We start from the raw sequence: 72,089 nt of genomic DNA, 5'->3' as shown, positions 1-72,089 counted from the left end.
AAGAGGAGAATGATGAACATTGACCACTAAGAGAGGGATTCATCCTACTTCTATAAATTCCTCTGCTACCTCCACTATCAAGGTTTTTTTGACCTTTCCGAAAGAGATTCTTGTTGATGGAGATGCTAGGTATGGCTGCATCAAAGGTTGTATTAGATGTCGATGGTTCCATCATATAGATGAAATCTCTAGACATAGACATATCAAATTTTCCTTCATGGAGGCTAGAAGACTATTTTAGTTTAGGTGGGGGAAGAAGAGGGAATAACTCTTTCATTATCTTCCCTATAGTGAATATAACTTGTAGGCCTTGCTTATTCAAAATCAAAAAATCCCTTAGGTTTTAGATTGTGTCTAGGTGAAAAGATGAGTTTTACTGATGAAACCCACAAATTGGTTAAATCTTTGTCATTAATAGATGTATGATATTAGAGTACAATAGTGCATCTGGGTGATGTATGCATGGCATGTTGTCATCCTATATGGATAGGGTTCCAAAATTGTAGTTTCAATCCATGAAGTAAAGGGACTAAGCCTATAAGAATGTAAAATGACTACAAAGGAAGTAACAACTAAGCAACAATAATGATAAATAGATGATAAAATCAAATAATAAATATCTTTTATTAAGATACTATGATGGGAATATGAAGTGAATGAAAGAGAATGAGAAGAACAAGCTTGAACTAGCATTTGATAATTCAATCCTCACAATCAATCAAAAAATCCAAGATAACTTGAACTTGCACACAAGAAAGAAAGAAAAAATATTGGGCTCATTTGAGAGGATTGCCTTGATTAAACCCCCATTTTTTGTGTTTCCACCTCCATGGATGTACACAGAAATATAGATATGATAAATGATAATAGATAACCAAATTGAAAATGAAGAAAATACTAAATGTAAATGCTATGATGTGATTAGAAATGAGACATGACACTTTGATATCCTCAAAGACACATGAAAATGAGGAAAGAGAGACTAATAAAAGTCCCTAAAACATTATGGAGAGCATGGATACAAGAGATGAAGATAAGCATGTGAGATTGAGAGTACAAAAATAGAGAAACCTACAATAAAAATGGAGGTGTGGACTGCAAGATGGTTATGGAATGAAGGAGTTTTCAAAGAGTGTAGACTCAAAGATTGAAAGAATTTGACAAATCTTGGATGGATTAATAGAGAATTGGGAGATGAATGAGTAGAGAGAATGTAGAATCATGTGCAAAGAGCTAAAATAATCTCCATCGAGGGTTTTTATCAAACCCAAATAAAATCTATGTTGGAGGTTAGGTATGGGTGTTACAAGCTATATGGTGGTATATTTGTAATGCTCAAATGGATCTTTTAACATTTTCATATTTGCATTGGGTAGACATCTTCATGGTGGACATGTGTATGTTGCCGCCAGAGATTTCTTACATGGATTTTTGGCTAAGGTTTTGGTTATTTTATGGTATAAAAGTGTAGATGTGGAAGATTTATGTCCTAAGATAAAGGGGAAGATTATTTGTAAGTGGCCTTCCATGGGGTGTAAATTTTAAGCCATTGCAAATTCATTGTATCTCAGAAACAATGATAGACAAAAATAGCAACATAAAAAACTTGATATAATGCAATAGAATTTTCTTGGAACACCCTAATTTACAAAATAATAAAGACAAAATACATAGTCTCCATATTTGTTAAGAAAAAACATTTTGAGGCTAGAGATAAAGATGCATATTATAAATTATACATATTACAATCTAAAAGAATATACCATTGGCTCTAAGGTCTAAACTACTTCTTAATGAAGTAAATCCCCCCAAAAAAGAATTATGGATTCATCCAATGCTCTCTTAAACTCAATCCATAGTTAGAATTTCTATAGAGTACATATTGGAACAATAAATTATTAATTCTAATGCCTAAAAGGATTTTTAATGATGCAAAAGCTATAAACAAATAATATGGATTCATCCAATTCTCTCTTGAAGTCGACTCATGGTTCATCCAAAAAAAGTCATTGGTTAGGTGGAAAGAATATGTTGAGGTATCTTTTAGAAAATATATATTTTTGATTTGGAGTGTGTAGAAAATACCAATTTTAAAATTGTATTGGTTTTTATGATTCATATTAGGTAGGTTGCATGGATGGACTCTAAACAAGCAACCTTCAATAGTTGCTAAATCTTGGATCCATAAATGTCTAATGGAGTTGTAATGAGAAGTCAAATGTTTATTTCCCATCTATTGAAGAAGATTATAAGGTATTTATTATAGTAACTCATGAATTAGTATAGTTTAGAATAAGTCTTAAGAATATTGAACATCCACTACTTGATCCAATAATTATGTACTATGATTATCATAATGCATTGAAGATTTATAAGAATCTATTATTACATTCTTGCAGAAAAACTATTAAAGTACTTTGTCACTTTATGTGTGAACATATTCTCAATATGGAAATTGAACTTGTTGGTGTAATTAAGTATTTACTATTTTAACTTTACTTAAGTCAACTTAGGCTAATGCATTTTCATGTTAGCTGTCATGTAGACACCTAGGAGTTTTCATTCTATTTGAACACACAGTGTAGGAGAAACCCACTTGCACATAGTTGTTGTCTTACACCTTTTTGTTTGTAAGCTCCATGCTTGTTTCATTATCACATCATCATCCTCACATTATTGTAAATACTTTATTACACAATCTAGAGGATGATCCACCTTTAGTGGACATGTGATTACACCTTGCATGGTTGATATCTTATCTCCATCATCACTCCTACTTATCATGCATTTGCTAGGCCCAACTGATAATGCAATTGGTAATCCTATGAATGTATGTAAAAGAATCATATCAGTTGTTATGTTTTCATTGATGTCAAAGTCTTAATTGGCTAGGGGTTGAAGCAAGAAGTTGGGTCTCAATTATACGGAAGTCCACGGATTGAGATCACATTCTTTTAGAAATAGGTACCCATTTTAGGCTCAGGTGCCCGATCCAAAATTTAAAAAATGGGAACCTATTTTTTATTTTCTAAAAACGGGTACCTGTTTTTGAAAACATAAAAATTTTGTATTTTTTAGAAATAGGTACCCATTTTTGAAAAGTAAAAAATGGGTACCCATATTTTACTTTTTAAAAATGGGTACTCATTTCTAAAAATTCATTTTTTTATGGGGGGGAGGATTTTATGTGGTGATTTGACATTTTTAAAATGGGTAGCCATTTTTTGAATTTAAATAATGGGTGCCCATTTCTTAGAACATTGGGCAAGATTTTTTCCTCATGCCTCATATTTTGGTTTGGGATAGGCTTGGTGAGACCAAGCCTATGCCTTGACCTCTCAAGATTTGGCTAAGGCATTGAACTGACAAATTCATGCCTTGCCATAATTTCTAGAGGGTCTTCCCAATCAAATTCTTTGATGAAAAAAAAACCCATTAGAGCTCTCACCATCCTAATTTCATAAATATAAATTTTATAGTGCTATGATTTTATTTACTATTTTTGCATTATTTCTTAATGAAAGGTGGTACCTAAATGTAAAATAGTGAAGTTGACTAAAACTTTAATAACTTTTTTATTTTATAATTTTTCTTAAATTAATTTATATGTCATCAACCTACATACAATTCTTTTGAGGTTAAAAAAAAAAGAATTTTTGAAAAAAGTGAAATTTTGATCAAATTATGTTGTTCGTACATGAGAGGCTTTAAAATTTACCTTTATGGCCAATTAATAATTAATAGTAATTAAATTATTCTATAAAAAATTAAGAAAAAATAGTGTCATCAATATTAGGTGTATTAGGTAACTCCCTTTAAAAGGATTTACAGAAATTCATTTATTTGTGTCAAATTCTGGTGGTCATACACAAGTGTCGTATGGTCCTAAAAAAAACATTTTGAAAAAATGTTTTTTAAAGATCCATACAAAAACAAAATCTATCATATGAGTACACAAATAAATTACACATTCAAAAAGTAGATTCCAAGCACTAAAAATTTTATTTTTGAAGTTTTTTTATATTAAATCTCTAAATGCATCAAATTTTGACATTAGTTGACAAGAAATTTCAAAAATAGGAAAAACACTTCCACTTTTTGCCCAAAAGTGAGACTCAACTTCTTTCACATAGCCCTAGACATTATGCTAACTTAGTAGAGTGCTATATCAATTTGATTGATGAAAAGGATTTGAAGAAAGTATGTTGAAGATAGAGTTGATAAGTATAGTATTCAATGGGAACTTGAAGGAATACGATAGTGATAATATAGTGTTGGTTTGATTATTTCACAATTATGTAATATTAGATAATGTATTGAGCTACTCAAGCTTAATCGAGTGAGAAGGTTAAAGAAGGAAGATTGTATTCATAGAGTCACTATAGTGTTTACCAAGTAGTTGGAAAAGTTAAGAAGAATTTTAGTATTGCCCAAGCAAGTTTACTACTAACCAAGTACTATATTGCCCAAGTGAAATGTTATGTTCACTGAGTAGTAACTGGACTTGAACAAGTTCAAAGAAATGGAATGTTGAAGATGTTCAAAGGAACGAGTCATATTTTGTTACCAAATCAACTACTAGGAAAATTCAATGAGGATCTGATGATGGAGATTAAAGAAAGATAAGGATGTTCATAAATTTATATGCAAGTTCTATTTTATATGTGGCTAAGTACATTGAACCTGAGATAGATGATTGTGATCAAACAAAAATAAAAGGAAGAATTTGGAAGCACAAAGATGACTATTTAAGGAGATGTTCAAGATAATATTTGGTTGGTTGATGGAAGTTGATGTTGTTGATCAAGTTTCTGGATTTGATTTTTAAAGTGGTGATTGCATGTGAACTATTGAAGGAGCTAAAGGAATATATTTGAAATAGTAGAAACAAGCTAAGTTGAAGGTAGAAGAAGAGAAGAAGTGAAATAACTAGTTGAGTGAATAGAGAAAAGAGATTAGAAGTCAGAGACAAGAACATAAAGGATATCTAAATAGACAAGGTATTGGTATACCTAAATAGATCATTTTATACTGTTACTTTCTAATAATTACATGGTAGTTCATCTCATATACTGAGTGAACCTAATAATTTTGTAAAACCTTATATGGTAACATTGATAAGTGGTGTTTTAAGTCCTTTAGGGAAGGCCACTCTTTCAACAAGATGGAGTGATAAGGTCTAAATGATCTTTTGGTAAAATTTTTTAACAAGGTCACATTAAAAGTGTATATCTAAACATTTAACAAGATTGGCTCTTAATAAAATGCACTTCAAAAGACTAAAGATTTTGGGTTGTTGGTCCTGAGTGGTTTTTCCCTCCATAGGGTTTCCACATTAAAATATTTGTGTCAGTTGTGTGATTGTTGTTATGTTGCAAGTTATTTTACATGTTAATTTCATTTTACTACAACTTGATAAAAACTAAGTTTATGATTTTTAATAGGCATGGGAATTGTACTCTTGATCATTATTGACTTAAGAAATTGATCATCATTTTTTTCTATCTCTCCTATGCTATCCCTTGAGCTTCTAGATATTGGCATTTTTATTCGTTTCCTTAGAGACATTATTACATGGTATTAGAGACAAAGAAGTGTTTCATTGCATGTCCATTGGAGATAATTTTGATTCATCTTTTAGAGGGCCATGATTTAGGTCTGGGATCAACATTCTTGTGGGATCATCTAGAGAAAGATCGAACTTCACCATTGCATTTGAGTGGCCCTTTCAAAAATAATTTACTATAGATTTTCCTATGTTGTGAAAAATTAAAATTTAATGATTTTTTTTGTAACAAATTAGACTTGGACAAACTTATTTGCAAATTGTCAATATAGCTCTAAAGTCTTTTATTCCAAAAAATATTCATTTTTTTTCAATTTGGATCTCTTTTTCTATTAATATTATATTTTGTATTTGTCAGATATTATATTTTGGGAAAAATTATTACTCTTGGCCAAATCAACTTTTCTACCACTTTAATAGTGTGTAACAAAGTCCCTTTTAAGGGATCAAGTGGTCAAACCCTGACATACCACCCCAATTGTATAGACTTCAAAAAAAAAATTATGGCATTTTCTCTTTGAGGAGTCTTTATTTATTTTCACAAGGAATGTGGGACTAAATTTCCTACACCCCCACAAAACCCTAGTGGCTCCTCACTACATGTCAATGTATTGCTCCTCCATGCACATCTGTAGAGCCTAAGAAATGTCCAAACATCTTCCTATGCATGCCTAACCACCCTATTGAAATGACATTAGAGATTTGAGCACCAATTTTGAGCTCATGCCCCCTCGAGTAGATATTTCCCTAAGACACATAGATCCAACTCAATCTTCACATCTATTAGTCACCCAAACTTTTCCTAGCATAGCAAGGAATGATGTGTCAGACTTTGGTACATCCACAGTAACATCATCACTTCCTAGTAAGCATATTGTCTATTTAATGTATTTCCCAGTCATCCTCTGACTGATCTTTTTTTCCACAAGGTCCAACTTTCCATGGTAAAATTGATGATCATTTCATAGTCAAATTGGGTAATTTTTTAATTTATTTTTATGATCATTTGGTAGTCCAATTTTGCAGATCCATAGCTTGGTCATTCAAACTCTAATTTTGATGCAATTATTTTTATATTGGGCTAAAATTCCTAAACTTTTTAGTGGTGCCAATATTATTTGATTTTGGTCGACACATGTTCCAAAAAGTAAATATTTTTCTAACTATACATATTTAATCCTTGATTTTTTAAGCTTCATTCATATAGACACATTTTAAGGTGTCATAATTTTTTTGAAAGTGCATAATTTTTAGAGACCAATCTAAATTTACTATCATAGGATAGACTTATTTCGATGAAAATTTCACTTTCTAAATTTGGTTTATTTTGGTCTCTTGGATACTTGTTTTTGTTAATCCTTTAGAGATCTTGTATCTTAACTATTTTGAGTTCATTATTGATTCATATTTTATATTGTAATAATCAAAATTAGAAGTCCACTTTTTCCAAATTTAGCTAGTAGCAAGTGTACTTGTACTACATATAAAGTGCCAAAATCAACATTTTTTTTGGGTGGATGTGGGGAAGGTGGGGGGTGGGGGGCATTCATTGCATTATTTTATTTTATTTTTTTGGAGGGGAGGGGATAGGTGCATTATTGATCTAACCATCTAACCACATCTTACTATCATATAATTAACTAGGGATAATTATGAATTATGAGAAAAAAAAGGCATCATCATGCATTGTAGGTGGCTTAATATCTTGCCCAATCTTTATGGGCACATACTTTAGTCAAATAAATATTGGAAGCAACAAGATTGGTGGAGTAAAAAATGAACATATTTGTGCTAGAATTTGTATCAGACTCACTTCTTGCAGATGTTGGTGTTTTAAAACTACTAAACAATAAAATGCTTAATACCAAGATGACATTACTCACACAATCTAAAGACCAACCAATTCTTATTAAAAATTGTATGTGCACAGCATTTGGGCCCAACTTCAACAAAACAGAGGGTGGTTTTCTACTCTTCTAGCTCTGCAAAACTAGGGTGGGTGTACCCAAGGATCATTCAAGACTAGGAAAGACTGTATGAAGATTATTTTAGTTGTATTCTGATTCTCATCTCAAATCTTTGAATACATGAATAATTCATGAAAATCTGCTAAATACATCCCATATAATAGATATGGCCAAAAATTCTTCTATAAATCTATAGATGTTCTCAACAATAGTGGCTAATTGAAGCTAAAACATTCCATGCAAACAAGTATTGGCCAGCTTTGAAGATCTATAGGAAATAAAAGTAAAATTTGATTTGATGCTACATTTTGACAACCATTTGTGATACTTTTCTCTTTCAGCTAGATCAAATTTGATCAATGCCTAATCCATTGGGGTTCAGAGCCTATAGCAAATTCTTAGATCTAATTTGTTGCATTACAACAAATTTTATCAACAATTCTTATCAGAATTTATCATTCAAAACCCTTTCCACTACTAAAGAAACCTTATCACATTCACCAAAGCTTTTACTTAATCCATTGAATTAACAACAGTGATAAACATATATGCAACCTAACTAGATTGCATTCAATTGGACAAGCCTTTACTTATACAATATCAAGATAACCAAGTAATTAAAAGGAGACAAGATTCAGAAAGAACTGATATGGGGACAATTCATAATTTGTATTTATTTTCTTTGAAAATTGTATACCATTTACAATAGACTCAGAATGACCTTCAGAAGAAACACATATCATTCTATATTCATGTATTCTCAAGATCTGACAGAGAAAATACACCACTAATTCATTCAAAACAATGGACCAAAAATAGACTAGTATATCACTTAGAAAAATAGAATTCAAACCCTTTCTCTAGCCTTGGAATCTCACTTATATACTATGAGATGCAACAAGCTTTAGGCTAAGAGAAAATGACAGGTGTCCTTTAAAAGAAATATTTACATACACCTATCATAAAATGACAAAAATGTGGGTAACAGAAGATATCTAAATCAAAACATTCTTTTAGGTGGGTTAGCTTCTATTACATGTTCTAGTGTTGCTGAGTTGGCTATTGATCTGATTTCTCTTCATAAGAAATTGCCAAATTAGCCAACGATGAAGCTTGTTCTGACGAGGGCACATTAATTTCCACTTGTAGGCTTTCACCATCTGTATCTTGTATGATAGGAACAACTTCTACGTTTTCCTTTTCTTTAGATGTATCGGCATCCTGTGGTCTCAGGCCTACAACTGAAAGTGACAAGTTTTTCTTGTCTTCTTCTTTTGATTGGGTTTGAGTAGTGATGGTATCAATGATTTGGACTTCCTCACCCTACACCTCATCACTGTCAGTTTCATCTACATCAAATTGTTCACTAGAAGCCATTTCTACCATCCACCTGTCAAATAATGTGTCATCTGGCCAATTGAATTGCAAAATATCCTTCTATTTTTTTATTATATAATCAGCCTCATTATCAAAATCAATGAATTCCTATTTTAAAGAATCAAAGAGTATTTGGGCTTTCACCATTTCTTCTGTTGTGGTGGCCTATTGTGCATGCCCTATTTCATTTATGACTTGATTCATTCTTAAACATAATAAATCATCAAGTTCCTTCACCCATTCCTCTTTCCTTTTCAAACTATTTTTCTTATCTAGGGCATAAGGAAATAAATTGAATTTTTGGCTCTTATATTTTTCTAAGTAGCCTATTATTATCTTCTGTAAATGTATCCTTTTGTTATCAAAATCAGCAAGATCATAAACAATGTCAAAGGTTTTTTTCAATCTGATCATGAGAATTATTTATAATAGATAAACACAAAAAGGTCACTACTTTCTCCCTTCTTACCCATTTGTTCACAATAGGCTTTAGAGCCTCATCATTTGCTTTTAACTCCTCCCAGATGTTAATCACCCTGACCAATTGATCATGGATTAGTGGCCATTCAACTTTGTCTCCCAGATATGTAAGAGCTTTTCTTAGTTTATCTTCATACTTAGATTCAAGTTCTATATGTAAGGCCCATAATTTAGCCTTCTCTTCTTGAAAATCCTCAGCAGTGTAGTACTATGGCCCTTGGGGTGTATCTGGCATTTCAATGAGGGGGGTAGATTTGAAAGGCTCAACTGGGCAATGAGGGTATGTTATTCTAGTCTTGGTGGATTGTCCCAATAGCTTATTCTCAAGCTTAATTCTCTTTTTTACCTCTTTGTTGTATGCATCCACCACTGTCTCATACTTGCTCTACAATTCAAACATGACTTGTTCCTCCTTCTTAGCAATGGACAAAAAAAAATGAGAAGAATCCACATTCCAATATGTTTCTTGTACATGGGAGGTTTCAGCAACCCTTCTTACAAGTATATTGCCCATCAATCCAAACTCATTTGGCTGCAATGATGTGGCTCTAGATCCTCTTTTCAATAACCAACTGACCAATGCAGCTTGATCTTCAATAAATGTAGTTCCTTGGAAATCCTTTTTATTTGGGTCTTGCAATTCCAATTTATTTGAAACAGAATTGAAAATTAAGGCATCTGCAATATCCCAATTTGGCAACAATCATATGTTAGAAGTCTTTACCATTTGCCTTCCCTCTTTAGGGGTAATGTTCTGGAATTCCTTCATCATTTCTTCTTTAATTTGGTTTTGCATGGAAGTTTCATCCATTTCTGGATGCTCTGTTTTCATCTTTTTACATTTCTCTTCAAAAATGTTCATGTTTGTCCTCCATGCAAACTACTGAAAAGCTCTTGATTTCACAAAACTATCATTGATCAAAAATTGATGACTTGCTTGTTCTAATACAGGGTCCAATTCCCTACCTCTATAATCAGCTATTGTTAGATCCAAACTTGGGAGAGGAGGTTCTAGAGGGTTACCTTCATTCAATTCTTCTCGAGTAATAAAAACACCTCCCTATGATCCCATCTCTTCAACTTGCTCACCTATGAGTTTCTCTTCTCCAATTCTCAAAGGAGATTGGGTGGATGAATATTCCTCAACTCGAGGTCTCCCTTCTCTTATTACCTTATGCCTCTTTGGGCTAGGCTCATCAGGTCTCTCCTCTAGATCTATACTAGTGGATCCCATTATTTGTTTGCCCTTATCTATAGGAGCCCTTTTATTTTGAATTACAGTGTAACCAAGCTTTTTATGTACAATTATTTGACCAGCTCCTATATTAGGAGTGAAAACTAACCTCTTCATGACTTCTCTGGCCTTATCAGGATAAGAATCAATAAAAAATTATTTCTTCTCATTCATGGCTTCCATTATTGTAGGGAAGTTACTCATGAGCTTGTTTATTCTATCAGCCTCTGTATTAGCATTATCCAAATGACTATAATTCAGATCAAAACAATCAATGAATTCTAGGACCCGAGAGTAAACACTCCATTTTTCTTTTTTAGTTTCGTGTTCCTGCAATGAGAATTCATTTCTTATAATGTCCTCTACGTTATATGAATCATGTTTGACCAGTCCCAGCTTAATCCTATGCCTCAAAGCCTGATTGAAAAATTCCTTAGAATCACAAAAATGGGGGTGGGAGATAGCCATCATATACTGATCCAAAATTTTGTACAAAAAGAGCCATCCTCCTTTGGTAATCACAAATTGATGGACCACTGTGCAGGTAGGGAAAATTGACCCTAGTTGCCTTTTTGACAAGAACATTTCTTCTACTCCTCCTAGTTACCATAAGATTTATGCCATTCCTACCTTTAGGGGCACTTGGTAAAGCAAGACATGAGGACTCCCTTTAAAACCATAAATTTTGAAAACTGTAGAAACAGGGTAAGGAATAACATCTCCCCAATTGTTTGAAACTTTCAAATTATGGGGGCTATCCATAGGCCTGATGAGATTCATCAGTACCTTAAGGATTCTGGGATTGTCACTCAATATGAGACATCTCAATTTAGAAGCAAAATATCTATCAAATCTGACAAAATTGGCTTTATTTGCATCCCAGGTCATATCTGTACTCCACAACTGGACTAGCAGTGTTTCCCTATTTTCCTCTCTCTTCAATTCCATCTCATTACCAAAATATGTCACTCCCTTGAACAAGAACATATGAATTAATAGGGAGTAGTGGCCAAAAGTTTTCTCCACTTTGCCTCTCACAATTCCAACCAAACCAATGTGAATTTCTTCAGCTAAAAAGGAGGCAAAATCAAAAATGACATCTACACTGAAAGAAGAAATTTGAATCATCATATACATAAGATCAATGGGCATGAAATCCTACTCATCTTCACCGAAAATACGGCACAGGGTCCTGTATATCTCTATAGCCCGAGAAGTGAAAAGGCTCTTCTTAAAAGGTTCTTTAGAGGCTGCAATAATTACTGGCAAAGTTCCTATAGTACCAATGTGTTCCCTTAGTGCACCTCCCCTAATTACATCTCTCTTTTCTTTGTATTCTTTTTCTAATTCTAGCAAATTCATTGGCACATGGTAATCTGATAATGGTTCTAAGTGAAAAACCTCTCTAATTTCTTTAGGGCTAATTGACACTAGAGGCACACCATCATTTCTTCTCAGAACCCTAATGGCTTGGTCATAGTTCTTGGCAATGTCTTCTGGCAAGTCATAGTCCATGAAAACACTTGGAATTACTAACTTTCCCAAATCAAAATTCCATATATTGGCATGAGGGGAAAACAAATTACTTTCTAAAAACCACTTCTTAAATAAAACAAGGCTAGTTTGATTAGTTACTACATCCCTAACCCAGTTGCCCTTGTCATATAAGCCATCAGCAATTTTAAGTCTAGGGTTTAATGAAATTAACCTTTTAACCTATGCAGACTCTGTAGTGGATCCTAGGAGTAATTCTAACAAATCATTGTGGACATTCCTATCCATATAGTTAACTTGCCCAGAGAATGCTTTTGTAGGAGGCATCTTGATTGTAATAATGGGAATTGGAATGTCACAGATATGGGATTGTTTCACATCTTCACCAATATTAACACAATGTGATCGATGGGTTCTTATGCTTAGAGAACATGAAATCTTTGTTGGTGTGGGACTATAATGAATGAAAATCTTCTAAATTATACTCTATTTTTTCTCACATGCGAAGGCTCCATTCATCATAAATGCGTGGAATAGAAAAATAGAGTAGCATCACACTTCCTTTTAAATTTGCACTGTCGATTCTTGGAAAATCCTACAATCTGGGAATGACAACTAAGCTGACTCGCTTTTCTTATTAACACATTAATAGTCAAGCCAATAGAATACCTCCATTTGTACCTTTCCTTCAAGGCTGGCACTTCAAACTGGGCCCACGGATGACCATGGACACATGTCATCAACTCGCTAACTCGTTATACTTATCTCTTGAGTATCTTTCCATAGCAAGCTAGTGATAACCACTGATCTTGCTTCAATTATAGAGAAGATATTTGAAATGACTTTTCAAGGAATCAATGGTGGGTCCCTCACTCGCTAACTCACTATACTTATTCATTGCACATCTCTTCATAGTGAGTTAACAAGCATCGTCAATCCAGACTTAATCTTGTGGACAACAATTTACTACAATAGTGGTGGGCCATCACTCACTAACACACTATATAGAACTTCTGAGCACTTCTTCATAGTGAGTTAATGATGGCCTTTGATCTTGGCTCAATCTCACGATCAAAAATCTTTGTACTTTATACATGGGAAGTGGGTCCATGGTACCACTGTCGTTGAGCTAGCGTAACACGCTAGCACATATATATATTTTCTAATCATCCCATGTCTTGGGCCTCACCATGTTCTTGACTTTTAGGCAGGTCACTACATCATTACCAAAAAAACACAAAATATTCGGCTAGCGATACAATGACCTCCTAATAAACAGATGCTGAGAAATGTAGCACAACTTGCACAGAAGTAAAGGCTAAATCTGCATAGGATTTTTTGGGATACTCAAAATCACTTCTAGCCATAAAAGAATGTCATATTTTGCAATTATTGGGCCCTCTCTATGTCACTACAAGGAAAATAGTGTTATCCTAGCTAGCAATATAGCGACCTTCGATGGATTCTCAATTCTGGTGATAGAAAACAAAACCCGCCTTGATTGAAAGACCTGCCAATTAATGCTAGTGTCAGAGAAGGTAGCCATGCACATTTATAATACCACATGGGAACTTCCATGGTCATATCAACCTTTAAAAAGTATGCTACCTTTTTCAAGAATCTGGGCATTTGCTATGTCGTCACTGACAACTCGCATGGATTTTTTGATAGCGACTTAGCGAATTGCCAAAAAAACTTGGACGCTAGTGATACCCTTCACATTTTTCTTCATGTGCTTTCATTTGTAAAACTGACAAGCCTGGGAAACAACATGTGCCAAAATTTACCTTATGTCAACATAATTCTCTGTGCCAGATTTCTCTTTTCAGTATCATAGACACGTGCCAGCAGCTCGCTAACTCACTATACATAACAATTGAGCATTTTTCTATAGCGATTTAACAACTAAAGATTCAAAGAAAATCCAATAGTGGGGTAAAGCTTCTTTCACAAGGATTGAATCAACGATTTCAACATGGGCAGGAAAGGAATATTCGCTTAGCCCCCTTTTTTTTTTAAACTTTCACACTAGGGAAAAATTTAAATGGAATGGAACATAGGGACTAACAAAAAAGATGGCTTAGTTAGAAACCTACTCACCATTAATGGATCCCAATCTGAATTTTTTTTTTACCTGGACAATGGAATCTTATTATGCAAAAATTCAGACAAACAGGAGATATCATATAGTCTTTTATACAACTACAGATAATGATTCTCCTCTCCTAGCTTGGAATCTTATTTGGGAACATTTTGGAGATGTTGATACTCCTCTAGTGCTAGTTGGTCCTATTGTAGATTGTCTCATTCCACTTGATGATGTAGAATATATTCTTGATGATGATGAATCTTTAGAGTTTATCACAATAATTTCATTTAAAGAGAGTATTAATGATCAAAATATAAAATTTTCATCTTGTAATCCTCCAGATCACATCTACTTTTGTTCATGATGATACTTGCATTCACACAACCATGGATTTGGGGGATTCAATATAGCAATTCATTCCTTTCTTTCTAGATACAACTCTTTGGAATGACTTATTAACAAACACTAAAGGTTTTTTTGTGGAGTCCTATATTGAGGATTTGGGAGATATAATTGATGATATCCATAATCTCTTTGTTGTAGAAGATCATTCTTTAGTTGTTATGATGAAACACTCTAACTCTCATGATTCTCCACTTCATACTTCTTTCTAGTTTGACATGATTATGGATAATTTCTTCCAACATCTGAAGGACATCTCTTTCACTTTAGAGAAGACCTTTGTGTTTTTGGAGATTGAAATTCATGAATCTCAAATGTCACTTGATATTTCATTTTCATGGTTGATCATAATCATTTGTTGGAGATTCCTCTTCAATTTCCTGAGACATCATACATCTTGAGGGTTCTCCCTACTAGTTTGTGGTGGGGAGGGAGGGGGGGGAGGATTCTTTGATAAAAGTATGTCATCATTTCTTCCTAAAGGAAGGAACATCATTTATTTTTCTTTGTGTATCTTCTACATTGATCTAGGAGAATCTCTCATGGGTGTAGTACATTCCACATTGAGTGGGGATCATTTGCTTCTCTTTCTCTCACTTCTTTTGAGGAGACATAATTTTCTTGTAGTTTACCATATTCTTACTTGTGTAATTTACCATTGGTTCCTTGTTTTTCATCTTCCTCTATTGGGATTGATCTTGATTGGTTCATGAAATCTTCATCAACCAACGACATGGTGACACATCAGTAGACTTTAGAGACTTCATACTTTGTTTCTATTTCCCTTCATTCTTCCTTTCCATAATGGGAAGAATTATTGCATTTGTACTTGGTCTATCTTCTTCCTAAGGGGAAAAATGTTGTTTGTAGGAATTAGACTATGTTTTGTGTTCAATAACTCTCCATACTTGCAAGAGATTATTCTTAATGGAAGGGATTTCATATTTGCTTTCTATGGAGTGGCACCTATTGTGGTTCCAAAATGCACACCCCATCTCTGACCTCAAAAATGGGTAACCCCCTTCTTCTTTTTTACCTTACTTAACTCCTTGACTTTTTAGATCACTATCTCTTCTGAGAGACCTTGATGGTCAAGAGGCTTCAAGTCATATCAGGTAGCTTTTGGCATCAATGTTGCTAATTTCATTTTGTGTTGAGTTCCCAATTTTTGTCCAAGTGTTTTTCTTTCATCTTTCACCACTCATTCCTAGATCATGATGGTGACCCTTGGGATCCACTAGACCTAACATGGATTCATGATTTAGATTATAACTAGACTATTTTTCTTTGATAAATTTATTGTATTCAATAGAACACTTTTCATAATTGCATTGCATGTGCAGATTTAGCACACACATCTTAAGAAATTGAGCTTAAAGAAGTAGAAGGAGTTCAAGACCATTTCATTGTTGGACTATAAGGAGGGTATAAATCATTAAAAAGATCAGAAATAAATACATAGAAGTGCTCCAAGACCCCATTTGAGAAACAACTAGAAATTATTTTCAAATTTGAAAAACTTAAACTTTTGGGATTTGAGTACCTTGTCTAGGTACCCAAGGTGCAGAGATGCACAAGGTGTGTCGGCATGAAGGTGTGAAAATTTTCAACATTCATAGGTGTGTAGGTGTGTAAGGTGCACAAGTGTGCAGGTGCACAATTTTACAAGTTTTGAAGATGTACAGGTGTGTAGGTGCAAATGATCCTAAATTATGAGAAATATTAGAAATAAGTACACAAGAGTGGTCCAAGATCCCATTTGAGAAAAAAAATCATTTTCAAATTTAGGAAATTTTATTTTTTGGGACTTGAGCACGTTGCATAGGTCTCTAAGGTGCATAGGTGCACAATTTTTGAATTTTGAATATGCATAAGTTCGAGGTCCCCAAGGTGAATAGGTGTGCTAGTTTTCAATTTTGAAGTCCTAGAGATATACACATATAGAGTTCCTTGAGGTCACCAAGATTTCCATGGGTTCATTGTCTTTCGTAATAGCTAAGATCACACTGAAATGGGCATGAATTTTTAGTTCCAAGGAGTTCCCAAGAAGTCACACTTCATGGATTTGCACTTAGAAGTGAGATATACTATATGTTGCTAGATGTTATACAAGAGAAGAACTAGATAAGATTGATGACTAGATTGAGAATACATAAGCCAGTAATAAGGTCATGTTATCTATTTATTAAGATATTTAGGATATCAAAGGAAGAACACATGCCCAACTATTAGGAGTAGATAAATACTATAGTGTGGCCACATTGGAGTTTTCTATGACAACTCCAAAAGACAACTATGCTTAGTGGAAATAGTTGTACAATAATTTAGAGAATCATTTGAGGAAATTTCATTTGAAAAAGATGTCAATTGCATTTTCAAAACCAAGGAGACACTCAGGGAGTTGAGCTCTAAGTTAGAAGAGTTTGCAGAAGTAACACAAGAAATTTTTGATTTCCATAGGGAAGTGTTGGATAGTATGAAGCTTTAGACTTGTGGAATCCTCAATAAATGACTTTTTCCATCCAAATATTCAAAGAAGCACATCTAAAAATCATTTTGTTCAAAGTTCAATAAGATCCAGATGTTGGAAACTAAAAATTATGAACTTGCACAAATTTTTCTAATCTTGGTCATGTCACCTCCAAAGGTGCAAAGGTGTGCTAGGTGTGTAGGGGCAAATGTGTGAAAATGTTGAATTCTTAGAGATGCAAAAGGTCCTCAAGGTCCTCAAGGTACCAAGGTGGACATGTGCAAAGGTGAGCAAGTATGCTAACAGTTTTGGATTAGTTGTAGTGGTGCTACCAATTAACTGTTAGTTCCATTTTTTTAAATGCATTTTGGTGGTGGTTTAAGATGTAGAGACACATAGTGAAGCTCAAGTGTGCATCTAAAGAAATGCCAAAGACTCCTAGATCATCTCAAGTCTTCTCTATTCTTATTTTCTTATTCTTTATGAATTTTTTAATCATGTAATGGAACATGCAACATATAATTAATAAAATAAAGAGTGTATGCCTACTTAGCACCTAGTTAGGAGTCTTTTTGTATATGGATAAGTGCACAAAGTTTTCCTATCAAAAGGGGGGTATAAGATGCCTCCTTTTTCTTAAATTAATGACTTCTAAACTTTGACAAGAATTTGAAGATATTTACACTAAAATTTTTCAAGATATGACTAAAACAAAAGTTGTACTCCTCTGAATCTAGTTTCTAAACTACTATTTTTTTTAAAATGGTGGAGTTTAAGGCCCTAAAAAAAGGGGGCCACAAATAGTGGTACTAATTTTTCAATAAAAACATAACATAGTGTGAAGTGCAGTGCCCCTAAAATCCCTTTTTTTGGAAATTCTTTAATCCCTCTAGTAAGAAGTTAGCTAATACCATGTAGTTTATCCCATATTTTTTGGATAATTTTTTAATGTGTGTGTGTGTGTGTGTGTATATAAGTGAGCACATGCTAGAAACATGAAATATCTGTGTGCTCCCCCTAAAAATAAGTGAGAACTAATCAAAAATCAAAAAGCATTTTTTTGAAGTGTGTAGAATGGAGTCTAGTTTCTAGAAAACTAACTTGTTGCAAAATCCAATGAATGAGTGAAAATCTAACCCCCAAATACTACATGTTGGTTTGGAGAAAAAATGGACATGCATTGAAAATAAATTATAGTCAAAATGCTTAAAATAAACTAAAATCAAAATAAATCATATGGTTATATAGATAACATAGAGATCTACAATGTTGAATGTAACCTAATTTTATCAATATTCAACCAAAACTAAATGTGATGGAGAGTACACAAGAAAAGTTATCCATTTTTTTATATGCTTTTAGAAAGCATGTCTCATACTTGTTGGAATTTACAAGTGGGGAGATTTACTTCTAAGAGGGGGGGTGAATCAGAAGTAACAAACTTTAACCTCTAAAACTTTTAACTGAGATCATTCACATGCATCTACCATATCAAATTAACATAAAAGAAAAGACATGCATAAAAATAGATAACAAAATATTTTGGCCACCTAGAAACCCTCCAAAATGAGAAGGTAAAACTAGGGTGGGGATGACACCCATAAATTATCACTGTAGTGATATGTAACTATTTAAGGTTACAAAGTTTGATCACTTCCATGTTGGTCTTAGATTAGTTTTGACATTTAAGTGTCAACACACTTAACCAAATTCTGAAGATGATTTCGAGAATAATATGGATGTCAAGCTACAATGTGTGTCGAGCCAAAGAATCCAATAGGTGTCGAGTGATAAGTGATGCTGAGTCACTATAGATGTCGAGCCACTATAGGTGTTGAGTAGAGTATAGATGCGAAGTGAAACAAAATTCCTAGATGTGTTGAGCATTAGAAACTATTAAGTTTCGAGTAACACAAAAGTAGCATATGAGTTTGTATCTTCACAAACTCAGATGTAAACCATTTTTGGAACTGAAATAGGATGAGTCTTGAAGGATCTTGAAGATAAGATCAAATCTTTTGCATTACCTATGTAATCAGCATGCAACCAATAAGAAAAATGGAGAAGGCATGCAACTAATAGGAAAAGTGCAATAATTGAGTAGGAAATGAAGAGTGAATATCGATCATAGATTCATACCTAACCCTAAGTCTTTGAAATCTTTAAAAGGAGGATGAAACCCCATTGTATGCATGGATGAGAAAAGTGTATGGGTGAACTATAGAAAAGTTCAAAGGGTTGTTTAAAGATTTAGAAGGAAGAGAAAAAAAACATTGGAGAATTGAGTTGATCAAGAATAGAGTATTAGAGTTTCAAAGAGTGACATATCAGATCAAGCAAGGATCAAAGCAGACAAAGCTGAAAAAGGATCTTGAATTAGAAATTAAAGATTGCAAGTCATTAGGTCAAGACATTTTACTATGCTTTCTAACCATTTTATTGTAAGAATGAAAATCCTATGATGATAGGTTGGCTTAACAACTATATTGGTTTAATAGCCACATTGTAGATCCATAAATGGATTGTAAATTCTTTAGTAGGGTAATATTCCAAGTGAATCTTTGTAAATCCTTTAACTAGATCACTTTTAATAGGGTGTAAAAGTCTTTAACAAGATAGGCATTTCATAGGCTAGACCATTGGAAGTGGTCAAACTTTGTAATCTTGAATAGTTACATATTGCTACAGTGATACTTTGTGCGTGTCATCCCCACCCCACTTTTACCTTCTCATTTTGGAGGGTTTCTGGGTTACCAAATTATTGTGTTATCTATTCTCATGAATATCTTTACTTTCATGTTTATTAGATGGATTATATGCATGTGAATGTTTTTAGCTAAAGTGTTTTAATAGGTTAAAGTTAGCTACATTTGATTCACCCCTCCTCTTAGAAATAAATCTTCCCATTTTTAAATTCCAACAATTGGTATCAAAGCAAGGTTCTTACAAGGATGAGCCTTACATCTTGGAGAAAAAGATCCAAAAATGGAAGTCTACAAACTTGGGAAGATCATAGAGAATCAAGCAATATATATACAACTTGCTTTACATGCTTTGGAAGAAGCCAAGGAGGAACTCAGAAAATCCTTAAAAAGAAGAAGAGACATTGCCATAGCTGAGAATGATACATAATACAAGGAGATTGACACCTCAAAACTATTTTCAAATGGAGGTTACAAAGAGTTTGATGCAGCAATAGCAGACCTAATGGAGAATAATAGAGCTCAAACAGAAGAAATCAGAACACTCAAGCTTGAACAAGAGTCACAAGCCATGATGCTTTGTGAAGTGACTGAATAGAAGAAAAGAGTCATTAAAGATAAGGCTATGATAGAAGAATACAAGAGAAATCTTTCCAATAGACTAAAAGAAAAGTTAATTGAGCTTGCAAGAATTTCAAACATGCAGCTAGATACCCTAAGCCAAATGATGAATGCACACCATGAACTGAATGTCAAGGATATTGAGATCTCTACACTGAAGATGCAAAATGAACAACTACAAAATAATCTAAAAAGAGAGAAGGAAATTGTAGAAATATTCAACAAAACTAACGAGGCAATCAGTACTTTGAGAAACTACTAAAATCACCAAGGGCTAGCAATGATTCTTTAGGACTAGGATACAACAACACTGAACAAGGAGAGTCATCCAAAACTACAAAAGAAAGGAGTAACAAAGGTAAGAACACTAAACCTACTTTCCATTTCTATGGTAAAAAGGGACATGCCTCTAGTAAATGTAGGAGTAAGAATGCCCATCAGCATGAAAAACCTAAAAATATGGGTTACTGTCATAAGTGCAAAAAGCAAGGACATCAAGCACATGACTGTAGGACTAGGACTATCAGAACACCAAGATTTGAAGGTCACTGCTACAATTGCAAGAAGTATGGACATGGAGCTTTTGAGTGTAAATCAAAGCCTGTGTGGAAACCTAATCAGCCAATAAAGGAAAACAACCATGGCCATCACTACAATTGGGACTATAATACCAAGTATAGCTATCATCATTGTCAGGAATATGGACACATTCCTGACAATTGCATAAGAACACACTTCAGAAGAAACTACAATAGATGATTGAGTCAAACCACATGTTTTAGTTGCTTGAAGATTTGTCATGTCCACAAGAATTGCCCAACAAGGTCAAAGGTACCCAAACTAGAGATCAAAAAAGGAAAAGAGAAGGTAGATGTTGAACACATTAGAGGAGAAATGAATAAGACTTGGTAGAACAAAGATGGGAGTAGCACATCAAATGAAGGGATCACTTCACCTAAAAGGTCAAGTTATCACACTTCATCAAACTAAGAAAAGAAAAGGCATGAGGGATTGATATACAAAAATTTATCATACATCAGTTCCTAAGCAAGCAAGTACTAAAAGGAAGAAATTATCATGAATAGAGATGCAAAGTCAAAATTTCAAGATTTCACAAGTGTTTTCGAGTTTCCCTCAAATGCCAAGTTGACTGTCAAAGATAGTAGAAGCCAAATGATTAGTAGAAGTTGAATTGATATTGGAAGTCAAGTGAAGAAGATTCAATCAAATTTGAGTAAATGATAAATCCTATGGAAGCCAAGTAATTTAGAAATCCTTTAGAAGTTGAGTGGACAATTGTAAATGCACTAAGCATTAAATGCTATGGAAATAGGGTATATTATCATGTTTTTAGTCATTTTAACTTCATCGAGAACGAAGAGCAAAGATGAGAAAGAGTGCAAAGTGACCTCACAAGAGGGAATCCAATGTTTGAGCAGATTTCAACAACATTTCAGCATGATTTCATCAATTTTGAGGTATTTACATTTGTGCTAAGCTACACAATTTCATGTTTTCTTTATATTCAAACCCTAGTTTGCGCAAATGGCCTCAACTTTAGGAAAACCCATGAAAAATAACTATTTGAGGTCCAGCTAGTGTCTAAAGAGCTTAAACAACCTAATTTATGCCCAATACCAAAAGTAGCATATAAAAATGACCCAGCTAGAGCCCTATCTATCATAACCCCTAAGGTAGTTGTGGTTGACTATGTTAAATGATGCTACAATTGAAAAATTTGAGCCATAGGTGATATGGAGATGAGGGAGGCATATGAAAAATTGTGTGATGATGGAGTATTGAAAGAAGAGTACAAAATTGTTGAAAACAAAGGTTTGACATGTGCCCTAGAATTCCCCATAATATTCAAGATTGAATGGATCAGACTAGTGCTTAGTAGAATACATGATGGAAGCTTATGGTTGGAGGATGGTCTAGTGAAAATCACAAAGAGAGTTGTACATAGAGTGATAGGTTACCCAACCATAGATCGGCCAAAGAACCTTAGGAGTGATTCTAAGGAGGCAATTGAGAAAAATACGGGTGCCAAGTGGAACAAGAGAGGAATGACAATTGATACCATTCAATACCCTCTTGTGGACTTTTCTATTAGGGTTATTCCACACAAATTCTACCAATCCAATAGACTTAACAATGTGTCTTGCATTGCAGTGGATGTAGGCTACAAATTGGTGAAAAAGAATCATATTTATGATCTTGTAGAACTACAACTGCAACAAATTAATGAGAATTTTGCAGCAATAAGGACAAAGGGAGCAAAATGCAAGTTTGGTGCTATTTTGATTTGCATTTTCTTTTATGTAAAAAATGAGTTTCCTTCTTTTGGAAAAGTTGAATGGAAAACAAATATGTCAATATTAGCTCAAGTTAATGAATATATTGAACAAATGAGAGCTAATTTTGAGACCCTTATGACTAGCTATTTTGAAGGCTTCAAGAAGACAATGAAGTAAAGGCTAAGAATTCTAGTGTCATTAGTAGAGAAACATGTAAATGATGTTTTCTTTCTTGTAGATATTTATTATACATACATACAAGCTATCATACCAAGAGTTAGATGGTTAAGACCTCTAGGCTAAGAAATAAATATAGATGAGGCATCAGTAGCAATAATTGCACTACTAGAAGAAGAAGTGGAAAAAAGTGCACCACATTTTGGAACCTATGATGTGGTCAGGTCAAAGGTCGATATGGAGCTAAAAACTACCTCCACACTAAAGAAGAAAGATAAAATTGTCTGTGTGCTATAAAATGAGACCTGCAAGAAGCATGGGTTAACAAACAAACACTAGTTCAAAATCTTGAAATTGCATCAAAGACTCATCAAAATGAAAAGCACAAAATATCAACTAATGTTTGCTTGGGTTTTGCAACCCTAAGCAACCAACAAATCCAACCTTCTAGCCACCTCTACAGCTCAACAAAGGCACCCATGAGAGGCCTTGTTGGTGTGTTAAGATGGGGGGGGATGTTTGATGTGCTCTCCCAAACACAACAATAAATGAATCTCTTGAGTGAGTGAGTGCAAGTGTGTATGCAAGTAAGGTATGAATCTAGACTAAATGAGATGAATAACACCTCAAGAAATGGCTATGGAGAGAGCCATTCTTGAAGGCATTCAAAGATGAAGATGATATGTAATGAAAGACCTAACTAGATATGCAAACTATGATAAAAATGCAAGCTAAAATCAAGCTACAAATGCATGTAGAAACTAGATTAACAATGCATGATGTAAACTAAATTAGTTACCAAATTGTTAGTATGAACCTACACAATCACTATGAGACTCTATCAATGCAAGCTCTAACTATCATGAAAGCTCAAACTATGAATGCAAACTCAAATCTCAAACCAACATGGTAACAATGCAATAAAAATGAGATGCAAATGCTTGAGATAAGCCCTCTATTTATATGCTTGAGGGAGGGCTTGGTGATTTGGCATCAAAGTAAGTGCCACATAAGGTGACATGCAAGCCATGCAAATGGTCAAGAATTCAAAGTTTGCTCACACATGTGTGAGCAAACTTGAGAAGAAGAGTGGGAGACAAGAGTTGTAGGCATGCCATCTCACACATGTGTGAGCACGCTCTTAGGCTAATGAGGGGGATTAGGGAGATAATTAGGAATGATTAAGTGGGATTAGGCTTATGAGGATGAAAATGATGGGTGTAGACCAGGCTCTAGGTTAGGTTTAAGACTAAATTAAATGAAATTTAATTTAATCATGGGTTTAGAGGAATTAATAAGATGTGAGGATTTAAATAAATAAGTTTATTTAAAAAAGGGGGGAAAGATGGAGGATCATGTGTTAAATTAATTTAACACATTAAGGCTAGAAGTATTTAAATAAAATTTAAATACCTAGAAAAATGAACTCATTTAGCTAATTAGCTTAATTAAATAAGTAGAGGAATATAATTAATTAATTAATAATTAATTACAATGTCATGGGAAATATTAGAATTAATTAATATAGTGTTTAGGGATGATTTTAAGCGTCTACACAGTCAAGAAGTTAAAAGACAAATTTGGTGAGGGCACTGCAGAAGCAACAATAGAAGAAGAAGGTGAAGAAGCCAAGGATGATGAAGAGGAACAAGGTTAAGGATCACTTGCTTTAACCCAAGTAATGGGGGAGGATGCTGAAGAGGAGGAAAGTGCCAATCAAGAAGCACCCAAGATTCAGCCAAAGAAAAAAAAAGCTCAAAAAAAGCCAATTGTACAGCCAAAGGGGAAGAAGAAGGCAACAAAGCCAAGCCTAGCCAAGCCAACTACAAGGGTAGATACCAGGGCAACTACCCAAGTGGAAAAATAACAAGGGAAAAAAAAGGCAATAAAGCAAGGATGGCCTATAGAGTAGAAGAAAAAAACAAAATATGTTGCACCTCCAGAATCATATGAAGAAAGGACAGAGTCTGATGATGAGCAATTCAGATTGGTAAGACATTCTACCAAAATCTAAATTGGAAAGTGTTTGTAATGACATTAGAGATAATTCAAATCTAACTAGTCTAAAGACCATTTATTTTAATAATTTATCAAGGGGAGAAAAAAATTATAATGGAAGAGTCTATCTACACTATGATGGCTAAGTTCAAGACCACCCCACTTGAACTAGACAATTCAATGCCTAAAGAGCTATGCTCATTAGTAGAGAATAAACGACATTACTACCTTAATATGGAAAAGGATATAAGGGAGTCAACATAGGATTTTGTAATGCTAGACTTTATGAAAGGTCAAATAACTAAGGCTAGCAAGAAACACGAAATCAAATTTGCACCCAAATATAGAGCCTTTAGCATATTACAAAACCAAATTGAGGATGTTATGCAGAAATCCACTCTTATGTGGAAGGTTATATATGGACTCCATATATTCAAGGAAGGGCAGGAAGATCCCTTTGAGGGGAGAAATGATGAAGAAGAAGAGGAGAATGAACAAGGTGAGGAAGAAGAGGAAATAATGAAGAAGACACAACAAGGTGAAGAGGAAACTGCTAAAGAGTAGCAGGAAGAATAGAGTGTCCAAGACACCCAAATGCCACCACTAGGTCCTCCACATACAACACCTACAAAAACAATAATTGTCTAGGATGTTCTTGATACCTTAGGTTAGAACATCAATCCACTCACTAGAGAAGATCTCAAGAAAATCCTTCACCAAACTACATTTCAATCACAACTATGCACTAATCTAGTTTTGGTGAGTGTGGAAGAGTTGTAGAAGATTGTAGAAGAAATCACTAGGGAGAAGGTGAACACACAAGAACCACCTTCACAACCTCCCATAGATACAATAGATCAACCAAAAGAGCAAGAATCACAAGATACAATTTCCAAGGTTGATCATATAGTCATAACAACAACAACTGTCAAGGAGCTAGCAAAGGAACAAATATGATAAGATGTTCCTACTACACAAATCCAAGGTGCACCTCCTCAAATCATCATTATTTATCAAGGCAGTAAAGAAGAGGAGAAGGAGGAGGAGAAAACCCCTAAGGAGTAAGAGGTAATACAAACATTGGTAAACTTTCCTACCTTAGGGACTCTTACCAAAAAGTCAAGCACTGATGTAGTACCACTACAGATTTCAACACCAAACTCAAGCTCCACCAAGGTAGCAAGGGTACTTCACTATGGAGACCTTGCACTTGATGAGGACATAGTCATACCAAGTTATGACTCTAAAATAATGAATTTAGCATAGATTAATGAAGTGCAAGAGGCACTAGAGAGAAGGAAGAAGCTAGAGATACTCAAAAATGAGTATAGATAGAAGCAAGCATTAGTTGAAATCAAAGACATATTCCATGATGAATTTAGCTTGCTAGTACCTAATGAAACCAAGCCCATTATGGAGAAATTGTCCAACATAATGGACCAGGCACCAAACAAAGACCTTGATACAAATGTTAAATTATTCAAATGGTCAGAAAAACTTTCAAATGAAAGACAATAAGAAGATATCTAGTGAAATAGCACTTTCACAAGTAGAATTGGCTAAGAAAGTTGAAAAAATGAAAAAAATACTTGGGAATGTATTCTCATTGTACTCAAAATTGTATGACTCATCATTTTTCACACAAGAAACTAGCCAAAGGATACTAAGCTTGGAATGAAATCTCAAGATTTCTAGCACACAGCTACCCAAAGATCCAACTTAGAGTGAGAAGCATTTTGCAACTACACTTCACACATAGAAAGAGTTAGTTGTATGGACAGTAGAAGAGGCCAATATTAAGGCCAAATTAATATAGATTCAATCCTCCATTACTCCACACCTAGAAGTACTACATAAGGAATAGGCCTCTACAAAAAATGTTTTGAAGAAAGACCCAAATCTTTCTACACTAGAAGGCCTTGTACATCTTGCAGTAGAGATAGCCAACTAGTACAAATCACTAGAAATAGCATTGAACAACTGGGATGCTTCTCTAAAGATGATTATGGAGGTAAATAAATTTTTTTTTGGCTAAATATTCTATTCATCCTTAGGACCCTTTGACATAAGTGTCAAAAGGGGGGAGATATAAATTTAGGGGAGATATATCCATAGGAGATAATAAGAATGGATGTGTAAATAAAGGGAGACATACCCAAATAAGGAGATATAAAATTTTGAAAAGAAGATGTGAAAGAAGAGAGTAGAAATAGAGGAAGAGTACAACTAGACTAGAAATAGGGTACATAGAAATAGATGCAAAGAGTATCAAACACATCAACATGAGACAAATTTAGCACAAGGGTTTTGCGTATAGAATTAGCACATCAGCTCAGGGGGAGTTACAAAATTTTGATATATACAAAATTTTTGAACAAGTTTTTGAAATCTTGTACATATGCTGAATAGAATGTGTAGTATACTCATAGAGATCAAATTCACAAAGCTTAGTTAAGTGTTTTTGCCACTCATGTCAAAGGGGGAGATTGTTGGTCTTAGATTGGTTTTGACATTTGAGTGTCAACACGCTTAACCAAATTCTCAAGATGATGTCGAGTGTAATACAGATGTTGAGCTATAGTGTATGTTGAGCCAAAGAATCTAATATTTTTTGAGTGAACTTCAAGTGCCAAGTGAAGTTCAAGTGTTGAGTGATAAGTGATGTCGAGTAATTATAGATGCTAAGTCACTAAAGGTGCCAAGCAGAGTATAGATGCCAAGTGAAATATAATTCCTATATGTGTCGAGTATCAACAACTAGTAAGTGTCAAGTAACATACAATCAACATATGAGTTTGTATCTTCACAAACTTAGATGTAAACCATTTTTGGAGTAGACATAGAATGGATCTTAAAGGATCTTGGAGATAAGATTGAATCTTTTGCATTACCTATGTAATTAGCATGTAGCCAATAAGAAAAATGGAGAAAGCATGCAACTAATAGGAAAAGTGAAAGAATTGAGTAGGAAATGAAGAGTGAATATGGATCGTAGATTCATACCTAACCCTAAGTCTTTGAAATCTTTAAAAGGAGGATGAAACCCCATTGTATGTGTAGATGAGAGAAGTGTATGGGTGAACTATAGTGAAGTTCAGAGAGGTGTTTAAAGACTTAGAAGGAAGAGCAAAAAAACATTGTAGAATTTAGTTGATCAAGAATAGAGTATTAGAGCTTTGAAGAGTGACATATCATATCAAGCAAGGATCAGAGTAGACATAGTTGAACAAGGATTTGGAACCAGCAATTAACGATTGCAAGTCATGAGGTCAAGACATTCTACTATACTTTCTAACCATTGTATTGTAAGAATGAAAATCCTATGATGATAGGTTGGTTTAACAACTATATTGGTTTAATAGCCACATTGTAGATCCTTAATAGGATTGTAAATTTTTTAACTAGGTCACTTTTAATAGGGTGTAAAAGTCTTCAATAAGATAAGCCTTTCATAGGGTAGACCATTGGAAGTGGCCAAAATTTCTAACCTTGAACAGTTACATATTGCTACATTGATACTTTGTGGGTGTCAATCCCACCCAAAATTTTCCTTTTCATTTTAGAGGGTTTCTAGGTTAGCAAATTCTTGTGTTATATTTTTTCATGCATATCTTTACTTTCATGTTTATTAGATGGATTAGATGCATGTGAATTTTTTCAGCTAAAGTGTTTGAAGAGGTTAAAGTTAATTATTTTGATTCACACCCCCTCTCAGAAGTAAATCTTCCCAGTTGTAAATTCCAACATTCCAATGGTCTACCCTATGAAAGGCTTGGTATGTCTTTGCTCGAAGTGCTAATGCTTTGTTCTAACCAATTGAATTTTGCAATACTCCTCTTCCTTCTCTAAGTCCTTATACCCCTCTAAACTTTGCTAGCATTCACTCATACAACTCTCACTCATGAAAAAATTATGGGGTATCATCCTCCTTTTAAAGGCTTCGAAGACTTAGGGTTAGGTATGAATCTATGATCAATATTCATCCTTCTTTTCCTGCTCAAATATTTACACTTTTCTTATTGGTTGCATGCTTTCTCCATTTTTTTGATTGGCTACATGCTGATTACATAGGAAATGTAAAAGATTCGATCTTATCTTTAAGATCCTTCGAGATTCATCTTAGATCAACTCAAAAATGGTTTACATCTAAGTTTGTGAAGGCACAAACTCATATGTTGATTCTATGTTACTTGGAACTTACTAATTGCTGATGCTCGACACATATAGGAATTCTATCTTGCTCAACTCCTATAGTAACTCTGTCTCGCTCGACATCTATACTTTACTTGGCACCTATAGTGAGTTAGCACTTGAAACTTGCTCGACACCTAAAGTTCACTTGACACTTGTTGAATCTCTGGGTTAACACATACTATAGCTCGACATCAACTTTGAAATTGGTTAAGTGTATTAACACTCAATTTTCAAAACCATTCTGAGACCAACAATCTCCCCCTTTGAAATGAGTGTCAAAAATAGTTAACTAAGCATAATGAATCTGATCTTCTATGATATAATACACATCTTATTCGACATATGTACAAAACTTCAAAAAACTTGTTCAAAATTTTGTAGAAGACTATATACCACAAAAATTGGTAACTCCCCCTGAGTTGATGTGTCATTTCTGTATCCAAAATTCATTAATGTTGTATTTGTCTCATGCTATTTCCATCATCTGCCTTATCATTTGTTTGCCTCTCTTTCTATTTTCTCTATTTCTAGTCTGTATCTGCTTTGTGTCTACTCCTCCTTTGAGTTGGATGGCTATCTTTGCTGCAAGGTGTACAAGGCCTTCTAATGTAGAAAGATTTGTATCTTTCTCCAAAACATTCTCTGCATAAGCCATCTCTTTATGGAAAACTTCCATGTGTGTGGTTATGGCAGACTGTATCTATATCAACTTGGCCTTGATGTTAGCCTATCTATTGTAAGTATAGCTAATTCCTTTTGGTGTGAAGCGTTGTGGCAAAATGCTTCTCACTTTGAGTTAGATCCATTGGTAGCTATGTGCTAGATATTTTTAGGTTCCTCTCCAAGATCAATATCCTCTAGCTACTTTCTTGTGTAAAGTATGAGAAATCACACAATTTCGAGTACAATAAGAATATGTTCTCAAGTACTACTTTCACCTTTTCAACTTTCTTAACCAGTTCAACTTGAGATAGTGCTACTTCACCAGATATTTTCTCATTGACCTTCATTTGAAATTTCTTCTGAGACCATTCAAGTAATTTAACATTAGTATCTAGGTCTTCATTTTGTACTTGGTTCATTATGTTGGATGGTTTCTCCATGATGGGCTTTGTCTCATTAGGTATTGGCAAGTTGAATGCATCAAGAAAGATGTCTTTAATTTCTATCAATGCTTAACTCTTCCTATACTCATTCTTGAGTATTTCTTACTTCTTCTTCTTTTCTAGTGCCTCTTGCATTTCATTGATCTATGCTAAGTTCATTGTTTTATAGTCATAGCTTGGTATGACTATCTCTTCATCAAGTGCAGGGTCTCCATAGTGAAGTACCCTTGCTACCTTGGTAGAGTTCAAGCCTAGTGCTGATATTTGCAATGGTATTACATCAGTGCTCAGCTACTTCATAGGAGTCCCTTTAGTAGGCAAATTGACTAATCATTAAATTGCCTCTTATTCCTTTTCCTTGGGGATTTTCTCCTCTTCCTTGTCTTCTTCAGATCTACCTTGATCAATTATAGTGATCAAAGGAGGTGCACCTTGGATTTTTTCTATAAGACTAGAGGTATCCCTTTATCCTATTTACTCATTTGTTTTCTCCTTGGTAGTTGAGGTTACTGTCACTATAGAATCAACCTTAGTAGATGCATCTTGTGCTTGTTGCTCTTGTGGTTGTCCACTTGTGGCTATAGTATTTTATAAAGGTGGTTCTTGTGTATTCACCTTCTCCTTGGTAATCTCAGCTACTGCCTTTTTTAGTTCCTCTACACTCACCAAAATCGGATTTGTACACAACTATGATTGCAAAGTTTTTTAGTGAAGGATCTTTCTGAGATCCTCTATAGTCAATGGGTTGATGTTCTGGCTTGAAGTATCAAGAACATCCTTCACAGTTACTTCCTCCATAGATGTAGGTGTAGCATGTGGAGGACTAGGTGGTGGCAATTACGTATCTTGGACACTCTATTCCTATTGCTACTTCTCATTTTCTACCTCATCATCTTTCTATGTTTCTTTCTCCACTATTACGTCTTCTGTTTCCTTCTCTCCTTCTTCCTCCTTTTCATTTTCCTCTTCCTCTTTATCATTATTTATTCCCTCAAAGGGATCTTCTTGTCTTTCCTTTACTATTTGAAGACCATATATAACTTTCCACATGAGAGTGGACTTCTTTACAACATGCTCAATTTTATTTTGCAAAATGTCGATGGCTCTATATTTGGGTGCAAACTTGCTCCCATGTTTCTTGCTAGCCTTCCTTATTTGACTTTTAGTGAGATCAGGCATCAGATGAGCCAAAGTTGACTCTCTGATTTCTTTCTCCATTTTTAGTCAATAATTCCATTTATTTTAAACAATGGAGTAAAGCTCCTTAGGCATAGTATTTTTGTAGATTAAAGTACCAAAAAAGGCATCCTTGTGTACATTCACATTTATCTTGAATTGAGCTACCTTTTAGGTTGAAAAAAAACCATCCAAAACCTTGGAGTTGGTTAAGTTATGTTATCTCTTAAGCTTCTAGATCATGACATTTTCATTCATTGGCTTAGGAAAATGCTTACAAAACTATTATATGCACCAACTAATGCACAACTTGCAAATATTTTCACTAAACCTCTAGGAAAGGATATGTTTGAATACTTTTGAGAAGATATTGGTGTCAAATATTCTACACTTGTAAATGGGTGAGCCAATAACCCTTTTTTTATAGGAGGGCCCCTGATCTAGTTGAACTATGTAATAAAATAAAGTTTGTGAGGAGGTATGTGTTGATCAATTGTATATTATCTTTAATTTTACACAAATGTCATATCTTTACCAGTTAGTGTATGTCAAGCTCACTCGAGCAATGAAGACAGTTTCTTGTGTCTGCCAATCATGTCAAGTTCAGAAGACAATGTCTACCAAGTTCACTTAGGCATAGAAGAGAAGTTCACAAATGTTGAGTGTTAAACGAGCTCACTCGGGTAACAAAGAAAAGTTGGATGAAACCAGTGCTAACCAAGCTCATTCGGTTACCAACGAAAGTTTGTGAAGATGTAGTGTTAACCAAGTTCACTTGGTTAACATAGGAAAATAATTTTAGTGTTAGTGTCTACCGAGTAGGGTTGGCTAACGAAGGATTTTCTTATTTTGGCATATTGAGTTTAATGGATTTGTAAGTTGTATTCAAGTTGACTTGACAATATTTATGATATAAGTCTAAGGTCAAGTTGAGGATTGAATGTGTGAGAATGTGTGGAAGATAAGAAGATTCTTAGAGGAGACGAATTTGAAGGATAATCAAAATATCCTTGAGGAGTTGTACAAAGATACATTCGATCAGGAAGGATCAAGTATTTGAGCTAGAATTGAGATCTGAAATCAGCAATATAGTTGCATCAAAAATTAGGTCATATCACTATAACTATCTAACCATTGTAGAGTGTATCGAATCTCTTAACAAAGCTGCCTTAACAGCTATTTGCCAAATCCTCTAACAAGGTGCCATTTCATGATTGAAGTTTCTAAAGACCTCTAACAAGGCCACTCCTAATAGGGTGATTAAATCCTCTAATAGGGTCACACTTAACATTGTGTTTGTAACCTTTAAAAGGGTTGGCTCCTAACAGGACTCACTTCAAAAGAGTGAAAATCAATAACTACTTGCAATTGGTGGTTTTTCCCAAATTGTATTTTCATGTTAAATCTTAGTGTCACTTTTGTTCATGCTATTTCTTTTATGTGTATGCAATTAAGTTAATTAAGGTTAATCACATATAACATCTTAAGTTCTGCATGTTCAGTACTTTCTAAGTAATAGTTGATATTATAGTGCTTGTCGAGTTACAACATATTGTTAGTATTAACTGAGTAACATCAGTTTCAACAGAGTTTATGATTTTTTTTGACATCTAAGGGATCTGAGATTTCTTTTTGTAGTAATTGATACACCCCTCCCCTCTCAGTTACTCCTCTTATATTTTCACCAACACATATTAAAAGATAATATATTTAGTCACATTATATATATCTAGAATAATGTCTCATGCAAGATACATTTCTTCATGAGTTCTATGTATTTAAAGATATTTTTTTAAAAATGTAGAGCAAGTCTATTCCCTCTAATTTTGAGACTATCCCCTGACTCTACATCCCAAAAAAGAAGTTTGGAAGAACACCTTCCTTTAGACACACCCTTTAATAGACAAATTTATTTTCCAAAGCTTCCTTATGGAAAAAACTTGTGTGTTAAAATATTATTTTAGTTTGTTAATATATGAAATGCAATCTCTAGTAACATTTTTAGAAAATCATAGTGTCTTACTTGAGAGTTTTAAAGATGGAATTGTTCCTCTTATCACTCATCACCAACTATCTTATAGAATTTTTCTATCATCAATGTCATGTGACAATAAATAATTTTCAATTCCCAATCAAAATAGAATATATATATTTTACATTGAATCAATGCATGCACTTGAGACAATTTGAACATTTATTAGAAACTACTTGAAAAAAGTACATATGCATGACCGATGTTTTATAAAAATTCATTTCTCAAATGATAATGCTAGACTACATTCAAGAGAATTGCATACAAGAGACCATCTTAGCTATTGAGGATAATGCTATGACAAAAATAAATGATGTTCTATTAATGTATTGCAAGCCAGGAAGCAATGATGATATCAAAGGGGTAAGACATGAATATTAACAATGATGGTATCAATTCTTCTTGTTATGGTATTAGAGGATGATATATACATTGAAAAAGGTTATTTAAATTTTCTAAGAAGACAACTTATCTCATGCTTTCTTGAATATCTATGCATTCATATAGAAGAGAACATGATGTTTTTTACAATAGAATAAAACAACCAAGCAAAAGAGTTGGTGGAAATCTTTTTATGTATTTCATATGGTAATATATGAAAAAAGTACAACTCTATTAGGAAGAAGGAACATTTGAAAATCTTCTTGTATGAATCTAATTTTTGAAATGTTAAATATTGATGAGTCTAAATGGTGTATCCCTGCTCTACATGCCAAAATTAAAAGCTGAAAAGAAAATCTTCTTCTAGATTTTTTTTTTAATTGTAAAAAATATGAATTCAACTCATTTAATTGTCTACAACATGAATTTTGTCCTTGAACCAAATGTCATTTCTATAGATCAAGTCATAAATAACCAAGTGTCATTTCTATAGATAAAGTCATAAATAAAGAGAAAAATATATTTTCCAAGCTAGAACAACTAGTGTATACAAATATCTCATTTCATTGATATTATGGATAGGTATTTGGTGGTATCTAGTATTTATGGATCATAGCCTCTCACATAGGCAAAGGTTAACCTTAACCGCACGCTAAGGTCACTAGTATTAATAATCAGTGATATTGATTGATTGCCATCCATAGATGGCTTGTTGCTATAAAACATTAGGCTCAAGAGGTGTTTATTCCGCAAAACAGTGTGCCAGCAATGACGGAGAACTGTTTTGACTCCTTAAGAATTCTACATCATTTCATCTTCTCACAGCTAATAGAAATTCTCTGGTTGGTATCATAAGACTTCAATTCTATGAAGAACTCTTTCGGTTTAAACTCTTTGAAAGGGATGTTAAGATAAGGCTAGAAGCACTGAAACCATTTGTTTTTTTCTTTTCCAGCAAACAAGAACCCGCTTAATTGGGGAACTACTCTGTTCACAGAAACCGTATGAAGCACAAAGTTTAAGAGGACCCATTTGAGAAAAAAAAAAAGAGATAAAACTCTGCATTTAAAATAATAGGAATGGGCAATTTAGATGCGGCTCAATTTTTAGCCTTGGTGGACCTAATGTCAGTGATTGTATTCATTGCTGCTATTATTCTCATAATCTATTTGATTAGTCGCTACATCAGCTGCGTGAACAGAGACGCAAGGACTTCTCAGAGGGCTCATCGAAATCATTTAGTACAGGAAGACCCATCAGTGATAGCCATGCCGAAAGGTCTGGAGAGAAAGGTTATTGAGGCTCTGCCAACATTTGTGTACAAACCACAGCAGATGAAGATTTTGCTTGATTGTGCGGTTTGTTTGTCTGAATTTCAACGGAATGAGAAAGGCAGGGTTTTGCCTAATTGCAGCCATAGTTTTCACATGGAATGTATTGACATGTGGCTCTTTTCTCACTCTACATGCCCTGTTTGCAGAACAAAAATTGAGGGCTTTTCTCGTGGAAAATGGCCACAATTGGATGCTTGTGAGGACTTAGAAGCCGTTTCAGGTTGTGGGCATGGGAGCAAAGGACGGACGAGCTCTTGCCCTGCAGACATGGCGGAAGCAAAAGCTTTGCCTCAAACTGCCATTGGCATATCCGTGTAAACGTCAAATTGCTTTTGAGAGCAGACGAATTTTAATTTCATTTGGAACCAGTGTCGTCTTCATTTTGGGTGCAATTTTAAAGAGTAATATTTGCTAATTTATGGAATGTTTGATGTAAATATTTGAAAGTTTGATTATTATTGAAATTATGTTATGGATGTCTTTGGGCGGATCGATTGAGGTTTTCTTGTGAAGGATGTAGAAGTTAAAAAGTGATTTGAACTGATGATATATTTTAAGGTGTAATTTGTGAAACATAATTTATTTGTATCATGTGTCACAATATGGAATTCATAATGTTACACACTATTTAATTTTAAGAAATATTAATAATGTAAATTTCTAAATGAATCATTATTTAAGCTGAAATTTTAACAATGAAAATCTCTGAACAATCATTCTTTAAACTGTGGAAATTTTTGAGAAAGATAGACTCTTTATCTAAAGTTAATTTAAACGAAGTAAGCTAAATGGAAGATTAAGATGTGGTTAGTTTATAATTGCCAAGAATTTTTTTAGAGAGTTTAGGATTTAGAAAATTAAAATAAAAGATGAAGTTGGATGTGTTTTGGTCTATTAGAAATGTCTGGTTCAAATGTAGTACTTTTCAGAATGACTTGTTCAATTTGGCATACTTATGATGGAGGGGCTACTCAACTAAAAATTGAAAACACAATTATATCTAATGCTGATATATTCCTAGCTTGTCATTGTAAGAAAATAGCTTATAGAAAAGTCAAGATTTAGAAAATTAAAATTAAAGATAAGACTTTAATGTTAGAAAATGTTAAAAGATTATTTAATATAGAATATTTAAATTATATTCTAATGCACATTTTCATCTAATATTAGTAGAATCAGTGTTTACAATTTAATTTCACAATATAAGCCAGCAAGCATAAATGCATGTACTTTAACAAAATTAGGAGAAACAATGTCAAACACATTCACAAAAAAACAGTCAAAACGTTATATTCAACCAAAGGAACATGGTAAAACAAACACAAATTATATTTCAATTCTAATAAATCTGTGAATTGAGATGACAATTAAGGCTAACGTCCATAACAAACATGTATAGTTTTGTTTTGAAAAATGAAAAGTTTTCTTCATTTTAGAAGACTATGTTTTGAACACGCAATTATGTAAATTATTGTGACCTACACCAACGATTAACACACATATTATGTACTCCATACTTCAGCTATTTAACTTGTGTTTATTCTATAGTGAATAATACTCTAACTCTTTTTTCCTGACCATCCTACATAATATTTAAACTAGCTATATATACCTCTATATATATTACGCCGAGAGTAATTGTTCTCGAGGCGCCTATTTTTATTTAATCCCAAAGTTATTTTAATCGAAGCTGGGATTAATGAAAATAAAAATAGGCGCCTCGAGAACGATTACTCTCGGCGTAATATATATAGAGGTATATATAGCTAGTGGCAGTCGCGGCGCAATAGGAAAAATATTTACTTTTTATTTTTTATTTTGATAAGGTTACTATAAAATTGTTAATTAATTTTTAATTAGAGTTGTATGAAGTTAGTATAAAATTATGCTTCAAAATATTTTTAAAAATTTAATATAAGGAGTTTAATATAGATTAAAAATATATTTTTTATTTTTGGGATATTGTAATGTAAAATTTTATAGTCATACATAGATATATGGTTAGGGACAAAGTTACCATTATAGTTAATGTTAACCTTAGGGATAGAATTAGGGTTAGGGTTAGCATTAGAGTTAGGGTTGGAGTTAGGGTTAGGGTTTGAGCTATGGTTAAGGTTAGGGATAGAGTTATGGTTATGGTTATTGTTAGAGTTATGGTTATGGTTTAGATTAGAGTTATGTTTATGGTTAAGGTTAGGGTTAATGTTATGGTCATGGTTAAGGTTAGGGTTAGAGTTATGGTTATGGTTATGATTAGGGTTAGTGTTAGGGTTATAGTAAGGCTAACATTAGAGTTATGCTCATGGTTAAGGCTAGGGTTAGAGTTATGCTTATAGTTAGGGTTAGGGATAGGATTAGAGTCCAATTATGGTAGAGTTAGAATTAGGGTTAGAGTTAGGTGTAGAGTTATGTTTATGGTTAAGGTTAGGGTTAGAGTAATGCTCATGGTTAAGGTTAGGGTTACGGTTAAGGTTTGAGTCAAATATTATTTTAAATTTAATATAAGGAGTTTAATTTAGATAAAAATATATATATTATTTTTGGGATATTGTAATGTAAAATGTTATAGTCATACGTAGATATATGGTTAGGGACAAAGTTAGGGTAAGGGTTTGAGCTAGGGTTAAGGTTAGGGTTAGGGTTAGATTCTAATTATGGTAGAGTTAGATTTATGGTTAGAGTTAGGGGTAGGGTTAAGGTTAGTGTTAGGATTAGAATTAGGGTTAAGATTAGGATTAGAGTTAGGGTTAGGATTAGGGTTATAGATAGGGTTAGGGTTAGGGTTAGGGTTAGGGTAAGGTTCTAGGTTAGGTTTAGGGCTAGGGTCAGGTTTAGGGTTAGAGTATGAGTTAGGGTTAGAGTTTGAGTTAGGGTTAGGGTTATAGTTTAAGTTAGGGGTAGACAGAGCATTATAATTTGGGTTAGGATTAGGGTTAGGTTTAGGGTTTGAGTTTGAGTTATGGTTAGAGTTAGGGTTAGAGCTAGAGCTAGAGTTAGAGTTAGGGTTAGAATTAGGGTTAGTTTTAGGGTTTGAGTTACCAATAGAGTTAATTTTACAGTTGGGTTAATGTTAGAGTTAGGGTTAGGGTTAGAGTTTTGAGTCAAGGTTAGGGTTAGAGTTAGGGTTAGGGTTAAAATTAAAATCCAATTATGGTAGAGTTAGATTTAGAGTTAGAGTTATGGGTAGGGGTAGGGTTACGCTTACAGTTAGGGTTAGAGTTAGATTTAGGGTTAGGGTTAGGGTTAGGGTTAGGTTTATATTTAGAGTTAGGGTTATATATAGAGAGAGTTATATCAATGTTAAGGTTAGGGTAAGGGGATTGAGTCAGGGTTAAGGTTAGAGTTAGGGTTAGGGTTAGGGTTTCAGTCAGGATTAAAGTTAGGGTTAGGGTTAGAGTCTAATTATGGTAGAGTTAGATTTACAGAAAGAGTTAGATTTAGGGTTAGAGTTAGGGGTAGGGTTAGGGTTAGGGTTAGGGTTAGAGATAGGGGTAGACAAAGGGTTAGGCTTAGGGTTAGGGTTAGGGTTAGGGTCAAGGTTAGGGTTAGGTTTAGGGTTAGAATATCAGTTACGGTTAGAGTTTGAGGTATAGTTAGGGCTATAGTTTGAGTTAGGGGTAGACAGAGTATTAGAATCCTAGCTACGATTAGGGTTAGGTTTTGGGTTACGGTTATGGTTACGGTTAAGGTTAGAGTTAGGTTTAGGGTTATAGTTATAGTTAGGGTTAAAGTCCAATTATGGTAGAGTTAGATTCAGGGTTACAGTTAGTGGTAGGGATAGGGTTACAATTATAGTTAGGGTTAGAGTTAGAGGAAGGGTTGTATTTAGAAGTTTTCTTATGGTCATAGTTATAGTTAGGAGGGGAGTAAGGGTTGGGATTTTAGATTATATTTATTATTATATAAGGTGCCCTATATAATAATATGTATATTCCCACGCTCATGGATAAGGTTAGGGAAAGAAGTAGGACTGTGGTTATTAGTGTTACATTTAGAATTTCATTTAGGAGGGCATTGTGTGCTATTTTTTCCCCCTATTCAACCCATCACTGATGTTTGATCTGAGAGACCTTAAATGGGATAAGTTCTTTGCAGAGGGTTAACATCGCTAAAGTTGGCGGCTAACATTTTGTGTTGGCTCGATTTCTTCATTGACCACGCTGGATCATTTTTTCTTGGTCGGGTTGATTCATGCTACGAGATTCGATAACTCTTATTTCTTCGCGAGCTATCTTCCCATCTTCCCAAAAGTACAAGATGTTGCCATGCATTCCCATTCTAACGTTTCTTTATATGCTAGTGTCTTCGAAACACTCTAAAGCCTAGAATTGCACAAGATGCTGCCATGCATCTCCATTCTGATGCATCGTCATGCTACATTGTTTCTTCAATTCTTTGAAGCCCAAAATTGCATCATGCTACCACGCATTGCCTTTCCAACATTTCCTCACTCCACAATGCTTTCATGAGTCTTTAAGACCCAAAATTGTGCCACATGGAGGGGGTTCACACCTTTTGTGCTATCTGCTTCGTTTGTTGGGAGGAATCTCTTCACTACATCTTAGTCATCCATTGGAAATAAAGCCAATCTTGATCGACGAATGTGACTTAATCCTTCATTGGGAGGAGTTTCCTCGTTGCATCTCAGTCATCCTTTTTGAGGGGAGAATCTACATCGACGGTTGCTTAACCATTCTAGCGCCTCCTTAAGCTGCATTGTTTCAGCAATGCTGTAAAGTCCAAAATTGCATCATGCTACTACATGTCACCTTTATAACATTTCCTCACTCTGTAGTGCTTTCGCAAGGCTCCAAGACCCAGAATTGTGCCATGTAGCGGGGGTCCCCACCTTTCGTGCTATGGTTACAATTTAGATTTTAGGGTTATGGTTAGAATCAAGGTCAATTCTAGAGTTTATAGAATATTTAGAGTTAAGATTAGGGATTAAATATACATGAGGGTTAGCATTGGGTTGTATGATAATTACACTTAGGATTATAGTTAGATATATCATTTAGATTAGGTTTTAGTCAGGGTTTAATTAGACTTAAGATTAGGGTGAGGATCAAGGTGAAGTCTATATTAGGGTTCATATCATGGTAGGATTGAAACTAATGTTAGTGTTAACATTGAAATTATGATTAGGGGTAAGGTGAAGATTTATATTTGGTCATGATTATGGTTTGTGCTAGGATTAGGGTCTAAGCTATGATTAATTTTATGATTGTACCTTTAGGGTTAGGGTTTTGTTTAAGTTTATGATTATGGTTACAACTATGGTTTATGGTTCAAGTTTAAAGTTGGGAATGTGATTAGGATCAGGGATTAGTAAATTTTTTAAGAGTTCGGTTATAGGTTTACACCATGGTTAGGACCTTGGGACTGGATTTAGAGTTGAATATCATGGTTATCCATATAGGTAGGTTTAGGATTTTGATCAATATTTTGGAGTTTTTTTTTACATTATGGTTAAGGGTTAGATTTTAGCGTTAGGACTATAACCAATATTAGTGTGTAGGTTTTTGGTTTAGATTATGGTTTGGATTGAGATTTTTTGTTATATCAATAGGGATATGTTTTAGTGCTATAATTATAGTTTAATGTTGGATTATAGTTATATTGTACATCATTGTTGGGGCTAGGGCTAAGGTAGGGGTTGTTGTTAGGGTTAACTAAGGATGACAATTAGGATGGTTTATCTTTTCAAGTAGAAAAAAAAACTCATATTGATTCAAAAACAAAGAAATTATACTTCGAAAATATTTTTCTATGTCATAATAGATTCATTTATTTTAATTATTGTATTAGTTAATTAGTTGTTTGATGTTTCAAAGTAAACATGGCTTATTTTATTTAAATTTAAATAATATTATTGTTTTGAATTGAATTTAGCTTAATTGTTAATGATCATATTTATATTTCTAATATTAACTCCAATTTGATCAAAGACCAAATATATTTTTGGTATTTTTGTAAACGAACTTGCTTAACACTTTCCTATTTCAAAGTTAATAAAATATCATTTCTATTGTCTTAGATTTGAGAGTAAGTATATTAAATAAGTAATAATAAATGAACATTATGATTAATATATTTCTAAAATAAAAATATATTACTTAAAAACTTGTTTACTTTAAATGAATAAAGTACTCATTTACTTGTAAATTTTAAAAATAGAAATTAATCTACATATATATAAAATATTTATTCTTTTTCCTATTTGCATACAAATTAATTAAAATCTAAACTTTAAACTACATAAATATTTTTAAAATATATATCCATCAATAAATAGTTTAGAATAAAGTAAAATCTAAAAATTAGACACATATAGAATTTTTTAAATTTCTATATACATGTTTTTCTAATTTATTTCTACAAACATGCAACTTATATTTCTATTATCCATTTTTTTCCATTCTAAAAAAATCTAGATGTAAATAGAATTTTTTTAGATGCATGCAATCTTTCTAATTTTTTCTACATACATATATTAACATTTCTATTTTATATTTTGTTTTTACATTATGGTTATTTCAATCAAAATATGTAGATGTAAATAGAATTCTTTTCAAAAAAATTTATTTATATTTAAATAACATTATTGTTTTGAACTGAATTTAGCTTAATTGTTAATGATCATATTTATATTTCTAATATTAACTCCAATTTGATCAAAGACCAAATATATTTTTGGTATTTTTGTAAATGAACTTGCTTAACACTTTCCTATTTCAAAGTTAATAAAATATCATTTCTATTGTCTTAGATTTGAGAGTAAGTATATTAAATAAGTAATAATAAATGAACATTATGATTAATATATTTCTAAAATAAAAATATATTACTTAAAAACTGGTTTACTTTAAATGAATAAAGTACTCATTTACTTGTAAATTTTAAAAATAGAAATTAATCTACATATATATAAAATATTTATTCTTTTTCCTATTTGCATACAAATTAATTAAAATCTAAACTTTAAACTACATAAATATTTTTAAAATATATATCCATCAATAATTAGTTTAGAATAAAGTAAAATCTAAAAATTAGACACATATAGAATCTTTTTAATTTCTAGATACATGTTTTTCTAATTTATTTCTACAAACATGCAACTGATATTTCTATTATCCATTTTTTTCCATTCTAAAAATATCTAGATGTAAATAGAATTTTTTTAGATGCATGCAATCTTTCTAATTTTTTCTACATACATATATTAACATTTCTATTTTATATTTTGTTTTTACATTATGGTTATTTCAATCAAAATATCTAGATGTAAATAGAATTCTTTTCAATAAATCTAGATGTATATAGAATTCTTTTAATTTTTTACATACATAAAATCTTTCTAATTTTTTTCTACATACATAAAAGAATAATTTTTATTTTCTATTTAAAAAAAAAAGCTATCATAAAGATTGATAAAAAAATTGATTGCATATGCATTCTTTAGTTTGTGCACTAAATGCACAAAATAAATTGTATAGATTAAAACTTCCCGTGGTGGGCACGGGAATATACAATAGAAATATCAGTTACCAAGAATAGTCGGCCATAAGCAATCAAATCTTAAACTCTGCAAAATTTCTTGCAAGCAATCTTTGTTCTGTCTTCGGCTGAAAAGGAAAAAAAGAATTTCAGATCTGAGATTGTTTAGATTGCCCTATTCGATTCAAAAAGCCATGGAAGTCACCACAATTACATCTCCAAGAGGCCTAATGTGCCTTGATTCAGTACCCACATGCTTATCTCCACAAAAAACTCTGCACAAGTCCTTCAGTGGCCTCAATTTCGGTCATATGAACAGAATTCTAAATCTAAATGAAATTAATTAAAATTGAAATATAAATCAAAGTAGAATATTATAACTAATTTTGAATTTCAATTTACTTCTACATCTAAATCTAAATGAAAATGTAAATAAAAAATAGAAATCTCACCTGCAAAAATGTTACTCCAAAACTTCAATTTACTCTTATTCAAAAACTCCAATCTAATCCTCCAATAACCTCCACCTCTTCCTTCTTGCAAAAACATAAAATGAAAATGAAATGAGGAGCCTTGGTTTTATAACTTCTGAGAGGCTCCTCATATCCCCCAACAGACGTCTCTTTACATTCCACGAATTTGTTTCAAATTCCCCCATTCCCCGCAAAAAAAAAAGCATGAATGTGCATGCAAAATTATATTTAACAAAAAAAAAAATCATATTGAAATTATTTCGCCCATATTTTTTCGAGCCCTACTTTTTCGAGCCTATTATTTCGGCCTCCATTTGGCTTCCTATTATTTCGGCCAGCTATTATTTTGAGAATTTTTTTTTAATATTTAATTTGGAAGTTTGTAACTGCTTCCAATTCTTTTTTATTGACAAAGAATCTTGGCATATTCCCGTGCTGGGCATTTGTGCTGCCATTGTATAGAACGCCTCTCGGCGTAAAAATCTCACCTGCAAAAATGTTACTCCAAAACTTCAATTTACTCTTATTCAAAAACTCCAATCTAATCCTCCAATAACCTCCACCTCTTCCTTCTTGCAAAAACATAAAATGAAAATGAAATGAGGAGCCTTGGTTTTATAACTTCTGAGAGGCTCCTCATATCCCCCAACAGACGTCTCTTTACATTCTACGAATTTGTTTCAAATTCCCCCATTCCCCGCAAAAAAAAAAGCATGAATGTGCATGCAAAATTATATTTAACAAAAAAAAAAAATCATATTGAAATTATTTCGCCCATATTTTTTCGAGCCCTACTTTTTCGAGCCTATTATTTCGGCCTCCATTTGGCTTCCTATTATTTCGGCCAGCTATTATTTTGAGAATTTTTTTTTAATATTTAATTTGGAAGTTTGTAACTGCTTCCAATTCTTTTTTATTGACAAGGAATCTTGGCATATTCCCGTGCTGGGCATTTGTGCTGCCATTGTATAGAACGCCTCTCGGCGTAATAAAATGAAAATGAAATGAGGAGCCTTGGTTTTATAACTTTTGAGAGGCTCCTCATATCCCCCAACAGACGTCTCTTTACATTCCACGAATTTGTTTCAAATTCCCCCACTCCCCACAAAAAAAAAAGCATGAATGTGCATGCAAAATTATATTTAACAAAAAAAAAAATCATATTGAAATTATTTCGCCCATATTTTTTCGAGCCCTACTTTTTCGAGCCTATTATTTCGGCCTCCATTTGGCTTCCTATTATTTCGGCCAGCTATTATTTTGAGAATTTTTTTTTAATATTTAATTTGGAAGTTTGTAACTGCTTCCAATTCTTTTTTATTGACAAAGAATCTTGGCATATTCCCGTGCTGGGCATTTGTGCTGCCATTGTATAGAACGCCTCTCGGCGTAATAACATGGCCAGACACACAAACTGATAAACATAAATAATTTTCTTATGAAATTTCTAACTTCTATTCGAAATGTCAAACCATAAAAAATGTACAGACGCTTCCACTACACAGCGAATCCAAAAATATGTATAACTGCACCTCATATTCTAGTCAATTAGATTATGCCAGCTACAATCATTGTAGGCTACGAATAAAAAAATTGACATCAATGCTCAACCAAGAACAAAGAATAACAACAAAAATAAAAATAATCTTTTTTATAATCCAGGATACGAAACAATACGTTGCTTGTAAAATTCTGGATAGGACTATGAGCCTTAGATGCGCAAATGATAGATATGAAGGTAATCATCAGGATTAGAGATTCTGCTGACGTGGCTTAAATAAGGAGATGGAGATCTGTATTGGACCACCTCGGATTGGCTTATTTCTTTAACAATGAGAAAGTCGGAAAGATTGTTTTCGAAGAAACCTGCTCATAACTATCTTCTGGGTTGGTGGGTTCCACGTCACCATTAAATTCTTTCGACAAAACATTAACGCTCTCTCTGATTAAAATATCCACAACTGATTTTCATTAATATCACGTCCTCGCGTGGAATTTATTATGTTGCAAAATAATTAGATCTATAAATCAACAGGTTAAATATTTCTGAAATTGCCACTATAAAAATAATACTGAAATTTGTTTATTATTGGTATTATTTTTAGTATTATGAATATATGGTTTTATTTTAATTATTATCTATTCATATTAATTTAGAATATTTTTTAAATTGGATATATGATTTAAAAATCTATTTTACATATTTAAATATTAGTATATTAGTATTTAAATATAAAATAATTGACAATCAATTTTTTTCTTAAAATGTAAAATAAAGGCATTAAAATGAACAACTCCTTTCAAAAAAAATCATCTCATCCAATTTTGTATTTATAGTAAGATATTCTTTGTGTAATATAAAGTTGGAATATATGAACGTTGATTTTGCTTTGAATAAACTGCTTGAAAAGTCTTTTGATAGTCTACAAATGTAGGTGAGAAAAATGGAACGTTGAATTTTTAATTTATTTTTATGAAGGGTTCAGACCTAGGAGGCAACCCAATGAAGGCATGAGGCATGTGAGTTACTAACCAATGAAGGCCACCATTGAAATGATTTAGAAACTTGATACAGGTCCACTCGTACCTGAAACCTCTTTGATTTAGAGCCAAGGACTAAGGGCACCCGCATCATCAAAATCACCTAGGGCACAATCCCGACCTCATCTATTGTGTTGGAGCCTTGCACTCAACAAGACTTGATCCCTGGTAGGCTCAATTGTGAGCCATTCAACTTCACCAATAGACCAAGGGTCTCATCTCTTATCGTGTTGACACACTTGGTAAAATGCTTCTACAATACAAATAAAATTTAAGAATCAATACTTTCAAATTCCAGTACTCATAAAATTAAAGTTGAGTTTGTTGACATTAAGGTGAATTTGTCTATTAGTGACTTAACACTTAGTCGATTTGTTACATTTCTACTGAGCTCTATAGTTGCTACTGAGCTTATCATTCATCCAAAAATGTTAACCAAATGTTTCAATTGTTACCGAGCTAAATAGACAGTGTGCAATTCATGCCAAGCTACACAGTATCTACCGAGCTACCCAGTAGAAGTGAAGAAGACTCTAGTGTTAACTAAGCTCTATACTATTAACCAAGTTCTATAATGTCTATCAAGCTCACAGTGTTAACAAAGTGAATCTAGTGTTGACCGAGTCATGTAGTGTCAACCGAGTGATTTAGTTGCTACCAATTTTCTTAGTGTTCATTGAGTCACACAATGCTAAATGAGTTTGAGCTATTCAAAAGTGATCAGTATAGACCGAGCTTACATTTCAACCAAATGCCAAAAATTTTCAAGTTCTAATAATGTTTGTCGAGTATTAGAACATCATTGAGTTTGCCTTTAGAAAATGAGTTACAACAGTTGGGCTGACTAAGTTATGAATTATGATAAAATTGGTATTCTAGCCGAATCCAGTGATTAGTTATTTGGATTGATATATATGTAACTCATTTAAATCATATCCAATTGTATTAATGAGAAGTGTATAAGTGCGAATTGAAGAAGGCTACAAGAAGTATAAGGGACAATAGAGATTTATCTATCACAACAAGGTGATCATTGCAATACAAGGAATCTCATTCAACAAATCAGAGTTGCAGATCAAAGATCAACCACTAATTCACTCTCACAAGTGTATCAGTTAAATCCTTTAACCAGGCAGATTTAATAATCTTTTGCTAAATCTCTTAACAAAGTGCATACTTCATTGTATGTTTGCAAATCTTTTAACAAGGTGGACCTCATAGCCCTTATTGCTCCTAACAGGGAAGATCACCATAAGTGGTCAATTGCAAGCCTTAATAGGTTAACTTTATACTATAGTACTAAAGCTTGTAGGTATCATCTCCACCCCCATTTTACTTTCTAATTGGAAGGTTTCTGGGTCACCATATCTTATGTCAAAGTGTTATGAATGTTTTATTACTTTCATTCTTTCATACATGTAATTAGATCAGAATAATATATGAAGGATTAATTGGTGAAGTAAGTTAAAGTTTTATTGGTCTTTGATTTACCCCTCCCCTCTTTGTAACCTAGCCTACCTTATATTTCTAACAATTGGTATCAAAGCTTTTGGTTCTCATAGAAAAAAGTTTAACAACTTGAGATAAGATTAGAGGGAGTGGAGGTATATGAGCCTGATATGGCTATTGAGAATAAAAAGTTGGATCTAGAATTGGCCATTGAACAAATTAAGAAAGAAAAGGAGCAATTCTCTTAATCATTGAAAAGAAGGAAAGATCTTGCAGCACAAATGGATGACAATCTCTACATTGAAGAAAGAATTAAAAATTTAGGTCCAAAAAGAAATTCAGATGAAGCTGATGCACCAATCAAAGACCTACTGGAGAAGAATTTCAATCTTCAAGAAGAAGTCAGAAAGCTGAAAGAGAGAGAAAGAAATCCAATCAATCAGATTATTTGAAATCATGAAAGAAAAAACCAAAGCCAAAGAAGAGATAGAAGAAAAGAATAATGAAATTCAACAACTATCCCTTCAACAAGCATACTTTATTGATCAAATCAATGATACAAATCAAGAGCTTAGCAATCTAAGGATAGAAAATGAAAGATTGTAGAATGATCTCAACATTGAAAAGCAAACCAATGAAAAAATGATGAAATCTTAGGAAAGCATGAATCAATTGAATGAGAAAAATTAGTGTAGAAACAAAGGCAGAGTTGGATTAGGATATACACAAGAAGGTGAATCATCTTTGTAATGCCCCGCTCGGAGATCCTTGGAAACAAGGATGAAATACAAGCCAATTTTTTTTTTTTTACAAGTATGAATGCACATGACAACATTATATAGGGATGACAAAGATCGTAACGGAAGACTTCACCACAATCCCGACAACCAACAGATCTCAGAACGCTACTACCAACTGACACACGTGAACCAAAGCCAACAAGCACCACAACAAGATGAGGGCTCAAGAAGACTACTCATCAACAAAACACCAAGCTGGGGTAAAATGCAGAATCCTGAAATATGGCTAAGCCTGGAATCCTGAAGCCCTGAAAATTGGCTAAGTCTGGATTTCTGAAGCCTTGAAATTTTCTAGAATCTTTAACTTATCTCTGAGAGGTCTGAAACCTATCTCAAAAGATTCGTCGCATATATTAAATTATATCTTAAGTACAAAAAATTAAATATACGTCAACTTATACTTAAACAATATATTTTAAGCCCCAAGAGACTAACTATAGAAACACACATAATGGAAATCAAAAAGAAACACCAAGGGATTGAAGAACACCTAAGAGGGTACCCCAAACCATCCTTGAAAAGTTCAAATCAGACCAAAAAGTGCCTACTGCCCACCCACGCAGGTTTCATAAAAATCCTGCGACACTTTATTAGCACCGTGCGATACTTTATCAGTGTCGTGCGACATTTCTCTAGAAGGAGGACGACAGGGTTGGGCGATACTTCTTCAAAGGGTGTGCAATACTGGAAGTGTATCGTATGACATTTTTGCTAAGGGAGTGCGATACTGTGAAGTATAGCACGACAAAACTCCAAGAGGCATGCGACACAATCAAGGTGTGCAAGACAGAGTTCAAATGGGTGTGCGACACTTTATTGTATTGCACCATGCTAACACATGGTCACCCACAAAAAGATAAGAATACTACAAAGGAAGAACATTAAGCCAAATAGAGCTAGAACCTCCACACCGGGGAGTACCGGATCCACATAGATCGAGGAGCGAACACTTGAGTGCATAAACAACAAGATGCCAAGAAGGAGATACATCTATCCATATAAAACTACAACAGAAAAGAATGTACTAAAAGAAACATCATAGTGAACTGAACAAACAAACTAAGTACATGGTTCCTCCCAACCATCAATAGCATCATAAGACCATCGTGGGTCCTAGCCATTCCCTGCGCGTAACATCCCAAGCCAACGACCAAATTGTCAGTACTTTTGTAATAGGGACGTCACTACTAAAACATGCAACAATATAAGCATAAGGGAATCTAACATGCTAGTAGAAAAGCATAAGATAATCCTACAGTAGATAACATCACCTATCACATGCTAAACATCAATATGGGAATGCATCAAGTAAACTAACGTGATCTAAACATGATATCCAAGCATTCCAATGAAAGCATAAATCAAAAGAAATCATACTCCAAAACCCGAAGTACTAAGTGAAAACATCCAGCAACAGTCGCACTAGAACAAGACCGTCTCTATACACCGGTCCCTAGTAGTGTTGAAGGTAGCTACACCTCCCAACCATGTGGAACCCATAGGTCCACACTCACCGTGTTGATGGAGATAAAGATCCAACCACAAACACACAACACAACATCCATGGCTAACACTCACGCTAGATAGTATGATGGCTGCAACCAAGAACCTAAGACAATGCAAGGAGTACATGTCCTGGTTAGACACTCAAAAGGCTACTAAGTAGGGGCTGACATCATGGAGAGTCGCTTGGCATCAAAAAGCCCAAGCTCAGATTGTTCAGATTCAGCATGCCTCAATGGAATGGCTCAGCACAACATTTTATTATCTTAAGTCTTATTACCATTCACACATTTTCTTTAATTATCACTTATTTAAAAATTCCTCCGCCAACCCTCTAGGCACAATGATCACCAAGCTGCAGGATAGAATCCCCCTCCATATGCTACCCCTACCCTACCCATGTTCATTCTACGACAAGTGCCCGTGGGCATGCATACTCCCATCCCAACCCTAATGATCATAACTTTCGGCAAATCCACAGAAGGTCAGGCTTTGCAAGTCACCCAACAAATGTACGTGTACGTACTCGTGTGTGGCACACCACCATCATGAAGATCATAACACAAGGACAGGAATGAGAACATAATGCAAAGAAAACACCCAACTAAAAGCAACACAGGAAGGATGGATTCTACATGAATCCCAAAGGCAATAAAACCATACATCATAAAATCATTCAACTAGCCTCAATCTGAGAGTATGGATTCTACATGAATCCCAATGATGTAACAAGACCAACAGTCATGAACTTACTCAATTGGCCTCAATTTGAGAGTATGGATTCTACACGAATTGTAGTGTCCATGAAACAAAGAAAAAGTCCAAAAGAAACCATAACAGGTATAAAATCACTCAACCAAACACAACATTGAGAGTACGGATGCAACACACATTCCAATGCAACATAAAAGTGCAATAGTGGTCTAACTGATATCCAAACAGATCATCAAGGTCCATGACCCACATTGTTCAAGAAAACCCAAGAAAATAGGGCGGCACACAAAACGAGGTAAAAATTCCAAATTTTGGGAAAACTACAAAATTAAAACCCATTTGGTCTTTGGGCACAAACACCCCAAAAATAAAAAAAAATCAAATTTGGACATCGTATACAAAAGCGGCAAGCATAACGGCGTAAAATCCCAAAATCTCATCCTGAAAAATAGGGAAATGTTCGTACTCGCCCAACCGGGTAGAACTAACACATAGAAATGGAGGGGAACACTAGTTCTCAGCCTCCAAACAAATGGCTACCAAAAACAGAAGTAGAAACGGAGCAGAAACAATAAAATAGGAAAGCCCTACCTCACAACCCAAAGGGAAAAATGAGAATCTGAACCATAAAATAAATATCTCACAGAAGTAGCTAAAAATTGTGGCAATCCAAGGTTTTCCTGAGCTGGATCCAACGAGCCCAACCTCGCAACGATCCCATGCCCGTAGCTCCCACAACGAACAAAACAATAAATTTTCATGAAGAGGATTTTGGGTTTTACTCTCCAACTTTCTAATTCAAAAGTGAGAAGTGAGGAATTAAATTCCTTTTTGGATACTTATTCACTTTTCGAGTGAATAATCAATTAGGGCAAATAATCAGCCAACCTAGTTAAACCTCGAATCGACCGAAATGGAAATAGGCTATTCCTATAAATAGGAATTCATCTATGGCAAAGCTGCTAGAAATTAAAATAAATCAATTATAAAGCCTGAAAACCCAAAAACACATAAATCTACTTAAAAACTTTCGCGACAATGCGAACCTCTAAATGCATAGACATGCTTACTGGTCTAATCACATAATGCAAATGAGTTCGGATTTAATAATCACCAAAAGGTTTAAATTAAACATTTAATTAAGGATACGCCGACCATATAAGGACAACATTGGTAAAATATGAATGGTTGAATCACTAACTCTATGTGCTACTGCTAGGGATATAAATCCTACACACTAAACAACACGATCAAGTGCAATTGCATATAATAACATAGTCGAAGCAATAAATGCATTAAATCACCTAATTTATCCATTTACTTAGTTATATTAAAATAATCTATTTACATCACTCACGTTCGCATAAAGTAAAATAACGCAAGAATGAAGTAAATAACCATAGCATTAAATCCATCACCTAACATAGTTAGAGGTATATCCAAATACCAGATATCATCATAAAACACACTATCATCTCAAAATGGTATCGTCATGCAATATGATTAACTGAACAACATAGCAGTCTAATATCTATGATATTGAAATCAAAGTATAACATCTAACCCTAGGGTCATCTCAAATGTAAAACATCACATAAGAACAGATATCTCTCAAATCAAAATAAAACAAGGTAAATGTCCACAGCACATAACCAAATAATCCCACATGAACAATCCATTTCTAATTACTTAAGCATTTAATAATGATTGATTACAGAATCAATAAAAAGACTTAAAACACATAAGCAAACACAGTCATAAACATGACTAACCACTGCTACAGGAACCTAGTCTAGTGTAGCATGCTAATAGTACACAGTGTAATCTCTGTACATATCTTAGGGTAATCATGGAACAACCTCATGAAACCACATTGATCCTGGTAACCACTAGCACAAACCTCAATGAACCATCAATCACAATCTCATAGATCAAACAAAAGCATAAACAAATTAACTGATATAGAAACATAAATCTAAACACCTCAACGGTGTAGACCACTCATGGTCATAATCATGATCCATCACAATAAAATATCAAGAAGGTTGCATCCATCAGGATGACTTATAGAAGTCAAATGGGAGAGGCACTACAATCTTAGCAAGGAGCTCAAAAGAACAAAAGACCTACTTGCAATTACTATGGTAATATAGGTCATACATCAAACAAATGTTGGAGCAATGGTAATGAAAAATTCAATGAAAAGTGTTATAGTTGCAATAAACATGGTCATAGAGCGAGTGAATGCATAGAGAAACTTAAGTTTGAAGGAAAGTGTCACAATTACAATAAACAAGGACATGAATCTTCAAGGTGTAAGACCAAAAAATGGAACCCAGTAAAACAAATTGTGAAAGCAATACTTGGATGAGATTATGACACATGGTGTAGATGTCACTACTATGGTGAGTTTGGGAACATTGGAGCAAACTTTGTGAAACATCAGATGAGGAAAAGAGATACTACAAAGAGATTTTTTATTTGCACATAACTTGGACATCTTGCCAAGGATTGTATGAACATAGGAAGAATTAAAGATGAAAAGAAAGTCAAAGCTGACAATATTAGAAAAATAGATGAGCCAACAATGGGTACAAAAATATCCAAAGAATGTAAGCCAAAGTCATGAAATTGTTAACACCCAAGTCAATGAGTTCGGTGGCCCAACCATTTCAACTTAGTTCCCTATGGAGATCACTATAATTATGATTTAGAAGAAGTGATCTAACATTAGTTCCAACTAGCAAGTAGAAAAATCCATATCGACATTCAAGATGCATGAGAATCATTGAGTGATGATGAAAATTCAAAACCTTACTGATTTGAAGGTGTCTTCTGAGCATTATAGACCAAATCAAGTGGAGGACAACCTTTCATTGAGTAAGTAAATATATGAAGCATGACGATCATGAAGAGGAAATATGTTAAAAGGAGAAAGTTGATTGTATTGTTTCACCACAAATATTTTAGAGCATAGAGTGGAGAGAAAATTCAGAGCCTCTAAGCAATCTAAGAAATTATTGTTGAAGATTCTCCCATATTTGACCATACAAAGCGATGGCATCTTCAAGAATCAAGGTCAAGAAAGGTTCTGAAATGTTAGTTCATGGAGTGGATTGCAAGGCTCCCACATTCAAGCTAAGTCTAGCAATTGTGGAGAAACTTGACCCCACTAGAACACAATCACAAATTTTGCCTAAGGTACTTCTTGTTCATGACATCCATTCATTCTATCATTGTTCTATTTAGGAGCTTGGAACCCTAGTATACAATGAAATTTGTGCGGATGGCATTCTGAAACCTGACCACAATCATTTGGAGAAAAAGGGCTTGACAAATATACTGCATATGCTAACAGATTTTTAAGTAAAATATATCAGATTTATCTGGAGCCATGTTCACAATGGAAAGTTATGGCTAGATCATCCTATTCCAATAACCAAGAAGATGATGTTAGAAACAATAGTTCACCAAGATAACTGAGAGGGGGGGGTGAGGGTGGGTGAATCAGTTATCCAATAATTAAAACATTTATCTTCTTTAAAGGAACTTAATGATTCAACCAAGGTAAACAACAACCATAATAAAATGCACATAGACAATTACACTAGATATGTTAATTAGGGAAACCCTTGATCAAAGTAAAAACCTTAGTGAGAATGATGCCTACAAGATGATGTACTAATATAAATATTCCTTGTTAGAGGATGGAACTTATTAGGAGTCTATTACAAGATTTAGTACATAGAGTCCCTATTAAGAGACTTTGAATCCCTGTTAGGAGATTCCAACCCTATTAGGAGTTTTTCCAACCTTGTTATGAGTTGTAGGAAAATGTATGCAAGAAGAGCCCACTTCCTAAACATGCAATTTCAACTACAAGAAGAGCTCACTACTCAAACATGCAATTTACTATTATGTTCTTCTTTCCTTTATTCTATCATTCAAACAAAATACTATCAGACCTTGTAGACTAGGTCACAAACCTTGGATCCAAATGTTAAACTTTGGATCACTCAACAAAACCTCAGCAATGAAGTTTCCTTCACTTCTGCTCTGCTCTACTCAAGTTTGCATTTAACTCTCTTTGCTACTTATAATCTTTTTTCATCCACAAGATTCCATTCCATCTCATCATGCTTGATAAAGGAAAATTTCCTTCCTTTATACTGATTCCATAAAAGTATTCCCTAAGTTAGCTATTAGACCTTCTTAATTAATCATTATAGGACCACATTACGAGCACGTTACACTTACCAATAACATCAATCTTCTTCCTTGAAACTTGAATAACTTTCCATATGCATAATATTATGACAAGATAACTTAATCACATCATCAACAACATGTCTTCTACATGTTCTCAACCTCAATTCTCAAAATAACAATTATGCTAAGAGATATAACAAGTTTACCAGAATATGCCTCTGTAAACTCTATCTCAGAACAAGCATCACCAAAACTTACATAATTTCTTTGACACCTATCATTTCTTCTTCTAGAATTAACTTCATATATTAGATACTTAGAAGTATCTCTCATAACCTCGAATAGTGATAATACTCAACTAGCCATATGTACCAATATGATCTTTATTTTGTTCTTCTATTAGATTCCATATAAAACTGCAATGTTGACATCAATGACAAACTAAGTCATAAATGTAAGATATCATCAAAGTAACATATCCACAATACTCCTCCATAGGAATATCATTAGCATTCATGCTCTCATCAATATCACAATAAATGATACATAGGGTTATTGGATTGCCCATGTTGAATAAAGAAAAGGCCACTAAAACCCTAGGTCATGTAGAACTGACAAAGAAAACTCTTACCAAGTGGGATAGAAGAGGCATGAAGCTAAGTGGTGTAACTGACATAGAATTGAAGTTTCACATCCATGTAATTTCTCACAAAATCTACAACTTAATCTTTTTGAACAATGTGTCATGTGAAGTGGTTGACCTAGCTTACAAGGTTGTGAAGAACAATTTGTCTTTCGATCTTGCCGAGTTGTTGTTGACTCAATTTAACAAGAACATGGAGAGCATCTGAGTGTCAAAGAACAATCTGTGTAAGTTTGGTTCTCTCTTGACATGTTTATTCTTTTACATTTGGAAGTCTTTCCCTTCTAAAGGATTTGTAGTATGGAAGAAAGATACTCTAGTGCTATACCAAATCAATAAATTCATAGTAGAAATGGGAGAAAAAATTGATAATATCATGGATAACTATTTTGAAATATTTAAGTAGGAAATACAGAGTAGATTAAGGATTCCTAGGATGCTTGTAGAGGATTATGAGCAAGATATCTATTTTATGGTTGAATATGACAAGGTTTACATTGAGGCAATCAAACCTAGAGTGCAATGGGTTAAGCCTCTAGAATGTGAGGTTAACATAGATGACACTAAAGATATGATTGAGGCTCTGCTAAATGAGTCTATGGATCCTAAAGCCTCTTATTCTAGAACATATGATGAAGCTAAGGCCATGATTGAGCTTGAGATAAAGCTACCTAAAACAATAAGTAGAGGAAGGAAGAGGATAGAGAAAATAATCAAGAATACCAAGTCATCAAATTTATCCTCTCATGATTATCGAGGGTAAAGGAGATGATGTAGAAGATGAAGATAAAGAGGATGAAGGAAAGGAATCTAAATCTAAGAAGAGGAGCCTCCCAAGAAGAAGGGGAAGGTTATTATAACAAAACTTGCTAAATCCTCCCTTGTAGTGTTTACGAGAAGAGCAACAAAGTCCAAGAAGAAGATGAATTTGGGTGAAGATGAAGCTAAATATATTATCTTTAAGAGGTCTCCACCTACCCTAGAAGAAAAATTAAAGAAGGTGGAAGAAGGATCAGGTATGACATGTTTTAAGTCTCTTAAGTATGAGACTAGGAAAAAAGAAGAGAAAAATCAGATTGAGGATACCCTTATGGAAAAATTGGGCAAGTGTAAATACTCACCTTATGAGCTTTCACATCAAATTTCTGATGAACTTTTGAAAGTAGTTAAACCTAGATGGGAAAGTGCAATGAAGACTTCTAAGGACATCTATGAAAAAACTTTGAGACAACTTATGTCAGGTCTCAATGAAAAGGAGGTGAAGGAATCCTTGAAGTAGAATGAGAAGAAGCTCACTCTCAAATTCAATACATGTATGATATTTCTTAAGGATATTGAATTTGTGGTAAAGTCTACTACTACCACATGGAAGAAAATCTATGGGTTGCACAAACCTAGTGACTTTGTTGTGCGTGTTGATGACAAAGATGGAGAAGATAATGATGAAAAAGAAGAAGTAGAAATAAAGGATGATGAGGTAGATGATGTTAATCTTGATGATGAGGAGGAAGAAAAAGAAGGCACCACAAGAAGCCTTCTAGAAATATAGAGTATTGAAGAATTTGATGCAGAAAAGAATACAATAGAGATTATGACTTTCTTTCCTTATCCTCCAAGAAAAGCCTTAGTACAATCAGGCTCAGAGAAGGTTCTTATTGAGTTGGTTCAGGTCAAAATTGCTACACCAAGAACATAACCAATCTTTGGATCTATACTGCTGAGTGTTTCATTAACTTAAGTTCCCAACACTTCATCTATTGAGCAACTAGTTCTTCCAACATCAGGCTTGACCAAGAAACAACAAGGTATTCTTGTTGTTAGTGCTATTTCTACTATTAGTACATGTGGTGCTATTCCTGCTTTTACTACTATTTTTTCCACCTCAGTCTCTACCAAACATTGAAGTTCTCAATAAAGGAAAATAAATTGTTTCATCAATAAATTCAAAGGAAAAGTGTAAAGAGGAAGCAATTGATCTAGATGAGGATTTTTTATTTGGGATATCTCTATCCTCTTGAACAAATGGATACCCTAGGAGAACTTTTGAAGAAAAGAGCTAAGCAACAAAAGCTTAGAGAAGAGAAGAAGAAAGAAAATCAAGTCCTTGAGGACATACAAAAAGTTTGAAAATAAAGTGTTGGAGCAAGTAGCACTGAAGATTACTATAAATCAAGTAGAACTATCTAACATTCTTGCTACAATGGAAACATATGTTAGTAATGTTGTTTCTTTACTTGTCAAATTGAGTGACACGTCTATCTTCACAAAGGAGATCAATGATAAATTGTCCAAGATAGATTAGGATATGAAGGCAAGTGCACACCAACTATCACTTGATCCAAGTTATAGTTCTACATATTTCGCAAAGGTTAGATATCTGGCAAACTTCCAAGTAGAGTTATTGAGGGAAGAACCCAAAATTAGGCCACACTTGTAGAAATTTAGGGCATTGCTCTACTAAACATGGATGCATTGCAAAAGAACATTGAATATGAAAAGAATCTTATCCATGATAAAAAATTCTTCATAGCTGACCACATGATGGAATTTCCAATGAAAGTACAGATAGCCTTGCATGCAAGTAAGGTATTGCAAGAGAATTGGGACATGACTATGGTACTAATTCTGAAGGTACATTCTGATTTCTTGTCTCATTTTTGTATTAACTTATAGATATTATATACCTTTGGTATTTATGTCAAAAAGGGGGAGAAGAATATTATATATAGAGTGTGAGAGAGATATGATATAGATATTTAACTGATAAAGGGAGAGAAGACTACTATACTCTAGATGTATGTATAGGAGAGATATATGTATGGGAGAATAGTATAATCATGTATAGATAAGAAAAAAATATCTTTACAAAAGAAATTTTGATAAATGAAGAAAACAAAATATTTTACCAAGATACAACAATAGGAAGTCAAAACTGAGCTAAAGACACATATTTTGAGTATTTAGATTTTTTCTTTGATAAGTGTTTTTGTCACTAATGCCAAAGGGGGAGATTTTTGACATTAAGGTCAATTTTTCTATTAGTGACTTAACACTTAATTGGTTACATTGCTATTGAGCTCTATAATTGATATTAAGCTTATCATTCAACCATCAATGTTAACCAAGTGTTTCAGTTGCTACCTAGCTAAACAAATAGTGTGCAGTTCATGTCAAGCTACACATTATCTACTAAGCTACCCAGTAGAAGTGATGAAGACTCTACTATCAATCAAGCTCTATAGTGTTAACCAAGTTCTATAGTGTCTATTGAGTTTGTAGTATTAACAAACTAAATCTAGTGTTGACTGACTCATGCAGTGTCAACCGAGTGATGCACTACTAATTTTCTCAATGTTCACCGAGACACATAGTGTTGATCAAGTTTGAGCTACTCAAAAGTGATTAGTATGGACTGAGCTTAGACTTCAACTAAGGGCCATAGCTTTTCGAGCATTGATAGTGTTTGTCAAGTATCAAAACATCACCGAGTTTTTCTTTAGAACTTGAGTTACAATATTTGGGCCGACTTTGTGAATTATGGTGAAATTGGTATTGCAGCTAACTCTAGTGATTAATTATTTGGATTGATATATAACTCATTTGTATCATTTCCAAGTGTATTAATGAGAAGTGTATAAGTGTGAATTGAAGAAGGCTAAAAGTAGTATAAGGGACAACAAAGATTTATCTATCAAAATAAGGAGATCATTGTAATACAAGGAATCTCATTCAAAAAAATAGAGTTGCAGATCAGAGGTTAGCCATTGATTCATTCTAACAAGTTTATCAGTTAAATCCTTTAACCAAGTGGACTTAATAGTCTTTTTCTAAATCTCCTAAAAGAGTGCATACTTCATTGTATGTTTGTAAACTTTTTAACAAGGCAAACCTCATAGTCCTTATTGCTCCTAACACTAGGGAAGATCACTAGAAGTGGTCAATTGTAAGCCTTACTATGTTAACTTTATATTGCAATACTAAAGCTTCTAGGTATCATCCCCACTCCAGTTTTAATTTCTAATTAGAAGGTTTCTAGGTCACCATATCTTGTGTCAAAGTGTTATGAATGTTTTATTACTTTAATTCCTTCATGCATGCAGTTAGATCAAAATAATATATGAAGGATTAATTGGTGAAGTAAGTTAAAGTTTTATTGGTTCCTGATTCACCCCTCTCCTCTCAGAAATGTAGACTACCTTATATTTCCAACAGAGTTATTCATTTTTAAGAATGTTATTCAAATCATTTAAAAGAGATAAAAAGAAGAAACAATAGAAATATTTGTAAGCCAATATTCATACGTGTTATGGTGCAAAGCTACCATTTTGGGGAAAGAAGGAATGATGCTAGAAAAATTTGTATTTTTTCATTGTACACTTGTCAATTGAATTTTCTTGAAAGTGTCTAAAGCCTTTTCATTTGAATTTGATGGATGCAAATGCCCTATTTGAAAGGTTCCATTTTAAAAATGGAATACCTTTGCATTTATTAATCCTTTTGATACAAGGGTGAACTTACAATAAAATTTTCAAAAAATCCTTTATTTCTAAGTGGAAATTTCAACAAGGCTAAAGTTGTATGAAGGGAAATGTGAAGGTGCATGGGCTAAGATTAAGTTATATTTTCTTGCATCAAATCTAAACTTGAGATTGGTTCTCATGTAATCTTCATTCAATGATGATTAACGTGAAGAGATTTCCACAATCATTCATAGTATTAAGATTAAGATTTTGGATTTTATTGTGTACCTTATTTTTGATCAAAATTTCAAATCACACTCATTGATCTATCATCAGGATGAGAACAACTAGATGAGAAAAAAATTCTCTCCTCTAGCTATTCTCACATTGATGATGGATGACTAAGCATGATTTGAAATGTTGATGCAAAAATATGGTATACAATCAAATCCAAAATATGCATCTTAATTCAATGATGGTTTTCAATGCAAACCATAGTTTCAAGGATAGTGAATCCCATTGGATAACTGATGAAATTAGGGAGAAGTTGAATTCCAATAGGTTTCCTTCCTTCACTCTTGAAAATCCTATAGGCTAGTAATTTCCTTAATATTGAGATTTTTTAAAGATATAATTTTTTTTTGAGTTTGGAAAATTTTAAATAAGATAATATTATATGAGATAAAATGGAGATGTCTATACAGTTGTTAAAATATTAAATTCAGCAAAGATATAGACTTAGTGTTTCTTATATTTTCTATCTTAATTTTCTATGATACTACTTATGTTTTTTATTATTTCATATTCTAGTGTATAAAATTATATAGATTGTTTACACTACTAAATTCATGTAAGAATTTGGCTTAGGCAAAAATTCACCCAAGACCAAGGAACTCAAACACAAGCACAATAGTAGACCAAAGAGAGAGTATGATCAAAATGATGATATATTCATTTTTTTACATTTTGCAAGTACACTAGGAGTGCCTATATATAAAGGCCTCTAGAGAGCTTCTAGAATGCATAGAAGCTAGCAACATGATAAGTCATTCAACCAGGCACATGTCCACCAGATATGGGTTATCCTCCATTAAGCACGAAAGTAAGTGCGATGATGTGAGGATAAGCCTATAGTGGTGTATCATGCAAATCATTGTTGTAGAAAACATGTGCTAAAAAGGAGTGCAAATAACTGTGTTGTCAACATGACAACTTAGTGAATGATGCAAACTCCATTGTTGTAGACACCATGTGCTAAAATAAAGTTGCAAACTCTAGTGTTGTCAATATGACAACTCATGAGAGTACACAAACTCCTAAGTGTCTCACCTAAATAAATAATAAAATAATGCAATATAATAAAATAATGCATTAACCTAAGTAAACTTAAGTAAGTGTAAATAGTAAATACTTATTTACACCAACACCCCCCCTTAAGTAAAAATTAGGGGAATGACCTTAAGCTTACGAAATCTAGGATGCAATGCATGATGGGTCCCAGCTACTAGGCCATGTTAGGTACCTATATACATAATGAAATGCAATCTCTCATAAAGTGGAGAAAGAGGGAAAACCTCATGGGAAAAACTATCCCCCAAAAAGAGAGATAAAAAACACATATGATGTATGGATGAATGCAGTAATCAAGACCCCCCCATTACAACATACATCTAGTATATACATAAAAGAATGATAAGAAGAGGAAGAGAGATAGAATAGGTTCCCCCTTGAAGAAGAATGCCTACCAGTGACTTCTCTGATGAAGAAGTTGATCCAAGACTACAGAATGGTGTTCCTCCTCTTAGAAAGAAACAAGGCCAAGGGTACAAATGAGATGCTTCCGCTATGTGTGGAAATAATCTCATGGATAAATGATGTCTCTAAAACCTACTCAACTAGCTGAAGAACATATCTCAAAGAATTGTTTGTCTCCTTAGCTGATGAAGAAGCCTTCTGCAATTTTTGATCATAAGTATCCATAATCACTTCAACCTATAATGATTGATCATGTAGAGAATGAACAAGAGAGTCAAATGGAGCCCTTGTGATAATTGAAGGTGTTGCTGCATTAAGAAGAAGAGGTAGATCAACAATGTTGTCCCCTAAATTTGTCAATAAAGCTGAACTTGGAAGACTAGATGTACCCTACTGTGTTGGACCTATCGCTATGGTGATATATGCATGGGGACTGGATTGATGTAGTGACCTCTCGCTGCAATTTTTGATAGAACCCCATGTGTATGAATCTATTGAAACACTATCATTGGTGTTACTATCATTTTACACATGATATGATGTGTGGAGACGATTAAAGGACAAGCTGGGTGAACTTTCCTCAAAGTGTACATCCTTCTCCACAAAAATCTAATGTGTCTCTGGATCTAGAAGTCTGTGTGCCTTCACACCGTCTTCATAACCAATGAAAGTACAAGGCTAAGGTGACTGTGCCTTTCATCCCTTGGAAAATCTATTTGTCCATGCGGGACAACTAAAGACTCGAAAGTGTGTTACAATTGGTTTTCTACTGCACCATGCCTCAAAAGGAGTCTTGCGATCTAAGGTTGGATGAGGAGATCTGTTAAGAATGTGAGTGGCACTACTGATTGCTTCGACTTTGAGTGATGGATCTAGAGACTTGGATTATATCATGCAACTTGCCATAGATTTGAGAGTTCGGATCCTCAATGCTACGATATCTATCTTATGTAGACTGAATGTTGGTGGAGTTTGAAGATCAATTCCCTCAAGTCTACAAAAGTCTTTAAGTCTTCTGTTGACATACATGCTTCCATTGTCCATTCTGAGAACTTTGATGGCTTTCCTAGATTTTCATTCTACATGAGTCTTGAAGGCTAGAAATTTGTCTAACACTTCATTATTACTATGAAGAAAATAGACCCAAGTGTACCTTGAAAAGTCATCAACAAAAGTTAGTATGTAGTGACCCTGGCTGATTGCAAAAGTACCTACTAATACCATGTGAACCATCTATAGAACAACTGGTGCTCTTGAAGACTTATCTTTCTATAACTTCCCTTTCTATAACTTCCCTTCTAGATACATATCCACTGAATCTATTGAACATTCACTATGGGAAAAGTTGATTTGAGGTAGACCTTTAACCATTCTGTTTGTACAAAGTTGTTGAAGGTAGTAGAAGCCAAGATGACCAAACCACTCATGCCATAATTGCATGTTGAGTCAGATTGAGATAACAAGGCTTTTGAAGGAGACTTGGACACAAAATGAGAGAAAGAGTATAACCTTTTGTCATGATTCACTTTCCCCACTACAACCAATGAGTCATCTTTTAGACTATACACCTGTACTGAGTCTAGAAGGAACTCAACTCTATGTCCATCTCCAAGGTGAGTGATTTGGTAGATTGATACGAGATTTGAACTTAGATTTGGAACATAGAGAACACCTTGAAACTCTCTATTTTCCATTTCCACATTTCCTTTCCCTTCAACTTCCACTTTGGTATCATGTCCTATGAAGATGTGTGGTACCTTTGACTACTTCATTGAAGAAAAATCCTCCTTTGAAGAACCCATGTGATATGAGGCACTTGAATCAAGTATCCATTCCTTTGAAGAGTTTGAATTTTCCATGAGTGCTTGCCCTTTGCCCTTTGAATCTAAAGAAGACACTTTCTGCTTGTAAGCATTAGGTAGTGGAACATTATGTTTCTTCATGATATTAGTCAACTCATCAATCTTCTTAAGATAACACTCATGTTCTTCATGACCCAAATTCTTGCAATAGGCACACTTTTTCTTCTCCTTATTGTTGTTGTCCCCCTTCTTGTTGGAATTTGAGAAAGACTTGCCTTGTTGATTGGATTGTGGTGTTGTCTTTTTTGCATCCTCTGATTTGTTCTTCCAATTCCTTTTCTTACCCTTTCCTTTATTTGAAGATTGTCCAACTAAATTTTGAGAACCCTCATTGTTGGCCACCAATGCTTTAGACTTAGGTGAATTGAGAATCCCCATTAATTTCAACTTCTTTTCTTCTATGTCCAATAGATCAACATATTCATCAAAAGTGGCTTTCTTATAGGCAAACCCTAATGTAGTCTTTGGGGTGTTAAAAGAAGATACAAATGTTGAATACTCTGATGGTAGGTTGTTATGTATGAGATAGATCAATTTGTCATCTTTGATAGACTCCCACAATTAGTAAGCTTTGTCCTTAGTTAATTCACCTTAATGATGAAGTCCTATATGGGATTAAATGACTTAGGATCTAAGGGGACAAGTTCATCTTCAATTTTAAAAACATCCTCTTCAAACACTTTACCATATAGGTTTTTGAGGGTATCACAAGCTTCCTTGGATGTAGAAGACTTCTTAATTTGATACATGATCTTGTCTTTAACCCCCAAACATATATCACCTAGGACTTTCCTATCCATTGCTACCCAAGCTGAAATATCATTTGCTGATACTTTATCACTTGTTGGTTTAGGAGGAGTACCATCTACATATTGAGAAACTCGATTGTACATTAAATTATACCACATTTTGATGGACCATCTAGCATAGTTATGTGGAGTTAATTTTGGAAACTTAAAATTTCCCATAATGCAAAAAATGAAAGAAAATGGCAAAAAGGAAGGAACACAACACCAAGAACACCCCCCCTTTTCACTAAATCAAGAAACCCCCCCAAAAGAGATGTTTTTGACACTTTATAAGTAGTGTAATTACAATGGCCACTTTCCAATTTTTGGCCTTCTTGGACATTTGATTTTTCTTGTTACAACCTCTAAATGAATTACAAATCTAAAACTTTACAATGTGCTATAATTTGGAAGCAATACAAAGAAAAGAATGGCCCTATTTCTGAAAGTTACACTTTTGTCCACACAACCCTATAGTTTGATTGTAGATCTAGAAAGTAGACAAAAAAATAATGCACTTTCAAAAAAAAATAGAACCTATTTTCAAGTCTAGATGTTCCTAGACAAAGCATTTGAAGTTGCAAAAATGTAGGATTATATAGGTACAATCACAAAAAAATGAAAATTCTGACAAATTCGTGCACCAAAACTAGAAAAGAGCTACATCACTAAAATTTTTAGGAAATTCTACCCAATTTCAAAAAACAATCGCACCTAATTTGGAGTCCAAATGACTGAGATATGGCCTCCCAAAGTTAGACTGCAAAATCAAAAATCAATCTAGAGGGGTTGCATTAGTAGAAGATGGGGTTAAATTTCATGGTCATATGGAAATCATAGTAGTTCAAATTGGCTCTAGAATGACAATTAGACACCATCACATTTAGGCTCGTAAAATGATGACATTAGCAACTCCCACCCCTATAATGCATCATGATGATGCCAGCATTGTACATATGGTATAGACCATACAAAAAAGAATGATGTGGCATCTAGTATCTATGTGTACTTGTTGACATGAGATCCTATGTGGTGTTGATGTAGACAAATTGGTTGCTGCCATCTGTCACTGGCAGGGACTGTCTATGTGTGATGTGCATAGGGTTCAATTGGTGCTGTGTGGATCTGCCATGAAGTCAACATGGGCACATGACTTTTTGGTCATGCAGAGCATTGTAGTTGTTGCATGGGTAGGTGATTATAGCACTATGTGGACTATGCATTGCCGCATGGAGGGTAGGGTGGAAATTGCATGTCTGTGCTCCTTGCTGTGTACAACATGGACTACAAAGGATCACATGGCACTATCTATTATGTGGATGCATGTCTACAGATTAGTCGCTAGAATATTTAGTCACCATGCCCAAAAAATGAACAGGCAGTGCTAGGATTTAATGTTGCTGTAGGAGGTTAAGATCTGTGTCACCGAAGACTTCTAATCATGGGCTGGATTGTTTTAAACCATCGATTTTATATTTACTACCATATTTCCAATGGTTTAGTCCCACATTTTTTGGGAAGTTGGATTTGGTAGTAGTTTATATGGAAGCCTATGAGAAAATAAAATAAAATGCATGACCACCAGTATTATGAGAGGCCACTAACTTATGTGCCTCATTGGAATTCAATGCCAAAATTGTGGTACAATTTTTTGAGGTGCTTGGCCTTTGGGTTTCTATGATGTGTAGCTGAATTTGTGTAGAGGTGCCCACTAAATTATAATGATAATATTCCTTGCAAGATTAATACAAAAAATCCTTTGAAATTGCAAAGCTAGGATGTGACTGCCTGGTTCTACAAAAAAAAATTCTTTGACTGGGCAAAAAATTGAAAATATCTAGATTGGAAAATAAATTGTAGAGAGAAAATTAAATGTAGATCTAAAAAACCAAATAATTAGTTCAATTAAATGACCATACCCAGTTTGCAAATCGGTGCCTTTGAGTGCCAATTTGCAAATTTTTTTTACCTCACAATCAACATTAGCCTAGCATAGGAAAATTTATAGTCAATCTTCACTGGATCAATGTTCCAAATGCAATGGTGATGTCAAATTTGGCTCTAGATGCTCCCAATTTCTATAGATTCTCTAGATTTGGGTTGAGGTGCTAAAGCATGAATGGTCTTGAACGACTATGTGTAGAGAATCTCCTTGAGCTCCAATACCATGTAAGAATTTGGCTTAGGAAAATAAATTGTAGAGAGAAAATTAAATGCAAATCTAAAAAGCCAAATAATTAGATCAATTAAATGACCATACCTGGTTTGCAAGTTGGTGCCTTCTGGTGCCGATTTGCAAAAAAAATGCGTCATGATCAATTTTAGCCTAGTATAGGCAAATTTATAGCTGATCTCCATTGAATCAACATTCTGGACACAATGTCAAGGTCAGATTTGGCTTTAGATGCTCCCAATTTCTACAGATTCTCTAGATTCGAGTTGAGGTGTTGAAGCATGAATGGTCTCGAATGGCTATGTGTAGAGAATCTCCCTGAGCTCTGATACCATGAAAGTGTAGACACCTAAAAACCTTTAGAAAATAAAGTATTTTTATTTTCTAAAAAATTCTTGATGACATCATCATTTATTAATTAATTATTTATTTAATTAATTTATTTTTATGCCATTAAATCCCTTTATCTTAATTAAAAATATTTAATTAAGGAATCCCTCCCAAAAATGTTTAAATCTTATTTAAACATTATTTCCTTATTTATTAATTATTTAATTAATAAATTGACCAAAAAACCCAAAATAAATAAAAAATAAACATTCCTAATCAAGCCCAAGTCGAAATTCCTTTCATCTCCTTCAAAATATCCCAACCATAAAACTTTATGAAGCCCACTAGGCCATAAATGACTCTTCCAAAGCCATTTTATTGCTTTTACAAGCCATTATGACGGTCTTTATGAAGATTTTATCCCTTGAGTCTCCTTTGTTGACTCATCCTTCCCCTTTCCTCCATCCTCTCACCCTATGACATGTGTCACTCCCTGATTGGCTGTAAGGAAGCACAATCCATGTGCTCTCCTCTCATGCAATCTGAGCCCTCCATGAGCTTTTTCCCATCCTTGCATCTTAGCCCTCAATCCCTCAAGCCTCTTGCCTATAAATTGGATCCTTCCCCTTTGCAAAATAACACAATCCATGAAGTAAAGTCATAATGCCATTTTAAGAAGCCATTTTACATCAAAACGATACACTCACACCCAAATTCCAACTCCATTTGAAGCCCTTTTTGAAGCATAAGCTTGAGCATACATCCTATCTATTTAGACAAAGCCACTCAACAAGAGAGCTTCTCATTGAGAGAGCCCATTAATGGCTCATATTCTTAATTGAGAGCTCATCTTAGTCTATCTTGAATTTTATGAATTTTGTTTAGTTTGTAGAAGATTTATTTAAATTTGGTTTCTATTAGCATACTAACATTGCTCATATACATTTTGGCACGCCTGGTGGGACCCCGCATTGGTCATCTTCATTAGCTTTTTTAGTCAAGTTTTGTATGTCATTTGCTAATTTTGGCTAATTTTGCTTGTTTTTGTGATTGGTAGGATTGTATAAATTGGTTTTGTAGGTCCACATGAGCACGAAGAAGACAAAGGAACTCATAGTCTATCTCATAGTATTTGCAGATTTTTCAAGCTTATAGGTGGACAAAGCACTTGGAATTCTTCTTCCTCTTCTTGTCTATATTCTTCTTATTCGATCTACTTCTTCTTCTTCTTCTTGTGGGAGATCTTGGCCATTTTTTTTTAAGGAAGCAAAATCATACACACTTCTTTTTAGTGCTTAAAATGAACCCCCAAATCATACTTAAATCCATTAAAAAATTAAAAATTTGCAAAAAAGAAAAAATCTTTTAACAAGTGAAACTAAACCAATCCAATCATTTGCATCCTTTCAACATCAAGGTTATAGATGCATTCATGCAAAGTTAGGAACACTTCATTTATGGGAATTTAAAAAGAACTTGAAGTTTCCATTTAAAAAGGTTCAAAATCAACACTAAGTGCACACTAAAATCTAAATCAAACTCAAAGCATCAATCAAGGATAAAATGAACCTCATTTGCAAATATTTTAAAGTTCTTTTAAAAATTTCATGAAAACTAAGAGTCCTAAATGGTGGCCAAAAATTGTCCTAAAAGCTTTGTTATTTGTTCCAAACAAATGTCTTGTTGCAAAATCTTGAATGTTTCTTAGGTTTTTCATGCATCGAAACAATCTAGGAATATCATTTTTGGGCTTAAAATATGCAAACTAGAACACAAAATCTTGAATGAAAACCAAAGTCCAAAGATTCATTTTCACTTTTGAGTGCAAAACAATCTTGAATGATCTAAGGTTAAAACAAAGCACTTCAAAGTTCTTAAAACAACACACAAAATCTCAATCTTGAATGCTCAAAGGAAAAAACTTGAATGTTTAATCACTTGTCTTTGAATGCATGTTGCTAAAATTACTCTTGAGTGCCATGGATTAAAATCAAGTTTGTTTTTTTTATGAATGCATGATTAAAACAACAAATCCAATCTTGAATGCCATAGATCAAATAATCATCTTTTGGGGCATAAAAAGAATCCAGATTTTTGAAATCTTCTAAGTTATTAAAACTAATAAAGACGCTTTGAGTAAGTTTGTAGTTGGACTCACCCTCTTTAATCACCCATCAATTTAACCATTGGTTGCAATCTCAGCACCATCTATGGGGATGGGTCTACCTAAGAGGGTATTAAGTGCTCCACAAAGATCAAACTCCACTCACTTGGGTCTTTAGTAGTTTTTCTAAGTTAGAAAATTCCTTGAATGCACATTAATCTCACTCACACTTCATTTGGGCATAAAAATTGGACAAATCTTGACATGGAGGGCCTTCGGGTGCGCACTTGAAATCGAATTTCACACATCTTTATTTTGGGCTTAAAACAAAATCACACCAACTCTTGAATGCCTTAAAAGAAATTAATCGATACTTGACGTGGAGGGCCTAATGGCGCGCAGGTTTACTTTCTTGTTGACCCTAACTCTTCTTCTTGTTTGCATTCTTCGATCGATTTTTTTTTGTTGGCGCATTTCAAAGTTGGAATTGAACATTTGCATCTTAAACATGAGTGCTTGCAAAGTCTAGATCAGCACACATAAGAGTCAGTTGGAAAAGGAACAAGTGTGTTTTTTAGCCTAAGGTCATCCAAGTCTTCTCTCCCCTTGTTGGCTTTCGAGGCCATCCTGGGTGCATAAGATTAGGATCCAAAACCTTGTTTTTCTTTTTAGGATGCCTGCTTGGGGATTTCATCACCCCTTGGGACGACCTCAACTCCAGCATTCTGGTGGAGTATAAAGATCGGGAGGTGAATCCAAAGACACCTCTCTTGGAATCAAGATTTTGTCACTCGGGCTAAGCCTCAAGGAACTTTATACTCTTGAGAAGTGAAAGAGGAGAAGTGGGTTACCGATCCTCTCGGTTGTGTGACATATTTTTGGTTTCATCTATAGATTTGGGCCTCACATACCTTGCGTATATCGAGGACTCCCTAGCTATAACAAATTTCATCCTTGTAGAAAGCTTCCTAGGATGTTGGTGTGTTTGACGTGCTTGCTCCAAAATTTTGTCTACTTGTTTGTTCATAGCTTTTGAATGAATTTTTGCCAACTTTGGTCAAAATCCCAAAAAAACAAAAATCTCCTAGCTCAAGGCATACTTAGCGTAGTCACTGCCTCATTATAAAATCATCCAAGCTCCCCTGCTGCAACCGAATCTATCTAGTTCCTTGCTTTAGAACAATCCAAAATCCAAAGTCTCTCCAAATCATCCCCCCCAGCCAGCTAGCAACCCAATCCAAAATCACACCCAAGCCTTTAGAGAGTTGTTGTCATTCTGCTAGAATTTGCTATCCAATCAATCCGACCAATCCACCAGCCTCACCAAGGTTATCCCTTTGACAGAGCTTTGTCTAGGGTAATCTAGCTTTGTCACTTGTTATCCCTCATCACCTTGAGCTAAAGGTTGGGATCCACAAGTGGTCAATCTTGTGTCATGCCCATAGGATCATTAGTCTATCCTTAAGTTGACACAATCTCCACCAATCCAGCGCATAGGAAAGAAAAACTCTCACTTTTTGACAACATGCCCTTGAAGTTTTCCATCCACAGGGAAGCCAAAAATCTCCAGCTAATTCTCCTTAGGTTTGTCATATAGCTTTGACTCTCCCTAGGAAATCCTTCATCAACCAATCTAAAATATGCACTTAATCCAAATCCAACCATGAGCGTCTGTGTTCATCCATATGCAAGACCCCATCCCCATCTAACTCATCATCAAAACATGAAATCCCAAACCTATCATGATGTGTTCGGTCATATTGTCCTTGCTCCTGCCACCTCCTATTCCAATGATGATGAAAATCTTGTTGACTATGATGGGTATATTGAAAACCTTAGAAACATTCCCCCAAGCATCCCACAAAATTGATGCATTCTTCCAAACTATCTAGTCATGCCATCTGATATCCCAGCTTCTCCTCCATCACCCAATCAACCAAGCTTCCAATCTTCCACCCACATCACACTAGCTATTCCTATCAATCCACCTCCACCTCCGACACACGAGTCTCCAAGGAATCTCCTAGAGGAAATACAAGAAAAGTCACCTCTAGCAGTTGATAAGCCATGTCATCTAATCCAACCATGTGAAGTAGTTAGTAATGAAGCTTCCCCATCTATAATATCACCTCCATCTCCTATAGCTATCATCCCCATACCATCCATCAAATTGCTTAAAATCCTTCCACTTCCCGCAAGCATCAAAATCCCACCATCTGTCAAAACCCTCCAAATCCTATCCACATCACCTCAAAGCATTTCAAAAATCTCCCATAATGACCCTTATGCATCCATCTTCTACTCACTCATCTCCACTATTGAATCTCCCATCTATCCATCTGCTGCCTTTGAAGAGTCCATCCCTTCACCTCCTATGGCACCATCCACTCCAAACCAATCCTATCAAGATCCTACCCAAAATCATGTTGACATCCGCCAAAGCATAAACGAAGATATCATCGTACCATGTCTTCCATCCATAGTGCAGTCACTATACCCTCCATGTCCAAAACCTCAAGCCATACCTCCTCTACTACAGGATATCTTTTCATCCCATCAGCTAAATCAAGATCCTATCCTACCATCTCCTCCACTCCATGCTTCCATCTTACCACCTATCCAAGCTATTTCACCATCTATAATATACCCTCTTGGTTCACTTACATTCATCCATAGTGGCCTCCTCTCAGTAGAAGAATTAAGAATAGTATCTCCCTATTGCAGTGCATTTGATAAAGCACTTCCACCATTTTCTGGAAGCAAAAAGTATCCTCAGCTAGTTCAAATGCTCAATCAATGGCATTATCAAGGTCAAGGTTTAGGACCACAAGAGCAAGGAATTAGAAAACCTATTATTGCACAAAAAAATCTAGGATTTCATGGTCTTGGATATGTATCCAAAGGCTCACCATCTAAAGGTGTTGGTACACCACACCCCCAAACCAAGCCTATCTCCAAACCCCCCATGCCAACCTCCCATCACTCCTTCAAGAAATCTTATGTCATCCTTCCTCCACCATCTTTGCAAACTAAAACAACCTACCATATCCCCCCTTCATCCGCTAAATCCATTTTGGGTCCCTATGTCCCAAAATCTACCATCGTCCATCCTCCTATCAGCCATCATTCAAATCCTATTCCCTCCATTCCTATGCAAGATCAGCAAAGGCAGATATCGAGTCACATCATCCATCATCATCCCCCTACACACTCTCCCATATCCTCTCCATCTCACAAAGCTTCTCCTAACCATCTTCCCAAAGCTTACCACAACAATGTAAATGCCAACTTCAAAATGCATAAAGCTAAAAATCCACATCCTAGGCAATCATATGTCTATTCTAAAAGACATACTCCAAACAGGAAAAATCCAATCAAAGAATGCAAAATAATGCAAATGCATATGAAAAGAAAATCCAAAACCATGTGGATCCCAAAGAAAAAAGTTGAAACCTAATGCATAATAGCATCCACCATTGCTAATCCCCCATCCAGTGACTCATGTCCCCCATCTCCTAACTCCATCTTGGGTGCCTATATCCCCAAGCACGCTTCCACAAATCATCCATCACACCCGCATCTACCATCTATCCCCCATATGCTCTTTTCCCACCCGTCCCAACAAGTGCCAATGTTGCTTTTGCAAACATCCCCATCTCATGCTCCTTTCCAACCTTTTCATCCCTCC

At 34.2% G+C, this 72,089-nt stretch overlaps 1 protein-coding gene across 1 annotated transcript; it reads left to right on the top strand.

The window, feature by feature from the left end:
* Positions 1-34,591: 34,591 nt before the first annotated feature.
* Positions 34,592-35,521, top strand: LOC149550466 (RING-H2 finger protein ATL2-like). The gene has a single exon (XM_089795089.1). It carries the CDS (start codon positions 34,843-34,845, stop codon positions 35,413-35,415), a length of 573 nt encoding a protein of 190 aa, XP_089651215.1. The 5' UTR covers positions 34,592-34,842; the 3' UTR covers positions 35,416-35,521.
* The last annotated feature ends 36,568 nt before the right edge of the window (positions 35,522-72,089 follow it).

Source organism: Cupressus sempervirens, chromosome 7, assembly GCF_028749045.1.
Source record: "Cupressus sempervirens isolate cs-2001-9-10 chromosome 7, ASM2874904v1, whole genome shotgun sequence".
In the NCBI taxonomy this organism is placed as follows: Eukaryota; Viridiplantae; Streptophyta; class Pinopsida; order Cupressales; family Cupressaceae; genus Cupressus; species Cupressus sempervirens.
This window is presented reverse-complemented; position numbering and strand designations above follow the sequence as displayed.

Bases quoted from the DNA above. Each gene is read 5' to 3' on its own strand.
- LOC149550466 (XM_089795089.1), top strand. From the start codon at position 34,843: ATGGGCAATTTAGATGCGGCTCAATTTTTAGCCTTGGTGGACCTAATG.